At 36.8% G+C, this 72,089-nt stretch overlaps 3 pseudogenes; all 3 read right to left on the bottom strand.

Moving 5' to 3' along the window:
- Nucleotides 1-1,635: 1,635 nt before the first annotated feature.
- On the bottom strand, nt 1,636-4,317 carry LOC141497910 (ubiquilin-4 pseudogene; annotated as a pseudogene).
- Nucleotides 4,318-19,972: 15,655 nt separating this feature from the next.
- On the bottom strand, nt 19,973-49,726 carry LOC141502691 (mitochondrial pyruvate carrier 2 pseudogene; annotated as a pseudogene).
- On the bottom strand, nt 41,248-48,051 carry LOC141502690 (proline/serine-rich coiled-coil protein 1-like; annotated as a pseudogene).
- Nucleotides 49,727-72,089: the final 22,363 nt, after the last annotated feature.

The following is a 72,089-nucleotide window of genomic DNA, read 5'->3' as shown; positions in this document are numbered from 1 at the left end:
CAACATATCAATTAGAAAAAAAGCCTTTATCTTTGGAAGATGGGATTAATTAGATTGCAGCATTTGAGACAAACATCACCCAATCTAATCTCATTTTACATAAAAAAACTCAAAGCAAATTTAGGGCCAGAGAGGGAAATAGATTTGCCCAAGCTCAACTTCTTTCTTGTTTCTTTTTTTAAAAATATTGTTATTTAAAGTATTGATTTCCAAATTCTTTCTCTCCCTTTCTCCCTTTCTTCCCACATCCTCAAGAAGGTAAGCAATCAGATATAGATTATACATGTGCATTTTGAAAAACATTTCCATATTGATAATTTTGTACAAGAAGACTTGAAGAAAATGAAGAAATCAAAGTGAAAAATAGAATGTTTCAGTCTGTTTTCAAACAATATCAGTTCTTTCTCTGGATACAGTAAAGGTTCTTCAGTCTTTCAGATTGTTTTAGATTACTGGATTGCTGAGAATAACTAAATCATTCAGTTTTTCACAACAATGTTGCTATTGCTGTGTACAATATTCACCTATGCATCAGTTCATATAAGTCTTTCCAAGTTTTTCTGAAATCATTCTTTGTCATTTTTTATAGCACAATAATATTCCTTTACAATCGTATGATGAAGATGATGATGGTTGTCCTTCATTTTCAAAGAAGGCGTGTATGTGAATTAGATTTGAGTGAGGGGGTGCTCATTCACTAGCCCCACTTTTTCCTCCAGAACCATCAGGGTCCAGTGGCAAGATATGAAACAGGATGAGTAGAGATTGCCCTGAATGTGAGCCATTAGGGTTAAGTGATTTGCCCAAGGTCCCAAAGTTAGTGTCTGAGGTCACTTTGGACTCAGGACTCAGGTCCTTCTAACTTCAAGGCCAGTGTTCTACTTAATGTACTAACTAGCTGCCCATAATCTTAGATCATAACCATCATGAATCATATACCACAGCTTGTTTAGCTATTCCCCAATGATGAAAATCTCTTCAATTTCCAATTATTAGTCACTACAGAAACCACTATAAATATTTTTGTACAAATAAGTCCTTTGGAGAATGACTTATATTTTTATAAATTTGACTCAGTTCTCTATATATTTCAGAAATGCGAATATCAGAGATACTTGTTGCAAAATTTCCCCCCACCCCCAGTTTTCAGTTTTCCTTATAACTTTGGTTGCAATGGTTTTGTTTGTGCAAAAGATTCTTAATTTTATATAATCAAAATTTTCTATTTTATAATTTGTAAAACTACAAATCATAAAATAAATCTGACAAAATATTCCATGGTCTTTTAATTTGCTTATGCCATCATCCTTTATGTGTAAATCAAGTACCTATTTTTTACTTTATCTTGGTATATGTGTGAAATATTATCTAGTTTTCCCAGAAGTTTTTATCAAATAATGAGTTTTTGTTCCAAAAGCTTGTATCTTTGGGTTTATATGAACTATGACCATTTATTATGATATAATTTATACTTAATCTATTACATTGATCCATCACTCTATTTCTTAGCCAATACTAGATTGTTTTGATAATTATTGCTTTTCAATTCAGGGGAGTTTTCTTTGATGTTTTCTTGAAGTTTGTTGTCCAAGATTTTTTGTTATCATGGTTTTCAGAGAGTTTAATAATTCTTATATTATCTCTTCCGGATCTATTTTCCTGGCCTGTTGTTTTTCCAATAAGAAATTTCACATTTTCATTTTTTATTACTTTTTTGGTTTGAGTTTCTTGTATTTTGAAGTCTCATAGAGTCATTAGTTTCTATTTACTGGATTCTAATTTTTAAGAAATTATTTTCTTAGGGGGCGCAGTGGATAGAGCACTGGCTGTGGAGTCAGGAGTACCTGAGTTCAAATCCAGCCTCAGACACTTAATAATTACCTAGCTGTGTGGCCTGTGCAAAAAAAAAAAAATCAAAAACCAAAAACCTAAAAAAAAATTATTTTCTTGAATGAATGTTTGTACTTTTCCATTTGACCAAATCATTTAAATTTCTGTATATAATTTCCCATGCTATTAACTCTTTTTTCATAAATCTCTTTCATTACTCTCAATTCTTTTCCCAGTTTTTCTTCTGCTTCTCTAATTTGCTTTTTTTTTTCAATTGGAAGAGGCAGACTAATATTCTCTTATAAGTTAAGGCAATCAATCAGGTCATCCCATGACTCAGTTCCATTAATGGTAAGTTAAGAACACTGTGGAGGCCAGTCAAGGATGGAGTTGGGAAACCTCCCCAAAAGTCAAAATTGTTTAAACATCTCTTGCCAAAAGTTAGGCAGGGGCAGAATGGAGAAGAGATATACAATTCAAATCAAGAGACTCAAGACAGAGCTATGGGGTTATGTTGCCATGCCCCAAATGCTTCTCTCCTTGCTGTTTGAAGAGACTTGAAGACCAGACAAGGGGTGAAGAGTCATAGGAGATGTGGTTATAGATTTGGAGAGGTTGGGGAGTTGTCAAAGGAACCAAATGACATAGGGGAAGTCAGTGTTTAGGTGTGCATATATGGATAGGAGGTGGGGTGGAAGGGATGGACTCAAGGATTAGGAGGACTGAGAGCCCAGCAGTCTCTCAATGGCTGCATTAATATCCTCATCCACAGCAATCAGGGCCTGCAGGTTAACCTCTTGATTGATGAAACCCAAGGCATTGAGCTGCTCCAGCTGTTGCTGAAACTGAATCTTTGGTGTCTGCACCTGGGAATTTCCTCCTCCAAGCCAAAAGCTGAATCATCTGTTGCATCACCGGCTGCTGGGGGCTGGGGGTTGGTGGTGCTTCCCCCTGGAGAGGCACTAACTGGCACGGATGAAGAAATGATGGGGGGCTCTGAGCCACTGCTACCTCCTGCAGGAGGAGGTGGGATTCAGGGTACTCCAAAGTTGCCAAGGCTGGGCACCTACCCTGGGGCCTCTGTCTGCAGTGGCTGCAGCCTCTGTTGAATCTGTAGCAGGGCCTGGGGGTTGGTGAGAATGGACAGCAAATCTGGGTTTTGCATCTGCCATAGAAAGACAGGAAGCTGGAGCCTGAGCTGCTCCTGCAGCTGGGAGTTTCCAGCAAACAATGGGACATTCACCATCATCTGGGCAGCAAAGTCAGGATTCTGGGCAAGTGTCTGCAACATACTTCACATGTATGGGATAGCAATCATGTTTTGCATCAGCTGGGGATTCTCTGAAATTTGCTGGAGAAGACCTTGTATCTCAGGGCTATTAAACATCCCTGACCCCAGGCTGATCCCAAAGGAATTGGAGACTGTTGGGTGCACCTGGATGGTCCCTGAGCCTCCGGTGCCCTCCCCAGCTGGCCCTGGGGTCTGGGAAGGGGGTGCTTAGGGGCTCCAGGGTTTAGGGGTTCTTGGTTCTCAGTTCAGAGAGGTTGGGAAGAGGAGTTCCCCACCAATGAGAAGGGTTTGTTGGCAACTGTTCCCAAGCAGCACTGAACATAGGCTCCTGAATGTCTGTGTACATTTGGCATAAGGCATTGTATCCCCCAAGGATGATATCCAGGTTGCTCAGGACCTGGTCCTGGTTTCCCATCATCTCTCGCATCATCTCAGGATTTCGAGCCAGTTCCATGGTCTGCCTCATTAACTCTGGGTCATTGAGCATATGACTGATCTCTGGATTCCTCTCCATGAGCTGCTGCATCTGTGGGTTGGCCATAATCATGTGGTACATCAGATCAGGGTTGGACATCATGTCTTGGACAAGGGGTTCTCCATGATCTGGGACAGCATCTCAGGATTAGACATCAGTTGCCTCTGCATCTGTTGTTGTAGCTCCAAGAAATTAGCTGAGTCAAGACTGAGGCTGCCCAGCCCAAGGATGCTCCCAAAGCCAGAAAGTATGGATGCAGGACCACTAGAAGACCCATTCCCAGCTCCTGGGGTTGGATCACCTCCACTGTTCCTCTGGCTTCCTCTAGCAGCATCAGGCAGGGTGCTGCTTGAGATGGATGACTGAGCAGGGGCAGCAGGTGAAGCTGTCGTGGCAGCTGGAGCAGAAGCACCATCTGTGACAGAGGAAGCAGCAATAGCAGTGTTGGTGGCAGTGGTGGCAGCAGTAGTAGCATGATGTTGAACCTTCTGTGGGGTCTTGATCACCAAATGGATGGTGAACCCACCCTTGATCCCATGCTGATTTAATGTGTCTCCATCTTTGAGAATCCTGCCAGTGAAGATCAGGACCGGATAATCTCTTTGAACTCCTTCACCAAGGTGCGATTACAGATCATGATCTCCTCCTTGTCCTTGGGGGTCTTGATAGTGACCCGAATTGGGGGTCCTGGCCCTGGCCCTGGCTCTGGCTCCAACCTCACTCAGCTCTGCCATGCTGTTACCGTCAGCCCGCCAGCCCAGCCACAGCTTCCTCCTCTAATTTGCTTTATTTTTTTTTGATTTTTTTTCAAGGCAATGGGATTAAGTGGCTTGCCCAAGGCCACATGGCTAGGTAATTATTAAGTGTCTGAGGTAGGATTTGAACCCAGCTACTCCTGACTCCAAGGTCAGTGCTCTATCCACTGCACCACCTAGCCGCCCCTCTAATTTGCTTTTAAGAATTCTTTTAAACTGTTCCAGGAACTCTTTTTTGGACTTGAGCTCAAATTACATTTTTCTTTAAATTTCACGTATAATCATTTGACACTCCTGTCTTCTTCTAAATTTATACTTTATCCTCCTTGGCTTCAGAGTAACTTTCTATAGTTAATATCTTTCTAAATGTACTTTTTGCTCATTTTTTCTAGCTTCCCCCACCGTGTGTGTGTGTGTGTGTGTGTGTGTGTACTTTGTGTTTTTACATGAGAATTGGGCTCTGGGGCCTGCACTGTCCCAAGCTTTTTGTGCTGAGGCTCAGGGTCATACTGCTGCTTTTTCCTGGGCTTCAGGGCTTTGCTTTCACTGGAGGATACACTCTACTTCTGGCTTGTACTAGGGCTGGGGCCTCACCTGGGGCTGGGTTAAGCTGCTGCCCAGGAGTGGGGTCTTTCTGCTGGGTTACTATTGTCTCAGTCTTTCTGGTTTCTGGCCGGGAAGGAGGGATCTTGGTGCTGAGGGTTGCTATGGGAATAGGGTCCTTCTGAGGGCAGTTCACAGGGGCAGGTGCTGTTGTTGGCCAACCTGGGTAGCTTCAGGCCTGGTCAGCTTATGGGGTCAAGGCCTCACTGGTGGTTACTGCTGGGCTTGGAGTTACTGGGTGGGATCTTCCTGTGGTGCACAAATTACTCACAGGCCTGGTTGGTTTCTGATTTACAGGAGAGTGGGACCGCACTGTACTGGCCCAAGCTTGGAGCTTTGCTGCATGTTTCCTACTGTGGGGCTGGCAGCTGCTGCTGTTCTAAGACCTAGGGCAGACCTTTCCTGCTACTGTATCAATTCTTCTTTTTTTAAATTTTAAATTAATTAATTTCCAATTATACATATAGTTTTCAACAGTCATTTTTTTTTGTAAAGTTTTCTCCCTCCCACCCTTCTCTCCCCCTGCCCTAAGCTAGCAAGTAATCTGTTACAGGTTATATATGCTCGACCAGGAGAGGGGTCTGTTACAGTTAACATGGATGCCACACTCTCAGTTTTAAACCCTTCTGCTTTTCCCACTTCCTTCCCCTAGAGTCAAAATAGAATCCTAATAGTGGGATTTGCTAGTGAGATCCCTTTTTATTAGAGGGACCAATGCCTTTCATCCTTCTGTCCTGGTTCTTGAGGTCCCCTAGACAGGCCATTCCATTTGACCCAGGAGGAACTATTTCCTCATGCCCTTTATCCCTAACCCTCTCTTTAACCCCTTCCAGCCATCTTGTTCCCTCCAGTTTGTGGGTTTCAGATGCCTAGATTTATTTGCCTTTGAGAAGGGAATGTAGTTGGTATTAATGCTCAATCCTGCTTCTTCTCTTCCTGAGGTGAAAAGTGAGGTTTTAGATCATGACTATGTAAACATATAATTTGTTTTATTCCCAAGAGGACTTGAAGGAAACTCCTTTTGAAGAAGAAATCCATGACTGGGACCCTGAAGGCTCCTGAGTCAGAATTAAGGAAGGAGATTTAATTATTGGTTATGGCATCACTCTGTAGAAGTGGTTGAAACTCCATCATTACCTGATGCCCATTCAATACAACAAGCTGAACAAAAGACAGGGTTAAGTGACTTGGCCAAGGTCACACAGCTAGTAAATGTCTGAGGCTGAATTTAAACTCAGGTTCTCCTGACTCCAGAGGCAGTGTTCTACCCACTTGCCATCACAGGAGGAAGACTGCCAAATTTAGAATTAGAAGAATTAACTTCAAGTATTGGTTCAACCACAACTAGCCCATTTTCTCCTAGAAAAAATGGGGATAGTCATACATACATTATCTTACCGGTCAATTATAAAGAAGTTCTTTTAAATTTATAAACACTATATAAATATGAGTTAGTATAGGCTCTTAAAGCTATCATTCCCATATTTATTTGATGAGGAAACAAAGACAAGAACACAAAAATTCTCTAGACAGGGTCCACAGTCAAATTGAAGTGGCATAGAAAGATAATAATTTTGATATTTTCAATGAAATCTCCAAAGAAGGTTAATAAAAATCAGTGTCACAGCAAAACTTTTAAATGTTCACCTGCACAATTTTCTAAAACTGTTTAAGCAATTGTACATTAATATTACCATTATCCCTTACATCTCTGTAGATTTTGCAGTTTTAAAAGCTCTTTATATACTCTTTAATTGGTTTTCATAATAGTTTTCAATCTGAGTGAAGGAGATATTTCCATTTTTAATTGAGAGGCAAGGATGAAGAAACAAAGATTCAAAGGGCTTATCCCAAGGTCTAAGGCCTTTTTTTTTTTTTAACCATATGAGTTTGCTTTACCAATTGGAAGACTTATAAATATTTACTAAATCCACACTTAGAAAGTGGAATACAATGTAAGCAAAATTTTCGATGTAGAACTCAGTACTAAGCTCAGCTTTTTAAATAAAGTTTTATAAAGTTTTTTTTTTAGGTTTTTGCAAGGCAAACGGGGTTAAGTGGCTTGCCCAAGGCCACACAGCTAGGTAATTATTAAGTGTCTGAGACCAGATTTGAACCCAGGTACTCCTGACTCCAGGGCCGGTGCTTTATCCACTATGCCACCTAGCTGCCCCTATTTATAAAGTTTTTTATAAAGTTTCATATACCCATTGACACAAATGAGGATAATTACAAAGTAAATGTTATTCTTAGGCACTTTTAATGTAGTTTTGAGTCAAGTATATATGTGGCCGGAGGATTCCCCATTGTTTGTTCTCTTTATGCTAACAGAAACATTTAGGTGAAATTAACATACTCCTGTTTAGCAAAACTGAAACCATAATTATTTTATGAACGCTTCCTCAATCCTTAATACAGATTCTCAGTAGGATGCCTTTCCTGCTTCATTTTTATTTGTGGATCCTCAGAGCATAGGACCTTGTCTGACACAGAATAGGCACTTCATGAATAGTTATTGAATTGAATTTAACCAATAGAGATGAGTCCAAGATCTGCAGATTAGCCAGAGATAATTGTGATGACTAGTGGAATTGAAGGAAAAGATTAGAGGCAGCACTAGACTTGTTTTTGCTTGGAGACAATTTTATAATTTACTCATAAGCAGGGAGTGGCATAAAAATTTCTGTATTTTCATTAAAGTGTTGTTAGGGTTCATGTTTCTCAACATATGAATTTGACTGGGACAAATTCCATTGAGTGTTATTGGATAGCCTATTTATGTACCTTTTGATTGCTACATCTTCATTTTTTAAAAAACTATCTGATCACATTCTTAGAATTTTAATAAAATAGTATTGGGTAACATTTTTTCTTTAAAAAATTTTAGTTCAAAATTCTCTCTCTTCCTCCCAACCCCTCCTGATATCATTTATACATATTAAATCACCAAAACATATTTCCATATTAGCTGGATTTTTTTAAAAGCATGGAAAATATTTTACTTCAATTTACACTCAAGAGTTCAGCAGCTCTCTCTCAGGGGTGGAAAGCATTTTTTTCATCACAAGTTCCTTGGAATTATCTGGCTCATTGTATTGATCATAGTAGCCAAGTCTTTCACTGTTGATTATCATTATAACATTGCTGTTACTGTGCACAATCATCTAGTGGTTCTTCTCACTTTAATTTGCATCACTTCATATAATTCTTTCCATGTTTTTCTGAGATCCCCCCTAGTCTTTTTACCATAGTGCAATAGTAATCCAACATAATCGTATGAAACAACTTGTACAGTCATTCCTTAATTATCATCCCCTTGATTTCCAAATCTTGCTACCACAAAAAGCTATAGTTTTTTTTGAACATTTAGGTCCTTTACCTTTTTCTTTGATTTCTCTGGAATATAGACCAAATAGTGGTATTGCTGGTTGAAATTATTTTCCAGAATAGATGGACTAGTTCACTACTCCACCAATAATTCATTAGTGAATCTATTTCCCCCCATTTCCCTCCAGCACCTATTATTTCTGATAGGTATGAGATAGTACTTGTTTTAATTTGAAATTCTCTAATCAATGGTGATTTACAACATTATTTTCACATGGCTATAGATAGCTTTGATTTCTTCTTCTGAAAACTCATTTCTTTTGATCATTTATCAATTGGAAAATGGCTCATTTTTATAAATTTGACAGTTTTATATTCAGTATTTATTTGAGAAATGACTTTTATCAGAAAAAGTTCCTGTAAAATTTTTTGATAATACTTTATTGTCTATGGTATCTTTTAGCAGAATGTAACTTCCTTGATTTTCTCTTTTAATTAGTTTTTGTTTTGCTTTTGCTCTGCCTGAAGCTCATCTGAAGCAACCTACCTTTAAAAAACACATTAGAATCCATCTAAATCAGCAGAGCAAGTATGACATGTTCAGTCATTTGAATTTTCAGTTTAGATTAACAGACAAAGGTTACTATTTTTATATTGTGACTCCATTGAAAGGGACTTACAGGTATTCCACCACCCGGCAAAAAAATGCTAGCATCATTTGAAGTATCTTCCAGTGAAAGCTCTGGGGCTGTAACTCTCCTAATGAGCTCCCATTAGAGAGTAAAATGACCAATCCTTCTGAAGATGAGCCAGAAATGGCCACTTGGGCCAGCTTTTCTCCCTACATGTATCTTCCCTTCTTTCTCTCCTCAATCACATGTGTGATTAAGTGTGTGTGTGTGTGTGTACTCAGCTGTGCCACTGGACTGAATTGTCCACTTATTTTCATCCCTGAAACTCCCCATTGCAAGGCTAATATACAGTGTAGTAATAGGCATTTCAAGGTGTTTCTCTTTCCTTGAAGAATGTGAACTCACTGGCTAGGTCAGTCAGCTCAAACTCCACTTGCCCTTTTCCCCAAATAGGTATATTCTTATCATGTTCTCCAATTATATGAAATAGCGAGTTTCATTCTCATCTACCTTATTTCAACACTTTCCACATACCATAAAAGGCATTCCTTTTACCTTCTCTTCTCTTTTGTCTTTTCAAATTCTGAGAAAAGAACCAATCTATTCCTAGAACCTCTTGTTTTTTTCTTATTTAACTTCTGAAGTAGCCTTTGAATATATCCAGGTTTTGAAGGACTGCTTGTTTTTTTCCTGCTTCCATTTCAATGTTGACACTGTATCATCATTCATCTTCTTTCAATTGTTCCAGAAAACTTATCTTTCTAGATTTTTCTGCATTCTTGTGCTTGTATTTCAACAATTCTGTTTGACTCTGGTCTTTTCATGAAAAATGCCTGAAGGCTCCAATAAAGTCTTCTTGTTTTTAGGTTAAGAAAGTATTGGTTGTGAGCTTAATAATCTTTTGCCTTTTGAAATATCGTATTCTAACATCTCCTATGTTTTTTGGTAGAAGCTATGAAATCTTGTGTGAGTTTGGCTGTACTTCATATTTGAATCATTTCTGAAGGCCTGAAGTATTTCTATCTTGATGTGGGGACTTTGGATTTTTTTAATGATAATCCTTTTAGGGGTGGCTAGGTGGTGCAGTGGATAGAGCACTGGAGTCAGGAGTACCTGAGTTCAAATCCAGCCTCAGACACTTAATAATTACCTAGCTGTGTGGCCTTGGGCAAGCCACTTAACTCCATATGCCTTGAAAAAACTTAAAAAAAATGATAATCCTTTTAAAAATCTGGGTAGTTTTCATTTATTATGTATTGAAATACAGTGTCTAGGCCTTTTTTTAAGAACATAGTTTTCAGTAATTGTATTCTTAAATTATTTCTACCTGACCATTTTCAGGTGAGTTGTTTTGCATATATCTTTTTTATTTTTTTCAATCTTTTGATTTTATTTTGATATTTCTTACATTTTCATGTAGTTATTGACTTGTTTTGTCTATTCTTCCTTTCAGGGGTTCTATTTTAAGTTATAGTTTGTTGCTTTCTCTTGTAAAGTACATTTTTCTTTCCAATTCTTTCCTCCCAAACATTTATTTAATGAAACAAATCTTTTACTTTATCTCTTTGCAGAAAATTTATTTTTTTCCTTGAGTCCTTGCTTATGTTTGCTATTGGGCTATATTTGTGATGATTTTAAAAATACAATTGGATGTTTAATTTATTCATCTCTCTGAGTCAGTTTCATTAATAGACCTTTTCTCCCACTTGTCAAATTCGTTGTTAGAGTTATTTCCTTTTTTATCGTGATTTCTTCAGCTCTTAGGCTCCTCTTTTGTACCCTGGTCATGGAGGACTGTGCTCCAATTGGCATGCAGATTTATAATGGAAAATTTCAGCAAAAGGGCCCTGACTGAGATGCTGAGCTGGCTTCAATCTTCTCCATTCTCCACTCTCTTTCCTTTTCTTATTATTATTGATAAAATTTCATTTCTCAAAGCCATAATGGTTCTGGAAGCTTGCTTAGATTAAGTCCTTCATTTGTCCAATTTCTAAAATTTCTGGCATTCACACTGATCTCTGGCAGTTATCATTATAATCAGGGAATGATGTGTTATAAAACTTTTACCTTATTGTGGATGGAACCATAAACTTATGATAATTGCAAAATTGGAGCATTTATCAGCTGGCATAAGTCAATGACACAGAATGTTAGAAGAAAAGTACCAATATTTGTAGTGTCAGCAATAAAAAAAATAAAATTGGTAGTAGATAAAGATTTCTTTTTACAAATTTCAGATGTCCACATTTACAAATTTATAGTTACAATTCATTTGGAACTATCATTCTGGAAAGCTGGATGGGGGCCCTGAAAGGCTGAGTGACCTTCCAATGATGGGTGCAACTGGTGAAAGTATGGGTCAAAAACAGGTCTTAAATCAGAATTCTTAATTTCAAAGCTAGCTCACTGTATCAAAAAGCCTATTGTAACTTCCTGATACAATTAGAAGTCACTTGCTAAGAACATACTATCAACAACCTAAAACATATTCCTTTCCAAAATACTTTCATGCTAGCGAATTATTGGGACTTAGCATCTTGTATTTTGGATTTGAAAACAGTAAGAATGTAGTCAGTAAGTAGATATATTTTAGAGCTGAACATTTTATTAATAGGTACCTGTCCATTAAGAACATCTATGCAAATGTCCAATATATATAATCACATTGCCAAATGAATGAGCTCTGTTCTCTACACCCAGGCCTACTAACTGCTGGTAAGTAATATTTCAGTAAGAATGAGTAAGTTATTCTGCATGAAGGGTCTGAAAGGAGGGCACATACCAATTTAATTTCTTCATGGTAACTAAATAAGTTTTTTTTAATCTTCTTAATTCCATGTAAAATTTCATTTGAATTGAATTATTAGAGTCTGCTTCATAGAACCTCGTGTTGTAGTTAAGTGCTTAGCTTTTCATACAATTTTTCTTACACTTTCTATTATATATTTAGGTCATTTCCAATTTCTTTTTAAAATTGTCTTTACATATATAAATATATACACACACACACACTACATATATATATACATATATATATATATATACACACACATACATACACAGACACTCAGAGAGACAGAGAAAGAGCTTGACAAACAAAACACTTCTACATACAGAGAACAAAAAAGATTGTATATGAAATTCATAGTTTATTTTGTAAAATAAAAATATATCAAATTCACTACAGTAGTAACAAAACTGGCTTGCTTTTGTCCCCTTCTGAACTACCTTCTCTTTTCATCAGTGTATTTTTACCATGTTCCATCAATCCTTTTTTATTTCTTTTCTTTTTTTTTAATCCCTTATCTTTTCTGATTTTCCTTGAAAATCCCCTCCCCTTTGCCCCATGTAGAAATTCTTTCTTGAGCAAATAAATATAATGTTCTGGAAAGCAAATTTCTATATATTGACTGTGTTTGAAAATGTAGTCTGTATTTTCATTGTATCACTTCCCTGTTATGAAGCAGAAAGACTGTTTCATTATCAGCCTTCTGAATTCAGGATTCATCAGTGTATAACTCAGACTAGGCAGTTAGCTGGTTTGGTCTATGGAGTATTTAGACTTTTGAGTCATGAATACGTAAGTTTGAATCTTCCCTAAGATACTTGCTATTTGAATCTTGATTGTTGTTGCTGAATTGTTTCAGTCATGTCTGATTCTCCATGATGTCATTTGGGGTGTTCTAGGCAAAAAGTAGTTTGTTATTTCCTTCTCTTGTCTCATTTTACTAATGAGGAAACTGAGGCAAACAGGGTTAAGTGACTGGCCCAGGGTCACACAACTAGTAAGTGTCTAAGGCCAAGTTTAAATTTAAGTCTTCTATGACTCTGTGCTTCTGGGCAAGTCACTAAATTTTGCTCAGCTTGTTTCTTTATCTGAAAATATGGGAAAAATAATAGCACCTGTTTTACAGGATCATTGTGAGGATCAAGTGAGATGGTGTATGTAAAGTTCTTTATACTAACCTTGAAGAATCACATACATATAAGTTTATATTATATATCAGAGGCAGTTAAGTGCTAGTGCAGTGGATAAAGTGCTGGACTTGGAATCAGGAAACAATCAATAAGCATTTATTTTAAGCACACTGTGATAAATGCTGTGGATACAAAAAGAAGCAATAGAAAATCCTGGTCTTCAAGCAACTAACAATCTAATGTGAGAGACATACTAACAAGCTATACATAGGAAAAAAGAGGAAGGCCTCTGTTCAAATCCAGTCTTAAATGTCACTAACCTATGTCATCTTGGGTGAGTCACTTGATCTTTACCTGTCTTCTTCATCTGTAAAATTAAATAATAATAATAATAATAATAATAATAATAATACTCCTTTTTAATGTTTTTTGAGGCTAAAATGGAATATTTTATAACTGTAAAACACATTTCAAATTTTAAAGCACTACATAAAAGCAATTATTATCATTAATCATCTTTCATAGTTATTTTCTTTTACATTATTAGTGTCATATAAATTATTTTGGTTCTTTATTTTATGTCACTTTATTTTTGTATCAGTGCTTCAACCACAAGGGTATTTCTGATAATTCTCATGGAAACTTATCAGATATTTGGATTTCATGACTCCCTAGAAGTCCTATATGAAAGTCTAGTCTGGCACTTAATGTAAAAGGCAATTTTAGAGATATTGGAGCCTACAAGGAGCCACAAAGTTTTCTTGGCTTGTTTTGGATGTAATTTATATTCTTTGTTGTTGTCTGAGAATGTTTAAAGAAAAATTGAATACCAGATCAAAATTAGACAGGAATCAAATTCAGATTTTGAGTCCTGGACTCTGGAAGGGGTAAAATGAATTACATAGACTGTTTTTATCATCAAATCCTTTATTTCCTTGATATAACAGAGAAATGACCACTATATCCAGAAAACTTAAGAATATAGAAAGAGGAAGACGCAAAGAAATACCTGCTTAAAAGTAACAGAAGAGTAGAAATAACCTTAGAGAACTGGCTCAAAGTTGTATCTATGTTTGGCAATTTTTCTTTGATTAGGCATTGGGATTACTCTGGCTCCCTAGTCTAGCCACATATATAAAACATTACAGATGTTAATGGGAACTGTTCCTGAGCCCCCATGGAGCAAAAATTTACTACTTTACCAATTTCATGGCAATTAGGAACACATATCACAGTATCAGATGTGGTAACAATTCACCAAAAAGTGCCTCAGGCTTTTGTATACTTCTAAAAAAATTTCTTTGTAGAAATTTGTCAAATCAGGATTCATTATACAAATATCTGATTTTGCTGAGAAAGCTGTTGCTACCATTCAAATTATTGACCTCATTGAGCATTTTTTTCCTTTAATTCAAAATATAATAGGAGAGGTTCGTGTCCTAGAAAGGCCTAGTTTTTTCCTCTATTTTTAAAATAGCAGCCATTTTGCATATTTTCTAAAAGTGGTTTCCATAGTACTTGAAATCAGGATGTGGTCCAGAATTAATGACTTGAGGAAGTACTTTGCTCCTTATATTGACAAATTGTTTTTCCCAGTCTCATATGGACTTGTCTTAGGCTGTGTCACAGGCCATAATTTTCTACTTGCTTTCTACTTCCTCTCCAGCCTTCCTCTGGTTTACAATCCTAATAATTCATCTTGTTCCTCCAATTCTCTCACCTGGTCACTGTCAAAAAAGTTCTGTGCAGAGATCGAGCCTCACATATCCTTGACTGAATTATTTATTCTTTGATTTGTCAGTATCCTTAGAACTTCCTTTGACTCTCTCCTTTCATAGCTGAAATAAAAACAAAAAAAAAAACTAACCTAATTTTTCTGTGTTTAAAAACAAAGAAAACCCCACAGGAAACTTGTGGCCCTATTGTTTTATACACCAGTACAAAAATTTACTAAGTATCTACTCTATAGCCATGTATTGGCAAAATGTTTCTTGATGAAGGAGTGTATTTCATAACCCCGGAGCCTTGAGGTATCCAGAAATTTCTATTCATAGAGTTTTCATTTAAATTCCATAAATCTACAATTATGTGATGCATCTAGGTTGTAGTTGTAAAACTTTGGTAGGTTGTGATACTATAGATCTTATTCATAGCCATGGCTAGCGTTCAAGTAGGCCTTTATATAGCTTAGTAGATGTAAGGGGGAGGAAATGGAGAAAAGGCAAGTAGTAAAAAAAGGGGTCCCAAGAGAACAGTTCCAAGACAGTGTGGGAGCTCCAAAATTTTCCCCTTTGCTGCAAGTTCTTGTTTTTGCTAATTCCACAAATTGTTGTATATTTATGAGTTCATAGAACACTATTTACTTGTGATGCCTACCTTATATCACCAAAGATATCACCAAAGATTTCAGTTACATTAGTCATCCAAATGTTAGTATTTCCTTAATTCCTATGCAAATAATCATTTACTTATCTGGGGGTAGAGAACAATATACATATAATGACAAAAAAATTTGATTTCTTGATATTACTGAATGTGATTTAAAAAGAGAGCAAAATAATTATTTAAGGCATATTTATTGAGTACTACCATGGACAAAAATGAAGCATTTCATCTGGTCTTCTAGTAGGTTTTCAATTTGCAAAGCATTTCCCATATTGCATGTATTTGTTTTTCTTGTGAAAAAAAGTAATGGAACTAGGGACAGGTGAGCTAGATTCAAATTCCTGCTCCATAGCATTTAAATCAGTGTAGTAGATACCAGATCTAGAGTCAGAAAGTCCTGAGTTCAAATCCAACCTTTGGACACTAGCTGTGTGAACTCTGGATAAGTCACTGTTAACCTTATCTGTCTCAATTTGCTCTGTAAAATAAACTGAAGAAAGAAAGGGCAAACCTCTCCAGTATCTTTGCTAAGAAAAACCTAAATGGACTCACAAAGAGTTGAACATAACTGATATGACTGAACAGTAACAGCAGCAATAAATCATTGTATTACATCTAAGGAATAATTGTTGGTAGTTTTAAAAAAAATGAAGAAGCAGCTAGAACTTGAGATTCTGACTCAGGTTTACCTAGGCAAGTAGATGAACCAATTGCTATATATTTGTCTTACATGATATATTGGGGAGGATGAGGAGAAAGAAACTTCCTGCTTCCAATAGAAAATGCTCTGGAGTGTGGTAAGGAGAAAGAGAAAGAGGGCAAGTTATTTGTCCTTTTAAAGCTAACATGGTGGGTAGTTTTTTCTATTGAATAACTAGTCATCTTTGACATTCTCTCAAGTGATAGAGATCAATAGGAACTTCTGGTCATTTATGTTCTTTAGTAAGGGGTCCAAGGATAGGACCTTCTAAAAATGCCAAAGAGGCAAGTTCATCTCCATGAAATGTCCTGTTCAGAAAATCATAAGGTTCTGATTGCCCCCATTATATAATGTAAAACTTTGATTTGGATATTTTAGTTGCAGTTATTTGTAGTAAATACTGTGATGTCTAGGACGAACTATAAATCTTTTCTTGCAAATGCATGGGACATTTGGGAAGATTGTTATCTGAGATATGAGGAGACCTAGGTCTTATTTCCCTTTCTGATAATTACTTAATTTGTGTCTAAGTTTGCATAAATTACTTCTTTGTTCCTATCTTTTCCTTGAAAAATAAGACTGGAAGTAACCTATGTTTACAATGCACTTCAATCCTTAGGACACTATTCTGACTTGTACAGACATTCTTTTTTTTTTTTGTTAGGTAGGCAGTGGGGTTAATTTGACTTGCCCAAGGTCACATAGCTAGGTAATTATTAAGTGCCGAGGCCAGAATTGAACCCAGGTCCTCCTGACTCCAGGGTCAATGTGCTATCCACTGGGCCACCTAGCTGCCCCTTCTGACTTGTACAGAAAATAGAATTGGAAACAATCATGTTTTTGGTACACCCTTCAATTAGAAGTTCAAAATTCAGGTAATATTTAAATAAAAACACAATAAGGAAAAGTAGAAGAATAAAGAACTCAGATTCCCTAAATGTTCAGGGTTGAGTTTGTCTTTCACCAAGCAAACAAGATGTGTTCATCTTGAAGATGAGATCTTTATAGCTGAAAGTCTAAACAGCTTTTGAACCATTAATGTTCCCACACTCTAGTTCTATTTAGAAAAGTGTCTTTTATGAAAATTTTTAGGACTTTATTGACTGTCAAGTTAGTTTTATCTGTTTTTATCCCTGGACATTCATTGGTCAGTGGTAACAGCTTACATTTGCTTTTTAGTCTAGAGCACTGCCATTCTTCCAATAACCCTTTTCTTCACTGTTCCTTTGTTTAAATGACTTGTGAATACACTGAAGTGAAACTGGTGATCTCTTGGGTTTCTCTCTCTTGTTTCTTGTTTTGGTGCAGGGAGGTCCTGTGACTGTGGCTATTCTTCATACTACCTTTTTATTTGGATGGCTCCTAAAAATCTCATGTATATATAGTTATATGATTAAAGAAACCAATAAACTCCTAGAAAGTTGTTTAACTTTGGTAAGTAGGTTATTGAGCTTTTGCAGGAAATTTTCATCAAAACCAGTTATAGAAGTGAAGATAGAATAGGGTATTGAGAGGGAGGAGATCAGATTAGATTCCTTTTCTATCCCTTCATTGTTCATGGGAGAGAGAGAGACTTCACATTGAAACTTCCCACATAAGTTCCAGGGCTTCATAAACTAAATTTAGAAAATAGAAGTAGCAGAAATCCCTCAATAAATCAACAATCTAAAGATGTCAGAAAATGAGTGATAATTATTTAAGAAGTTATGTTGTGCGGCTAGGTGGCACAGTGAATAGAGCACCGGCCTTGGAGTCAGGAGGACCTGGATTCAAATCTGACCTCAGACACTTAATAATTACCTAGCCATGTGGCTTTGGGCAAGCCACTTAGCCCCATTGCCTTGAAAAATCTAAAAAAAAAGAAAAGAAGTTATATTGCTCATGGGGGCGATGATCAACCTTGATGGACTCGCTCATTCCATCAGTGCAACAATCAGGGACAATTTGGGGCTGTCTACAATGGAGACTACCATCTGGATTCAGAGAAAGAACTGGAGTTTGAACAAAGACCAAAGGACTATTACCTTTAATTTAGGGGAAAAAAACTGGTATCTTATTGTCTGATCTTGCTATCTCTTATACTTTATGTTTCTTCCTTAAGGATATGACTTCTCTCTCATCACATTCAATTGGATCAATGTATACCATGGAAACAAGGTAAAGACTGGCAAACTGCCTTCTGTGGGGGATGGGGGGGAGGAAAGAGGGGAAAAATTGTAAAACTCAAAATAAATAAAATCTTTATAATTAAAAAAAGTTATGTTGCCGAATCGAAACAGGAACAAATGACTCCTTTTGTGTAGGGAAATTAAGATGAAGCAGGGTGTGGGGAAGGAAGAGAGGATATGGGAGTTAATAAAGTATAATTTTGACATTTCTATAAAGTTTTCTAGTTTATGCCCAAAGCAGCTTTGCACACATTTTTAGTGATTATTAGGCCTAGAAATCCTGGGAATGTGGCAAAATGGAAATGTTTTATAGCTTAGTTTTCATTTTATTCCCAAATGCATTAAAATCAGTAATGACAAGAAGAAGAAAATGTAGTAAACTTATCATAATGTAAAGATTACAGAAAAACATTAGCTAAAAAAAAAAGCTATTCAGTACATTGGGATCTTTTCTCCCCCCTTTCCTGAGTTGCAATTTTAGGCCCTGATTTAAGCAATAAAATTATCTCATTATTACTCTGACCTCTCCCAGCTTACCTTCCACTACCTTAGCTGTAGCCATGAAGGCCTGGGGTCACTTCCCCTACCCCCCCCCCCCCCCCCCCCCCCCCGCAACTGGCTATTTGTCAATTTTCAAAGAAAAGTAACTATTAATTTAGGGTGGAGTAGGTGGATTTTGTTACTAGAACACATTGAATCAGACAAGCCTCGGGGGAAGGGAATAGGAAGCCATTGGATGAGTATGTAACTTAGGAAACAAGATTGTAGAGGAGGTAAGGATTCAGAATTATAGTGCTAATTACATACATTTAGGACTGTATAGGAGGAGAAAGAAGGAAGAACTGGAAAAAGAAGACTGACCTAATTGCATAGACTTCTGAGTGTTCTTTCTCTGTTTTTGCTGGACAACCTATCCTTTAATCTTTTTCTACCAGTCCTTGGAGTTGATAAAAGTTACAGAATCAGACTTATATACAGGAAGGAGCCCATAAGAGTGAATCTAATTACATAAGAAAGACCTAATTACAAGGGTTCCTAAGAACTTTCTCTTGTTATATCCAGGGGAGCACTCATCTTTTGAAGGTCACTAATATCCAACCCAAAGGTTTTGTTTGAGAGAATAGAAAATAGAAATCAAGAACTGAGGGAGAGACACAACAATGAAGAAGTATTGTTCATAAGAGGTATATTTATGGCAAAGACTGGGGAAATCAGCTGAGTGATTGGCAAAGATAGATAAAAACTACTTGAGTAAGACAAGTGATTGTAGTTTGTCCTTCATTTTTGAAGAGAACCAAGAAATAACTGAATGTTATAAGAAAAAAAAAATCATCTCAATGAACAATTAACTAGGGATAAAAGAAATTGAATCAATATCCTTGAAAGGTTAGGATGGTATTATTATAAATTTCCTAGAAATGTTAATTTACTAATTCCTAGCCCCTACAGGATGTTTTTAAAAGAACAATAAAGGGGTGGCCAGGTGGTGCAGTGATAAAGCACCAGCCCTGGAGTCAGGAGTACCTGGGTTCAAATCTGCTCTCAGACACTTAATAATTACCTAGCTGTGTGGCCTTGGGCAAGCCATTTAACCCCATTTGCCTTGCAAAAAAAAAAAACCCAACCTAAAAGAACAATAAAAAAGTGGGGCAGAAATTTGAGTGCTCAGAGAAGAAATCGGCAATTATAACAAAAACATGGGGAATTTATGACAACAGAGACACACTTATGGTAGTTTTTCAAAGAAAAAGAATAATAAAATTGTAATGCAAATGAAGTTAGAGGAAATTAATGAAACAGAAGACTTCCAATATACATGAGAAATCTAAATTTAATAATACTCAGCATAATAATAATACTAAGGATGCAAAGAAATATTTTAGGTTATGGGTATTCCAGAAAATCATAAAAAAAGAAAAGATATTAAAAATCATGTAAATAGACGGTAAGGGAATATTGGAAGCAAATATTTTAATAATGATAAGATTATAGAATGGCAATGGAGAAGAAATCCTAATTGTAACTCATCCAAGAGCATTGTAATCAGCTAGTAATGTTTAGCCTAAAGAAGAAAATGATATCAAACTAAGGATTTTTTTTAAGTAACAAAGCAAAGCCAGGTAGGTGGTGCAGTGGATAGATCAGCAGTACTGAAGTCAAATCTCACACTTAGCTGTGTGTCCTTGGGCAAGTCACTTAACCCTGTTGCTCTGAAAAAAAAACACCTAAAAAGTCACAAGACAAAAAAATCTTTGATATCTCAAGGAGAATTAGTATAACAATATAAAACTATTTATTAGAACTAAAGGAAAATAGAACATGATATTCAATGAACTATTTTGTTGAGGAACAGAAAGACTTTATAGATCAACTAGCTTTGTGCATGAAGTGGGGGGAATTGACATGGATCTCAGTGGAGAGGAAGGAGATAGAGCAAATAGTGAAGAACAGATGATCTTAGGTTGAAAGGAAAGATGGTAGGATATAATGATAAACAAAATAAAAGACCTTCAGATTAGGGTTACAGAACACTTTATACTATACTCTTGCTTCTGTTAAGAATTGGTATTCTTGGAAAAATATTCTAGAAGTGGCAATGGAACACTCTACTCCTATCTGAGCAATCAATGAGATAGGATAAATAAAAGGGGGGGGGAGAATGAGGGGGGAGAGAGAGAGAGAGAGAGAGAGAGAGAGAGAGAGAGAGAGAGAGAGAACGAACACACTAAAGAGGGGGAAGAGAAACAAGCATTAATTAAATGTCTACTAAGTGCTAAGGTTTCACTAAGTCAAGTGCTTAATCCTCACAACAATCCTGTGAAGTAGGTGCTATTATTGTTCCCATAGATGGAGTTCTGGTCCCAAAGTCAGGAAGATCTGAATTCAAATCTAGCTTCAAGAAGTGCACATTTCAAGTTAAGTGATTTGGGACTTCCAGGGCAGAGCCAAGATGGTAGTGTGAAACTAACATACTCCAGGAGCCTTTCCCTACCAAAGATAAATGAAGCCTCTACTCTGACATTCAAACTACAGATCCCACCAAGAAAAAGGGAAGATTCAAAGAAATTTCAACTGTATATGTCATGGAGGATCTTCAGTGAAGGTCTCTTTCTTTGGATAAAAGTAGAAGTAAATTCCAGGAGGTGGGAGAGTGGGGAAAGCCAGCTTTTAGTGAAGTGCAATCCATGTCCTGACAACTTAACAACAGCAGAGATCCTGGCAGCTAGATAGCAAGCCAGCAGGGAGGACTCTAGCCCCAACCAAAGTCTGAACCATGAGAATACCTGGATAAAAAACAGGACTGCATCAGGAACAAATAACTGTTAAGTCAGAACCTGGACATAAAGGAGATAAAAAAAAAAACAAAAATAACCTCTGCAAAGGCAAGGCCTGGACTGCATAGGTAAAATCTTGGCCAACAAAAAAGCCAGGGATCAGACTCCAGCCCCAGTAAAAAAAAAAACAAAACAAAAAACAAAAAACCAAAAACTTGGATTTATACTCCCTGTATTCCAGGAGCAGAGCTAAAACAGCAAAGATGAACAAAAAAGCTAAAAGGGTGCTCACTATACAAAACTACTTTACAGAAAAAGATGACAGCAATGCCATGTCTGAAGAAAGCAGTGAAAAATCACTTACAAGGGAAGTATCAAAACAGTCTATAAATTGGACTCAAATATAAAAGTTCATTGAAGAGCTTAAAAAAGAATTTAAAAACCAAAGAAGAGAGGAAGAAGAAAAATGGAAAAAAGAAATGAAAGTCATGCAGGAAAATTATGAAAACTTGACCAAAGGAATCGACTCCTCTAAAAGTAAAAATAACCAACTGGAAAAGGAAACAGAGAAGCTAATTGAAGAAAATAAAACCCTAAAAAAATAGGATTGACCAAATAGAAACTGAAGAATTTACAAGACTATAAAATTCTATCAAACAAAAAAAAAGGCTGAAAAAATTGAAGAAAATGTTAAGAACCTTTTAGGGAAAATGAATGATCTGGAAAACAGATCTAGAAGAGACAATCTATGAATCATCAGACTACCAGAAAGCTGGATCAAGAAAAGAACCTGGAAAACATCATGCAGGAAATTACTAGAACAAGATAAAACAATATAGCCATTGAAAGAATCCACAGAACACCTCCAGAAAGAGACCCAAGTATAACTCTCAAATAAAGGAGAGAATACTGCAAGCAGCGAAAAGAAAACAATTCAAATATAAAGGAAACAGTATCAGATTCACACAGGACCTATTAGCTTCAACACTGAAAGATCAGAAGACCTGGAATAGCATATTTCAGAGAGCAAAAGACCTGGGATTACAACCCAGAATGTACTAGCCTGCAAAATTCAGCATATACTGTCAGAGAAAAAGATGGATGTTCAAGGAAATAGAGGACTTCCAGAATTTACTGACACAAAGACCTGAACTAAACAGAGAATTCAATCACTAAATACACAGCTTAAGAGTTCCCTTAAAAAAAGGAAAATGAAAAGGGGAAGGAAAAACAAAACAAAACAAAAGCAATGCTGGTCAAGACTATCAAATTTTTATCTAACCCTAAAAGGGCAGATATAACATTTCTAATTCTTTACAACTTTACTTCTCTAAGAACAATTAGAGGGCAGAATATAATTGAAGAGAATAAACCTAAAGGATATGAGTATAATTGGATCTTATCTCCCCATTGTAGAGGTCCAAGATCAAGTCACCATGTTTGAGACATGGGGTGTTAACTTTAAACTTAAGTGTTTCATTATCCTTTGACTCACTTTAATCATGCGGTGCTTAGCACCTTGTCTAATGAGGGCATCACAAACTGAGAGGACCTGAGTCAGTGTCTCTGTAATTTACAATCATTTGAAAAGTTCTTAGGTGAGATCTCCAGAATTGCACAATATTTAGAGAGCTTTAATATTATTACAGTTAATTAGATGAGGATTTGACTTAACTGGTGCTTCAGGTAACAAGGTGTTAAGTACCCTGGGTGGTAGGAAGAGGTAAAGTGTGAAAGAAAATAGGCCTGGGGGAAGGGAACAAATAGTTCAAGAAATGACTTTGGCTGATACTTTGGCTCCTGAGGAGGATTATGTGTACTTGAAAGGTACTTGAAAAGGTTACTTTCCTAAACTGTATGCCAATAAATTGGATAACTTGAGTGAAATGGGTGAATATTTACAAAAATGCAAACTTACCAGATTAACAGGAGAGGAAATAAATTAAATAACTCCATTTCAGAAAAAGAAACTGAAGAAACCATCAATAAATTCCCTAAGAAAAAGTACTACCAAACATTTAAGGAATAATTAATTCCTATTCTACATGAACTATTTAAAAAATAGGAGGAAGGAGTTCCCTGCTAAACTCCTTTTATGACACCAGCATGGTGCTGATACCTAAACGAGGAAGAACCAAAACAAAGAAAATTATAGACTAATCTCCCTAATAAATATTGAACCAAAAATCTTAAATAAAATTTTAGCAATGAGACTACAATACACCATGATCAGGTTGGATTTATACTAGACAGGCAAGGATGGTTCAACATTAGGAAAACACTCAACATAATTAAACATATCACTAGTAAAACCAACAGAAATCATATGATCATCTCATTAGATGCTGAAAAAGTCTTTGCCAAAATACAACATCCATTCCTATTAAAAAACACTAGAAAGTTTAGGAATAATAGTCTTCCTTTTTTTTTTTTTACTAAAAGTGTATTTTTTCAGTTCAATCAAGGTACTGAATAATGACTACTGTTATAGTCTCAACTGCTGAACATTAACATTGTTAGTATTATCTTTTTGAAAACCAAATAAAATAAAATTAATCAAACTAGGTCCCTTTGGTAGCAATAACTGCTTTTGGATTTGTTCAGCAGATCAAGAGTCCTTTACAATTCTTGTTTAGTCTTTAATTCCTGTTGATACCTCCATATACAAAGGAGCTGAGAGGCTCCTGCTGCACTGACAAAAAAATTAACAGCAAACAGACTCCAATTTTTAGGAATAATAACAAGGGAGCATCTGGACCAAATGAACCCTGTAGCCATCAATGCAGCAGACTAGGCTGTGCTCAGTTTTTCTGCAGGCCTGGCCATGTCAGCCAATCCAGCATAAACTAACCCCCATTTCATAGTTGGTGCCCAGAAAAAATACACTTTTAGGACCTGCTGGGTGGTTGTAGAGGGGCCTTAGCTTTTCAGGTAGCATTGGCTCCACCATGTTGAGCATCGGGGTTAGGTGGCCCAGAGGCCTCGCACCCTGGAGGCGGCCATGCCCTCAGCTGAGACAGCCCGTAACCTTGGCTGGCCTCAGCCACCCGCCGCCTCCACTCCCCTAGGGTGCCCTTCTCTCGGAGTTGCACCGCCTCCTCCTCCCGGCAAGCCACTGGGGCCCTGGGCCCAGAGGAGGCCGAGGGGGCAGAGGCTCCGGAGTCTTCCTTAAAATCATATAGTATCTATCTAAAACCAGCAACAAATATTTAATGGGAATAAACTGGGAGCATTTCCAATAAAATCAGGGGTGAAACAAGCATGCTCCATTATCGCCATTACTATTCAATAAAGTATTAGAAATGCTAGTAGTAGCAATAAGAGAAGAACAAGAAATTGAAGGAATCAGAAGTGGCAATGAGAAGCAAAACTTTCACTCTTTGCAGATGATACAATGGTATACCTAGAGAATCTGAGGAAATCATCTAAAAAACTCCTTGAAACAGTTAACAAATTCAGCAAAGTAGCAGGATATAAAATAAACATATATAAATCATCAGCATTTCTATATATGAACAACAAAGCCCAAAAGCAAGAGATAGAGAGAAATTCCATTTAAAATAACTGTAGACAACATTAAATACTTGGGAATCTACCTCCCATGACAAACCCAGGAACTGTATGAACACAATTTATAAAGCTTTCCTCACTCAAATAAAGTCAGATTTAAATAATTGGAAAAATGTCAAATGCTCATGGCTAGATTGAGGTAATATAATAAAAATGAAAACTCTATCCAAATTAAACTATTTATTCAGTGCCATAACAATCAAACTACCAAATAACTACTTTTCCAAGCTAGAAAAAACAGTAACAAAATTCATCTGTAGTAACAAAAAGGGCAAGAATAGCAAGGGAAGTGATTGGAAAAAAAAAGTGTAAAGGAAAGTGTCCTTAGCTAGCAGCAGCCATCAAAGTTGTTTGGTACTGGTTAAGAAATAGAGTAATGTATCATTGGATTAGGAGAGGTTCAAAAGAAACTGCAGTAAATGACTCCAGCAATCTACTATTTGACAAACCCAAAGATATCAGCCTCTGCGATAAGAATTTACTATTTGACAAAATTTGTTGGGAAAACTGGAAATTTGTATGGCAAAAACTAGGCATAGATCCACATCTCACACCCTATACCAAAATCAGGTCAAAATGGGTACAGGACTTAGACACAGAGAGTGATACCAATGATAAATTAATAGATGAAGAAATATTTTTTGAACAAAATTTATGACCAAACAAGAAAAAGAATATATTATAAACATTATATACATTATAAACTGCAAAATGAATGATATGTACTATATTAAAATAAAGTTTTGCACTAATAAAATCGATACTTCCAAAATTAGAAGGAAAGTAGAAATCAAGGAAACAATCTTCACAATTAGGGGCTCTGATAAAGATTTCATTTCTAAAATATACAGGGAACTGCATCAAATACATAAGGTCACAAGTCATTCTCCAATTGATAAATGGTCAAAGGATATGAATAGACAGTTTTCAAATGAAATTAAAGTTATATATAAAATATGAAAATTGCTCCAAATCATAAGTGGAGAAAAGTATCTTTAATGAAGTTAACAGGGCAGCAAACATGTCACCGGTAGGATGTTGCACCAGGAGACTTATAGGAAAAGTTCTTAGGAGAAAAGAGGGAGGGGATGACATTAGGTTGCAAAGCCTATTTGTGAGACTCCAGCTGCCCAGGGCATTCCTAAGCAAAAAAAAAAAACCCATTTCATTTTGGATGTTTTACTCTTCATGCCATGAATCCCAGTGGAAGGAAGTAAGGACGTCAGAAGTTGTTTTGGAAGTTGGTGAGGTTCAAACTGCTTTGTTTACAAGGAAAGGTCCCAGGGTGTGAAGACTTAGGTTGTGGCTCAGCTCAATGGAGAATAATAGGAATGCTAGTACTTCACTGGAATTCTGATATTAATAGGATCATTAAAAGGTAGAGGCAGGTATTATATTTAATATTAACAATTTTTCTGCCAGAGTAGAGAAGGGGTAGAAAAGGGTTAGAAAGAGGAAAAAGAAAGTGAATGTACTTTTTAAAAATTAATGTATTTCCCAACTACATGCAAAGGTAGTTTTCAATATTCCTCCTTTTACAACATATTTTCTTTTGAGTTCCACATTTTTCTCCCATTCTCCCTTCCCTTTCCTCTCTTCATGACAGCAAACAATCTTAAATAGATTATACACATATAATCATGTTTAACATATTTCTTATTACTCATATTGTGAAAGAAAAATAAGAACTATGGGGAAAACATGAGAAAGAAAGAAAAAAACATAAAAGAAATTTTTAAAAGTGAACATAGTATGCTTTGCTCTGCATTCAGAATCCATAGTTTTTCTTTGATATGGATGGCATTTTCCTTAACAGGTCCCAAGATTGTCCTTGATCACTGAACTGCTGAGAGGAGTTGCATGCATCATAGTTGATTGTCTCACAATGTTGATGTGCACAATGTTCTTCCCAGTTTTGCTCACTTAATTCACCATCAGTTCATGCAAATCTTACTATGTTCTTCTGAAGTCATGACACTCATGATTTCCTTCCTCTTTTTATCCATCTATCTATCCATTTATTTCTTTGTTGTTTAATTTAATTTTCAATTACATGCAAATATAGTTCAACATTCTTTTGCAAACTTTTGAGTTTCTCATTTCTACCCTTCTCCTTTTCCACTTCCCTCCGTCTGGCAGCAAACTGTACATGTATAATCATATTTAACATATTTCTTTATTAGTCATGTTGTGAAAGAAGAACTAGAACTAAGAGGGGAAAAACCTGAGAAAGACAGAAAAAACACAAAAGAAGTTTAAAAAAGTGAACTTAGTATACTTTGTTCTGTATTCAAAATCCAGTTTTTTCTCTAGATGTGTTTGGTATTTTCCTTAATAGGTCTCTTAAGTACTTGTTCACTGAACTGCTGAGAGGAGTTGCATGCATTATAGTTGATCATCTTACAATATTACTGTTAGTCTGTATTATGTATGTTTCCTTGATTATATTCCTTTCAATCAACATCAGTTCATGCAATTCTTTTCATGCTTTTATGAAATCAGGCCATTCATGCTTTCTTACAAAACAATTGTACCACATAGTATTCATTCTACCATAACCTGTTTAGCCTTTCCCTAGTTGATGAATATTCACTCAGTTTCCAGTTCTTTGCCACTACAAAAAGAGCTGCTATGTTTTTGTACATGTGGGGCCTTTCTTCTTTGTTAGAATCCCTTTGGGTTGTAGACCTTAATAGTGGTATTGTGGTATATTGTTTCCTGACCTTTGGGCAGTTTCAAATTGCTCTTCCAGAATGGCTGAATCAGTTCACAATCCATCAGCAATACATTAGTGTCTAAATTTTCTCACATCCTTTCCAACAGTGATCATTTTCCTTGGTGTGAGGTGACGTTTCAGAGTTGTTTTAATTTGCATTTCTTTAATCAATAACTGTTTGGTGCAGTTTTTCATATGATTAAAGATAGCTTTATTTCTTTATCTGAAAATTGCCTGTTCATATCTTTGACCATTTATTACTTGAGGAATGACTTGTATTCTTATAAATTACTCAGTTTTCTATATAATTTATTTATTTTTTAAGGTTTTTGCAAGGCAAATGGGGTTAAGAGGCTTGCCCAAGGCCACACAGCTAGGTAATTATCAAGTGTCTGAGACCGCATTTGAACTCAGGTACTCCTGACTCCAGGGCCAGTGCTCTATCCACTGCGCCACCTAGTCACCCCTTTCTATATAATTTAGAAACAGAAACAGTTGTGAACATTGTTTCCCATCTTTCTGTATTTCTTCTAATTTTGGTTGCATTAGTTTTTATTTTGTAAAACCTTTTTAATTTGTTATAGTCAAAATTGGCCATTTTGCAATTTATTATGTTTTCTATCCCTTCTTTGATCATAAATTTCAACTCTTTCCATAGATCTGAAAGATAGACTATTCCTCGTCTTCCTAATTGTCTTATGATATATTTATGTCTAAATCCTGTACTCATTTCATTATCTTGGTATAGGGTGTGAGATGTTGGTTTTATGCCTAGTTTTTGTCCTGTTATTTTCCAATTTTCCTAGAATTATTTGTCAAATAATGAGGTGATATCCCAGAAACTAGAGTCTTTGGGTTTATCAAATAATAAGTTACCATAATCATTAACTACTGTTTATTTTGTACTTAATCAGCTCCACTGATCTACTTCTCTATTTCTTAGCCAGTACTAGACAATTTTGTTGACTTCTATTTTATAGTTTTAGATCTGGTACAGCTAGGTCACATTCCTTGCCTCCCCCCCCCATTAATTTCCTTAATATATTTGACCTTTTGTTCCTCAAGATGAATTTTATTACTATTTTTTCTAATTATTTTAAGTTTTTGGTAGTTTGATTAGAATGGCACTGAATAAGTAATTTGTCGTTTTTATTATATTAGCTCGGCCTAACTTTATTTCTGTGAAGTGTTTTACAGCTATATCCATCTAGTTCCAATTTACTTGGGAGGTGTATTCGCAAGTATTTTATATTTTCTGTAGTTACTTTAAAACAGGATTTCTCTTTTTAATTCTTGGTGATTGGCTGTGTTGGTAATATATAGGAATGCTGATGATTTATGTGAGTTTAATACATCCTGCAACTTTACTTGCAACAATTAGCAACTTTAGCAATTTTTTAGCTGATTTATTTTTACAGAATTATAAACATCAGAGTTGGTTCAAGGAGAAAAAGGAATGGGAAAATTACACTGAATGATTACAATATAAATGGCAAGAATAAAACTAAGTTAAATCTTAAGAGTTTCTATGAATCTTGGTCATTAAAGTCTGGAATATCCTCAGCTTGGTACTTCAGGGTACAACAATATGGCAATATAGCATAGTGCTCAGGGCCAGTCAAAGTTGTTTCCTTGTCATTAGTCCCCAGAGGAAGTGTTGTCCCTTGGTCATCATCAGTGGGATTTGGGGTCTGCTGCTCTGTTCCCTTTGATATTTCCCATTGAGTAGTTCTTGGAGACCTGGGTCTCAGGGTCTACCTCCATCCATTCCTGTTATATCCTCAGGCTGGTGGGAAGGGTTTCCTTCAAGTGGTGCTTGGTGTTTGGAGATGGGTAGAGTTTGACTTCATTGTCAAAATCCAGTGAAGATACTAAAATGAGATCTTGATCTGTGAGGGCTGGAGCCTAGATTTCTATTTTTAATGGCATTGGTTTCCTATGCTTTTGTTCAGGTTGAAACAAGACATGTGCAGCAGGGCCTGGTGTAGTCAAAGCCAGTTGTTGCTCAAGTGTGGAAGGCACCCTGATCCTGTAGAAGCAGGCAAGTGTTAGGGAATTTGCAATTGACCATTAATTTTGGCCTATTAGAATTGCAGAATGCTGGCCTACTACTGGTTGTCTTGTTTTGTGGTGTTTGGGTCCCAGCTGAAGTAAAAACTGTATATTCAGGTCACATAAAGATTAGTCAAATTTAGATTGGTGTAATGGTGTAGTCAAACAATCAAATATAAGTGGAATTGTTGTCAGGCTATTTATGCCTGAGATTTCTTTTCTGGTGATCTATTCCCTCTGTCTTTGTTTCCCATAGTTCTGTCAACTGAGAATTAGACTTCGTAACTGTCCCAGTCTTTTACTCAGATTTGGTTGGCAGTATACCACATCTTATAAAATTACAGGTGCTTTTTCCAATTATACTTGTGGCCTGGGGCTGAATCAAAATCCAAGTCACAGTACCTGGTTGGTGGTCAGGGCTGGGAGGAAATGTGGGCACAGAAAAATATGAGGGGAAAATTGACTTTTTATAAAATAATCATAGGGGTGGCTAGGTGGCATAGTGGATAAAGCACTGGCCCTGGAGCCAGGAGTACCTGGTTTCAAATCCGGTCTCAGACACCTAATAGTTACCTAGCTGTGTGGCCTTGGGCAAGCCACTTAACCCCGTTTGCCTTGCAAAAACCTAAAAAAAAAAAAATCACAAAAAGTCTCTTTTTTTTTGGCCCAAGTTCAAAATGCTAAAGTTTTTTGTTCTTTTTTAAATGTTTCTGTCCCAGCAGGCTTGGAGGATGGGATGGGAAGTAAGGGAAAGGCATTGGGAATGGACAAGGGTTGGGAGATGGAATTAGGTAAGGGCAATGGTAAGGGCTTGTACTGGGATCTCCAAAAATGTTCATCACCTATTGGTGATGATTGTCATCGAAGACACACTATCTAGGTCTGATTACAGATGTCTCTTTGACATTCAAGCAATTCATAATTCCTGAGGACTGATAATGATGATAATCATCCTCCTGTTAGAAATTTGAGATAATGGAGTAGAGGGAGACATTTTTGGAGACCTTTGGAAAATATACTGTGTTTCCTCCCCATTCCACTACAAAAGGATTTCCTTCTTACAAGTCCTCTATATTCTTGCCAGGGTCAAAATCTGTCCTGGTTCTGGGATCTCTTTTCATGCAGTAGTCAGTGGAAGAGTCTACCTCTTTTCAAATTATGAATCGATATCCAAGAAAATGGCCCCCAAATTAAAGTCTTTTCTCCTTCTGGAGAAGCATCAAGCACTTTGAATCAAGGCTAGGTGACTGTGTGTGTGTGTGTGTGTGTGTGTGTGTGTGTGTGTGTGTGAGAGAGAGAGAGAGAGAGAGAGAGAGAGAGAGAGAGAGAGAGAGACAGAGAGAGAGACAGAGAGAGAGACAGAGAGAGACAGAGAGAGAGAGAGGCAGGCAGCAAGGCCTAAGAAAGAGCTAGCCATCCTTGCAAGGTGAAGGTAGGATGAAGAAGAAAGAAAAATGGTCTATAGCTGATTTTCTAGTGCTATCTGGGTACATCATATCTACAAACAGTGACAGTTTTATTTCCTTAATATCCAATTCCTTCAATTTTTCTTTTTCTTATTGCTGAAGCTAAAATTTCTAATACAATATTGAATAATAGTGGTCATATGCATCCTTGCTTCAACCCTGATTTTATTGGGAATGTCTCTAGTTTATCCCCAATATATATATAATGTGTGTTGATGATTTTTAGATAGATACTGCTTATCACTTTAAGGAATACTCCATTTATTTCTAAATTTTCTAGTGTTTTTTAGTAGGAAGGAGTGCTATTGCTTCAGGGTACTCTGAATGAGGAATATACTTTCTTCAAAGTCTGATCCCCATACAGTATTCCTGTTTTCTTTTGTCTAATCCCTTCTTGAATTCTCTGACCCCTAGATTCGTGCATTGTCCAACTTTGCCTTTGAGCCTTTTCTTCCTGTCCTTTTTTAAGTCTGCTTGAAAAATTCACTCTCTGGTTGTTAAGACTGGCTCATCTCTTTGATTAAGCTCAGTTTTTTCACCTAAGCTAATCTTTGTGTAGGCTCTTTGGTTTCCATGTGGTCTCAATATGGCATTATCTTTTGGCAATAAGAGTATGGTCTTGACTTCTACAGGTTTTATCTTTTCCTGGAAACTAGTCCCTTTGATTTCAGGAAGCAAATGACTTATTTCTTCCATTTCAAAATCTGAACTCTTTTTGGGGTCAACCCACTAAGTTTCTATTTCCTGACTAAGGGAAGCCTCCCATTCATGGCTGGACGGTTAACAATGAATTCAAAGAATGAACAAGTCATTCTTGGGTCAGGCTATCATCATTATCCACTATCCTAGATCCACTTTGAACCATTCCACCCTCATCCTGTCCAATGGTATGGTAACATATGGTTATTCTTATTAATTTGTTCTCCTGCTGTATCCAGAGAAAGAATTGAACAAAGACTAAAGACTGTTCCCTTCAAATTAGGAAAAAAACCCATTATCTTATGTAATTTTGCTGTCTCATACTTTATTTTTCTCCCTTGAGGATATGATTTCTCTATCATCACATTCAAATGAGATCAATGTATATCATGGAAACAATGTAAAGACTAACAGAATGCTTTCTGTGGGGGGAGGGAAGCAAGAATGGGGGAAAATTTTAAAATTCAAAATAAATAAAATCTTTCTTAAAAAAATAGTTTCAGGGGTGGCAGCTAGGTGGCGTAGTGGATAAAGCACCGGCCTTGGAATCAGGAGTACCTGGCTTCAAATCTGGTCTCAGACACTTAATAATTTACCTAGCTGTGTGGCCTTGGGCAAGCTACTTAACCCCATTTGCCTTGCAAAAACCTTAAAAAGAAAGATGATTGATTTCCTAGATTTATTTCCTTTGAACTTTGTGTGAAAAAATTAGATAAGGACTAGAGCTAAAAATGAGAGAAGCCAGATAATTACTAAAAGCTGTTTATTGTGAGGAAAACAGTATTCTTTTGCCTGAGAGCACTGCCCAGGCTATCTGGACTAAAAAGGGGAATGGAGTAACTGAATATGTGTATCTTTGGGCCCTCCTCCAGTGTCTATATAATGGCCAAAAGCTATATATTTTCATCCACTTTAAGAGTTCTAATATTCCTTAGGTTTCCAGTCCACACTGGAGCTACAGATGTTCACCACAGAACTCAAAACTACCAACTAACTATCATTGGTATATCCATTATACTTATTCTATCTTGGAATCCAACCCCACCATTGTCCTTTTCCTTGCTGCGTGAACATTTTCAAAACCCCATAGTCTGAGTGTTGTCAAGTCCATTCCTAGATTACCTAGGTTTTGCCATCTCTCCAGAGGAGATATTTAATGGCCAAACCTAAACAAACAAAACCCAGACTAAATTTCTTTACAAAAATACTACCTCTTCTCCAAAATTGTCCCATCTTTGGTATCCCAGGAATTCTTAAATCTACTTATGAAAAAAATATAGTGAGTCAGTCATTCTTAGAATGGCATTGGATATGTGCTTGTGCTATTCCTAATAATCATTTTGAGATTGGCAGTAGAGCATCAATGATCCAATGGAAAGAATATGAATTTTGAGTAAGAAGATCTAGGTTTGACCACTTTCCAACTGGGAAAGGGCAAGTTATTTTCCCTGGGGCTCATCAGCAATATGGATTAATATTGTACTTCCTACCCGATGAAATTATTGTGAATATTAAAAAATCCTGTAGGCTAAAATGCTTGAAAAAAACCACAAAAGGCAGCATGTACCTTTTGTTTGTTTTTGATGGGTTATATACTTGTGATTCTATTGCTATGTGGAATCCTGATTAGAAACTCTTTCTACCAATATACATGAGTTGCAACTTGCAGTCTTAAGCTGAGTGGGGCTAAAGAGAGGACAAATCAAGTCAACAAATCATAATATTTATCAATGCTTATTGTATACCAGGAACCATGATAAGTTAAGCACTAAGGACATGAAGGAAAGGTAAAAGTAAGCCATATGCTCAAGTAGTTCATAACATGATAAATAACATTCAAATATCTATGTACATAAAAGATAGATGGAAAATTGGAGGAAGGTTCTGGAGTTTACTGTTATGGGATGACATAATCAGACTTATGCTTTAGGAAAATTAATCTGACAAGTTGAGTCAAGGATAGACTGAAATGGGGAATACAAGGCAAGACCAAAGAGTTCAGGTATGAGGTGATGAGGGCTTGCCCACATCCATGGTCACAGAGTTAGTATGTGTCAGAAATAGGACTTGAAGCAAGGTCTTCTTGATTCCAAGATGTCTCCTATTTATCACTCTAGGAGGAATTTCATTATATAATCATCAAGTATTATCATCATAATCTATCTATCTATCTATCTATCTATCTATCTATCTATCTATCTAAGGGTTTTGCAAGGCAAAATGGGGTTAAGTGGCTTGCCCAAGGCCACACAGCTAGGTAATTATTAAGTGTCTGAGACTGGATTTGAACTCAGGTGTCGGTGCTTTATCCACTACGCCACCCCCATCATTATGTATTAGAATTATTTTTCTCAGTATAAGGAAAAAAATCTTTACAGTTAAAATTAAAATTTTTTATCTTTTGTCCAGGTTACTAGGTCAACTTAATTATAAGGGAGAAGAAAAGGGAACAAGAATTTATTGTGTGCCTACTATGTCCTAGGCAATGTATTAAAACCACTTTATAAATATTATTTTAGTGTCATTACATTAGCAAGAAAATGATGGTATGGTGCGGATATATGGGCCCAATTGCAAATATAGGTTTGGATTCTATCTTTTGTATATTAATGAAAAAATAACTTTACAACTGTGAATTTATTTGTTCATTTCAAAAATGAGGTTAAGATATCTATAGTACCTCTCTCACCGGTATATTGGGAAGTTCAAATGAAAACAAGTTGCTATATCAAAATTAACTTCTTGAAGAGTGTGAGTGGGGTTGAATCATGTAAGTGAGGGCTTACTTCCATTACTGAAACACTATCAAAATATGTAGCTGTAATTATAGAAAAGTGACTTAAAAAAGTTGGACCTGTAATTCACTAGATTAGGGTACTGTCATCAGACATGAAATTTTGGTGAACTTGGTCTCTTTCTTTATCATGTGCAGCATGAAGACAAACTAGTATCTCACTTTCTGACATATTGGGAAATAGGTCCATTCTCGCTGTCTCATCCTTCACAGCACCATTACAAGGATTGTATTTTGCAACCAATTCTTCATTCAATCCTTCTCTTTCCCATATTCAGCTATGTAAAGGATTGTTATTTTTAGTTAGTTGCACCTTGTGAGTTTGGGTCTGCTTTTCTGAGGAGACAATGAAATCATGGTCATATACCAGTGATAAATCACTAACAAGTACTGTGGAGAAAGCTCTGGGCCTGGTGAAAGGGAGATTTTAGTTCAAATCCAGCCACAGACACTTATGTGATCCTAGATAAGTCACTTAATTTCTGTTTACCTTAGTTTCCTCATCTGTAAAATAGGGATAATTATAGCCCATACTTCTCATGGTTGTTATGAGGATCAAATGAGATAATAATTGTAAAATACTTAGCATAGTGACTGACACATAGTTGAGTGTTGCATAAATGTTGGCCTATTGTTATTGTCATTTGTATTAATTAAAAAAACATGAATTAGAATAGTACCCAAACATGCAATTACCTTGATATAGGGAACTCTTAATAAAGACATTCACTTTACCAACAAAAATCCATAAATGCTCAACTTTCAGTATGAGAGAATTGCCTAGAAGACCAAAAGGTTAAGTGACTTGTCCATGGTCATGGGGTCAGTTTTGTCAGAGGTCTTGAACCCAGGACTTCCTTGTATTCATCTTATATTATAGTATATATACTCTTATATGTTGCATGTCTCTCCGATTGTAAAAGGAGTTCTAATGTGAGAAAATGTTCACTTTTTTCTTTATATCTTTTGTGCTTAGCAGAGGGCCTCAATAAATGCCTTTTCATACATGTATCCATGCATTCATTCCTTAGGATGTGGCCATTGTCTCTGCCCTGCTGCGAGGTAAATTTAAATTTTGTATCTCTTGCATACATGAGGAATAGCAGTGGAAATGTTGGTCTGACATCTTAATAGGGGAGTGATGATATTGCCTCAAATCTGTTATTTTCTTTCTGTGTTTAACTGCAAAAGACATATTTTACACACACACACACACACATATGTTTATTTATATGTACTAAGTTTAACAAAGAAGTAACAAGATTCCATTATTTATGTTCCTATGTGTGCATTTAAATTTTATTGACATTTTTTCCATACCAATTGCTATGAAGTCAATTTAATATTTTCCTCATCCCTTACTATGTAATACATATATATATATATATATACTTATATGTAAAATAAAAAAAACAAATTAATGCATTAGTCATGTCTGAGAAAACAAATAAGATTCTATGTTGTTATTGTTTAGTTTTTTCAGTTGTGTCCTACTCTTTATAATTCCATTTGGGATTTTTCTTGTCAAAGATACTAAAGTGGTTTAGGGTATTATTATTTTTTTTTTGTCTTTAAGGAGAAGGAACCAGTTATTCACAGGTTAAAAGTAATTTGCCCAAAGACTCAGAGGCAGCAAGGAACAGAGCTAGTATTTTATCCCAACTGGGTTTTCTTACTTCAGGTATGAATGTCTTTACATCATATTGATGTTCCTCCTTGTGTTGTATTATGGTTGCTTCATGGTGTTGTGATGCTTAGCTGAGTGAAAGAGTTCCTCTATCCTCCAATAGTACTTGGTCTATTCAAATAGATTTGACTTAGAAATATTCAGAACTTGGAGAGGATGTCACCGAGGAGCTCTTTACTGTGTTTCCCATACATAATGTCTTCATCTCTTAAGAATGGATGTGGCCAATGTTTACATGAAATTGTATTTCAAAGATACAAATTACTGCAAAAAAGCATGCTTTTTCTGTGTTATTCTTCTGTTTACACTGAGTCAAGTCTCTTGATGTATTTTAAAAAATGATGAAGAGTTTGCATCATTCACCATCCATTGCTGATTTTAAACACACTACATTTAATGACTCCTTCCAGCCCAATGGATAAATAAACAGGACATAAAAGATTATAGAGGGAATATGAAATATTACCTATGCATCAACCTAAGAGGTCAGGGTTCTCTGTAACTAATATGGCATAGAGAATAGAAAGGAATTTTGAGTATGCGGGTGGGTTAGACAACAAAACGTAATTAGAAAAAAGGATATTCTTTTTTTAAAAAATAATATTTCCCTCAATTATGTGCAAAACCAATTTTAACACTGTTTTAAAATTTTTTGACTTCCAAATTCTCTCCCTCCCTCTCTTTTTCCCCCTCCTTGAGAGATTAAGCAATCTGATATAGGTTATAAATATGCAGTCATGTAAAACACATTTTCCATATTAGTCATTTTGTGGAAGAAAACTCAAACCACACTTCCCTGCCCCCCCAAGAAAGTAAAAAAGCAATATACTTCAGTCTGTATTCAGTCTTGGACAATTGTTTCTCTGGAGGTGCATGGGAGTTTTTATCATGAGTCCTTTGACAATGTCTTGGATCACTGCAGTGGTTCTTCATACAATATTGCTGTTCTATGTATAATGTTCTCCTGGTTCTGCTTACTTTACTTCACAATAATTCATATAGGTCTTTCCAGGTGTTTCTGAAATCATCTTGCTCATCATTTCTTACAGTACAATAATATTTCATCACAATTCCACTTAGTTACCACAAAAAGCTGCAAGAAATATTCTTTTATAAAATAGGTCTTTTTCCTCTTCTTTTGGATCTCTTTGGGTTATAGTTCTTGAAGTGGTATTGCTGAGTCAATAGATATACAAATTTTATGACTCTTTTGGCATAGTTCCAAATTGTTCTCCAGAATAGTTGGTTCAAGTCTCTATTCCATCAACAATGCATTAGTTTCTCAATTTTCTCATATCCTCTCCAGCAGTTTTCTTTTCTGTCATCAATCTAATAGATGTGGGTTGGTACTTCAGAGTTATTTTAATTTGTATTCCTATGCTCAGTAGTGATTTAGAGCATTTTTTTCATGACTATAGATAGCTTTGATGTCTTCATCTAAAAACTGCCTATTCATTGGTAAATGACTTATGTTCTTATAAATTTGACTCAGTTCTTTATATATTTGAGAAATAAGACCTTATCAAAGATACTTGCTGTAATTCTACCTCTGTTGCCCCAGTTTACTCACATTAACAAAAGAGTAAAAAGAATACCTAATTAAGCCCATGTTAGAAAAAGAAATTGAACAAGTAGTCAATGATCTCTCTAAAGAAAAGTTTTTAGGGCCAGCTGGATTTCACAAATGAAATCTACCAAACATTTAAAGAATAATTAACTCTAAAACTATATAAACTACTTGGAAAAATAGGTGAAGGAGTTGTTCCAAATTCTTTTTATGACACAGATATGATGCTGGTACCCAAACCTGGAAGAGCAAAAAGAGAGGAAAGAAAACTATGGACCAATTTCCCTAATAAAAACTGATGTAAATATTTTAAGTAAGACATTAGCAAGGGCATTAAAACAATATATCACAAGAATTATACACTATGACCAAGTGGAATTTATACCAGGAATGCAGCATTCATTCAGTTATCAGAAAATTATCAGCAGAACTAACCATTTCAAAAACAAAAATGAATTGTGATTATCTCATTAGATGCAGAAAAAAAAGCTTTGAACAAATGCAACAACCATTCCCATTTAAAAGCACTAGAAAGCATCAGAGTAAATTGAACTTTCCTTAAAATAAAAAGTAGCATCAATCTAAAACTATCAGTAAGCATTATCAACAGTGGAGATAAGCTAGAAGCCTGACCAATAAGATCATGGGGTGAAGGAAAAAAATATTGTAACACCAAATAGAATTGCTTTTGAGTTTTCAGATATGAATATCATTCATATTGTTTTCATCAGAGGAAACTGTCTAGAAATGAAATGTTATCAGTAACATATTCATTTACTGATTAATCTTTTTTTTAATTTAAGGCAATGGCGTTAAGTGACTTGCCCAAGGTCACACATCTAGGTAATTAAGGCTGGATTTTAACTAAGGTCCTCCTAATTCCAGGGTTGGTCCTCTATCCACTGGGCCACCTAGCTGCCCAATTAATTTGTTTTTTTAGAGAAATGCCAAGAGACAGCAGGAAGTTAAATGACTTTTTTGTGACAAAACAAGATTTTTTTCAGAGGTAGAAATTAAACTCTAAAACACTTATCACTCACTCTGAATACTGATATGATATAATTAGGTAACTAGCTAATGTTTGTTTTTTTTTTTTTTAGGTTTTTGCAAGGCAAATGGGGTTAAGTGGTTTGCCTGAGACCAGATTTGAACCCAGGTACTCCTGACTCCAAGGCCAGTGCTTTATCCACTACGCCACCTAGCTGCCCCTTGTCCTTTATTTTTGAAGAAGACCATGACATAAGGGAGGTGATGCTATGACAAGCACATGATCTGAATTTGAGTGAGGGGGGATGCTGTACTAAATCATCAGCCTCATGTTCATCTCCAGAGAAATCTGGGTCAAATGACTTGCCCAAGGTCTCACAGGTAGAAAATGGCAAGTGACTCATCTTGGATTTGAACTCCCATACTCCTGACTCCAGGACTAGGGGCTCTAAATAGTGTGATGGATGGAGCACTGGGTCTTGAGTCAGGAAAACTAGGGTTCAAAACTGTCTTCAGACACTTACTAGCTAGCTGTGTGACTGCCTTAACCTTTGTCTGCCTTAATTTTATCAACCATAAAATGAGAATTATGAAAGTATTTAGCTCACAGGATTGTTTTGAAGATCAACTAAGATATTTGTAAAGCATTTAACAAAGTGCCTAATACAAAGCAGATATTATGTGAATACTTAGTTTCTTCCCCTTCATTTGAACTCAGGTTTTCCTAACCTTAACACCACTTTATATTTTCTGTTTACAGTATTACTCAAATGGATCTGTAATCTCATTTAGCTTTCCTTACAAGTATAACTTCCTGTGCTTCTCTCATCTGTGAGAGCTCAGAAATTTGATGTACTCAAGCTGGAGGCCTTTCTCTCCCCCAGACTCTTAAGACACTAATGGAAAACAATGGTGGTCTATGTTTCATCTACTTGACCAGACCATCTTCTTCCATTCAATTCTTACATGGTGTCTTTAATCTTATTGCTTTTTGGTATTCTTCACTGCTTATATAATACAACTGGCTCATATCCACCACATGCCTCTCCATTGTCCTCTGTGAGAAACTCATTGTTACTTCATTGAAAGTAATGGTGTACCTGTATCTTTCTGTCATGCAGCAACACTAGTAAAACGTTAGTCTTGAAAAGAGGGGCCTTTGTTTACATGTGATGTTTTAGGTCAGTGAGAAAGCTTGGCTATTTCAGGAAAATGATCCAGTTTCCTCTCCTTTTAGACTTGAGGTTTAGCTCACTGTCCATCTGTGTTGTCCATCTCAGATGTACCTACTATTATAGGATGCCTGTCCAAATGAAATGAAACATACATTTTTTTGCATGACTAATATAGGAATTCATTTTGACTATGCATATTTGTTACAAAAGTTTGGCCTTTCTAAATCTTTAAGTGTTTGTGTGACTATAGGGTGTGTGGAGTATTCAAGCAGGAATGGAGCCTCTGGTGCAAAGGTTTGCTGATTCATTTTCAGGGTGACACCCAACTCTCATTTTGGCTCTAAGAAGCTGTGGCATGCTGAGTAGCCACACCTCAGTTAAGTGTCTCGGCATTAAGGGCTAAACCAGGCTGAGGGGAACCCAGGCCTCAAACCTATTGGTGAGATGAAGACTTCCTTGCACAGAATGGGTAGACAAGAACAATTGTTCCAAAGGCCATGAAGGCAGCTGAAGCCAGTGCTTAGAGCCTGGTTGGACATTGAAAATCCATTGCATCCTGGGACATCACCAGACTTGAGTTGTTGGAGGAGAAAAAGAGGATCAGTGCTTGATTTCTGCATTTATGTTATGAAGATAATTGACATTTTATTTTATTTGAATTCAAAACTGGAGAAAGAGTTAACACATTGGATCATAGGATTTAAGTTCTCAATAAAACAAATATTTGACCAAATTGAGTAAGATAAGACTTTTATAGGGGCAAATATGGCCTTACAATTGAGTTTAAAAAGAAATCAATCTCATTAGTACAAAATTTAGGGAAGCATAGATAACTGTATGGAAAATAGTTGGTTCTGCCACTAAATCACTATAACTTTGCCTTATATACAATAAAATATATATACTTCATAGGACATAGGAGTTTAAATGAGATGAAGGGGAAATTGCTTGAGAACTTTAATAAAGGACTAAGTCAAAGGAAAAGAATAGTTAATGCTAAATATTAATGATGTGCTATAATTATTTATATTGCTTATCCTCACCTTAAAATGGAGATGGTGTCAACCTCATAGAGTTGTCTCTCTTGGGCCTCTCTTGGGTTCTCAATAAATGCTTATCGAATTGTTCAATTTAATTATGAGGATCAAGTGAAATGATGTTTGAAAAGGAGATCTGCAAACTTGAAAGCAATATATTAATGTCATACATTACTATAATCATTATCTTCTTTGAGTTTGTTTTTATGACAATAAAAAGATATTTTTATGATGCTATAATTTAATTCTTCAAAGCAGCAGTACAGATGATAAAATTAACTAGCAGTCATCTGTTTTATAGCTTACAACTTATTTTTAAAGATCACCTAGTATATCACCCATTAATGAAATTGAATAACTGGATTTTTGACAAATGTATAGAGAAAACAATACAAAAAGAGGTCTTGTCATTAAGTAGATGACGATTCTGAAATTTTTCCCTTGAGGATTCAGCAAGTTTATAGTTTGCACATTATAATGAAGTGATGACTTAATAGTTATACTTCTTAACATCAAATGTAAAGATTTTGCAAGAAAGTATTATTTGTTCCTTAAAATCTATTTTTTTAGAGATAGCATTTACTTTTGCTTTCAATAGTTCTGTAAACTGTCAGAGCCTGTGAATGATACAATAAGCAAAAATCCCTCAAAATGCAATATTCTGACATATAGCCAAGTGTATTTAGTGTTAAACAGCCCCTAAAATAAAAGTTAACCAAACTAAAGATATACAATGATAGTGTATAAAGAACTGGGTGATTACTTAAAATACTGAGAAATACCAGCAAGTTCTATATTTTTTATAAGGGTGCAAATTTCTGTTAACCACTCTGTGGATAACAAAGTTCCTGGAAATAAGGCTGATGAATAATCTGTTACAAAACTAGTGGTAATTTGGTTAGAAAATATCTGAGTAAAGAAGGATTTACCTCCTTCTGTGGTCATTGTATGGAGATACAGTTCATGTTTTGCTCCTCATCTCCCTAAATGCCTTATGCCATTTGGGTACACTATATAAACTATGATTAAGTGAATTAATGAAATGCAACATTTAATGAAGAATTTTTTTGGGTCATTGTTTAATATACATTTATATGTCCTTTTCATCCCTCTATTTTGGTTTTATTTGTCTTGTATTTTGCATTTTTTAAAACTATTTTTCCATTTTTTTTATTTAGAGTATCTTTCCTGTCTTTTCCTTGTATATTAAGTTTGAGATCTTTTGAAATTTCAACTTGAGAATTTTTTTAATTAAATTTTACTTTTTTCAATTAAGCATTTTTTTCTTTCTTCCATCTTGTGCCCTGCTGTATCATCCTCCAATAGAAAAATAGTCAAGCAAAAAAAAATTCTCATATTAGTCAAAAATATGTCTAAATCATGTTCTTATTCTGCATATTAAGTAAGTCAGTCAGCCTTCATTAAATGCCTATATATCATAGGGACTTGGGCTAAGGATGGTGGATACAAAGAAAGACAAAAAATAGTTCCTCCTCTCAAGGGGCTAACAATGTGAAGGTGGAAGCAGCATAAAGTGATTATGTACAAATAAGATATATCTAGGATTAACTGGAGATAACTGACTAAACAAAGACATGGGAATTAAATGGGTTTTTGAAAAGTCCATCAGCTCTCTTTCAAGAGGCAATAGTCAGTTTGAAAATATTCAAGCAAGACAGGTTTAATTACAAATTTAGAAGTTTTTCAGGGTCGGAGTCATGGCAGCCAGGTGATATAGTGGATAGAATGAGGACCCTGAACCAGTGTTTGTTTGCCTCAGTTTCCTCCACACTTAATAGTATTTACTTGCTAGACAAGTAACTTTGAGTAAATCATCTGACTATTCTGAGGCTTTCTATTCATTTGTAAAATAGATACATTACCTAAACAGTCTAATGTCAAGGCTCTGTGTGTGTGCGTACACATGTGCACTTTGTATTCAGTTCTGGGTACTATGTTTTAGGAAGGATATTTAGGAAGAATAGAATATTTCCAAAAGATGGAGATAGTGAGGAGAATGGAGAACATATAAAATAACTAAAGGCTAGAATTTATCCTGTAGAAGAAATGGTTTAATATAGGGATAGGATAAAGCAGGACAACGATAGCTGTCTTCAAGTATTTCAAGTATTGTCTTGAGGTAGAGATAAAATAATTTTTACTTGTTTCTTGAAGGCATAACTAGGAACTACAGGGCAGTTTGAAGGAGCACTATTTAGCCCTGATATAAGGAGAATTTTTCATCAAATTGTTATTATTTTAGTCATGTCTGACTTTTCATGACTTCATTTAGGATTTTGCTGGCAAAGGTTCTGGAGTGATGTTGTGGCAAGCACTTAAGTGACTTGTCCGGGGTCACAAAGTTTTTCAGGTCACATTTGAATTCAAGATTTAAACGAGCCTTCCTGACTCCAGACCTGGTCATTCTATCCACTTAACTTCCTTTTCCCTTTAGAGCTAAGTACAGTGGGTCACATCAAGAGGTATCTGTTGGGGGTGGGGACAGAAGAAGGGACGGTTCTTTGCTTCTAAAGAGCTTCAGGTGAAAGTTCTTGCTAGGTGTTAAAAATTGATCTTTGATAATTATTTTTGTTATTTTATCTGTAAAAAAAATTGTGTATAATTCATGGTAGACACAGTTGGAAAAAACCCTTTAAACCAGCTTTTTGCTTTACCAAATCAGAAATCTACTTTATAGTCAACAATTAAGCACAACACCTTTAAAAATTTTACTTTTTATTATGAACTTAACTAACATTAAGAACTAAGAACAAGTCAGAACAATCTGAAAGGAAGAACAGAAATGACAACTGTGTATGAATCTATGAAACTTGGTGATAGGTTTAATTGGGCATTAGAATATATTAATCTTATTGGAATATATGATATTATTATAGTATAATAATATTCTATAACACTCATATTCCATAATTTATTCAACCATTCCGCAGTTAGTGGGCACTCAATGTATTTCTAGTTCTTTGTTAAAACAAAAACCGCCTCTATAAATATTTGTGCTTAAATGAGTCCTTTGTAGACAAGAAAAACAAAAGAAAAAAAAAACAAAAAAAGTACATCACCAAATCCCAGATCCCAAAGGATGAGGATTTTATAGCATAAGACATCTCCCAGGTAGTAATTACAAATCATTTTCAGAGAAGATATCTTTATACAAATTTTACATGTCTTTAGCTGATGGATACAACTTAATCCTTGTACCCTGGTCTTCTAGAGGGAGCAAAAAGGGAAGTGAGAGAACAGCTTTTTGGATACAAGTTGGAAGGAAAGTAGAAATGAAGAGGGCAAACACTGTGGAAAATGGGTTATATTTGCTTAAATTTGAATATGATTTCTAAATGTTAACTTCCTACCTAATTTACCCAAAGGGTAATTAAGAGGGTTATGTATACTAAAGGAATTATTCAGGAAAAGCAGTGTAAGATAACCCTTATAACCAGAAAAGGAGGAATGTCTGATGTAAAGAGTGCAAAAAACAAAAAGTCAACATATTCCATTATTATTCACAAAATGTTAAGTGATCTAGAAGAAAATTCCTCTAGAGAAGGTGTGAGAAGTAAAGACTGATTACATGCTATCCTATTGGAAATAGTATGTACATTAGTAAGATCATTGAAGTTCTACTCAATAATAATAATAATAATGATGATGATGATGATCATATCAGTTACAGTTCTCATTTATATGGCAAATTAAGATCCATAGTATTATAGAAACATCAATAAGTAATAAGATAGATATCAAATCAATTGCATATAATAGCATATGCTGATAGTCCAATCAGAACTATAAATAGGGTATAATAACTTGGTCTTTGATCCAGGATACCAATATCAGAGGTATACCTATCCTCATGGTAGTCTTCTGCTAGACTGGATCATGTAGAACTGGTGTTCCCCCCTACATTACTCAGTCTTGGGTTACTAATAGCAATCTATCACTGACAAGCCCTTCATTCCAATATCCATTTTCTTCTGTACAAAGGAAGATGGAGGAAACTTAGGGACTGATTACTGGGGGCATGGGCTATGCTCTTTGAGCAAAGGCATCCCTTATCCTAAAATGACTGCAATTAACTGAATTAGATTTTCTTGTGGACCTGGGGATCCACATTCCATAGACAAATTCCCATGACATTACTCTCACTCAACATAAGAGGAGGCCTTGATTCTCTAGATGGGGCTTGTGATCTTAAGTTTTTGCCATAGCCAGTTGTCTGCTGGTAAATGTTTAACAACTGGATCTTCAGGAAACTATAGTGAGTTGGGGGATATTTACTTCAAGCATGCAAAAGCTTTTCCTTGGTAGAATGGGCAGTGAGAACAGTTTGTTCCCACTGCCACGAAGGTGACTAAGGCAAATGCTGTAGACAGACTAAAGCTTGTTGAGGTCATCCTCTGCATTCTGGGCCATCAGTTTTTCTGACTTTTGTCTTGCTTTTGATAACCCTGGAAGATAGCAAAGCTAATGACTCTGTCTCTGTCTTACTTAAATCCAATTCATACACAAGTCAAGGCATCACCTGTAATGCCACTGGTCCTTTATGAAAATTTAAGGACACAAAATAAGAAGTAGAACAACAAATTGCTACAAAGGTACATGGATGATCCTTTGTCTGAATTTTAGAACCTCCAAATCTCAGAATTTTAAAGGATTTCAGAGGTCAACTAGTCCAATTAACTTGAAGATTGTTTTCTACAACCTTCTTCTGAAGGCCTTCTGTGAGAAGAAATCCATTAACTCCTAAGATGGCCAGTTTTACTTTTGGATAGACCTAATTTTTATATAGCTCTCCCTTAAATCAATTTCTTCCTAAAATCTCTCTGCAACTTCAATATATTTTTTTTTCTAATTCTGCTCAGTTTTTTGAACTAGGATTAATTTGAATAATGGTAATCATTCTTCCACCTAACAGCCATTCAGATGCCCCCAAATCTTCTTTTCTTTAACCTATAAACCTCCCTGATTTCATCAACAAACTTTCATATGATCTGTTCTCCAGTTTTCTGATCATTCTTATTATCATCTTCTGGTAGTTGTCATTTTTAAAATGATGTACTTATAATTGGACAAAATATTCTAGGTTTGATATGAGAAAAAAATATTGAAACTGTTAATCTCCCATATGCTTTCCATATCACATTGTTGATCTAGTGATCTAATAAAACCTTCCAATCTTTTTCACATTCACTCTTTCACTGTTTAACAATGTCTTCTCCATCCTGCATTTGTGAAATTAAAAGTTTGAATTCAAGATTCTCTTCCAAATCAGCCAATTAACCTAGGATAGGTGCCCCTATCCTAGGCACCAAGAATATAAAAAGTTAAAAAATATTATTTTCTCAAGGAGAGATATGTGTATATGATATATTTATAGATAAATATAAAATCTTACTGATTACTTATTTTGAGAGAAGTCACTAGTAATGGTGAGGATTAAAAAGGTTTCATATAGAAGGTGGTACTTAAGCTGAGCCTAGAATTTGTCTCTCTTTTTCTAAATACCTTTTTTTTTTTTAAAAAGAAACTATGAGAATCACAAAACTGGTCCTTTAGGAGCTAAAAAGTACTTACAGCAGACAAGTCTTTGGAAAAAGCCAGTACTGAGTCCAGTGGAAGAAGACTAAGAAACACCTCTCTTCTGGCAAGTGAGATACCAAGAAACCATAAGAATGGGCACTTTGTAAACAGCTTTGCCCAGCCAGATAATATTTAAAAGATCAAATCTCCTAGAGTTGAATGGTTGTATAGAGATGGGTTAAGAGAAGATGTTACTTTCATTTTTCACTTTTTGTTGTTGCCAGGATCTGAGTATATTTCATTTCAGGAAACAAAAATTTCCCCTACCCTCAACTGAAGCAAGATTTTCCCTTTTCCTCCCAAAGTTCTCTAAGGCCAAGGCATCAGAGTCTGGGAGGGTCAGGACCTTTGCCTGGGTGGTAATGATTCTTGAGAGAATGACCTAAACTTGTGGAGTGGTTGTTTTCACAGGCCTGATTTCATTACCCAGTGCATCCAGGGATTGTCCTGGAGTCTGCACTCGGTCTCGGGAGGCAGCAGAGACTGGAAGGCCTAATTGCTGGGGAGCAGGAACTCTGTCCAGCTGTGCTGGGCCTTGTTGGCCCTTTGTGAGGTGGAGGGGATTCTGGGGTCAGGCCAGGGGACTGCTGCTGAAGAGCAGTGCCTGGCTGACAGGTTTGGAAATAGCACAGGAGTGGGCAACCCGCTGGATCTGACAGTGTCTGGGGGAAGTTGTAGAGTGAGGGCTAGCTGCGTGGTGGTAGTGGAAGATAAGCCATGAGCAGGGGCTCGCTCACTGGGTCTCACTTTTCTTGGGCTAAGGTGATGCAGCTTAGGGGAGAAGACTGGCTTCTGCCAGTGGGCACCTTCTTCTTTGTGTTAGAAGGCTTCTTCCTAGATGTGGCTTGAAGAGCCCTGCCTGATCCCTTCTCACTGCTCTGGAGTTGGGGGTGGTGGTGGTATCAGGCCTCCCAGAGAAGAGATTTCCCCCTGGATGGAAGAGATCAAGGCTTGGACAGGGCTATTCTTCACCACAAGAGTCCTCTGTCTCCCTTTGCCAGTGGTGTTCCTGTCCTGCAGGGTGCATTGCTCCATTCCAACCAGATGGTTGATCTCATTAAGAATTTCCTCCAACTTTTTGGGGCTATGGGAGCCTAAGCTTAGCCCTTAACCCCTGGGGTTCTTTGGCCACTGTCTTCAGGTCACTCCAGTGAGCCAGACCTTGCCTAGGTGGTCACTCAGGAATCACTGAGTCAGCAGCCTTTCTCCTCATAGCTGAGTCAGAGAACAAACCTAGATGTTCTAGAACCAGGAACCATTCCTGCCCAGGGAAAAGAAGGGGGCAGGAGAGAACAGGACTAGGGAACAAGCAACAGATCTGCCAACAGAACCCGAAGTCAATTCTCTACTCTGTGGGTTGCCTTTCCCTCTTAGAAGAGTTCTTCCTGATTGTATATTTATAATCAATATCAGATGATTCATTGTCAAAATCAAATGGCTCATCCACAATAAACTTTATGTCTTCCTCCAACTTCTCCATGTTGTAGTCAGCAGGAGCAAAGTCAACCTGAGCCAGAACTGGAAAGAAAGTATGCTTTTAGGTCTTCCCTCATGCTCCAGAGCAGGCACTCGCAATTTTGCTACCACTGTCCTGATTCTCTGGGTTCTTGCTATAGGTCTCAGATAGCAGAACTAAAGACAGCAGACATAAGTTGCAGAGAAGTAGATTTTGATTCACATAAAGTAAAATTTCCTAATAATCAGATACTCCAAAGCAGAAAGAGTGGCCTCCAAAGATGATGAGTGGGGTCTCCCCTCATTACGTTTTCAAGAAGCAGGATAACCCTTTGCTGGACATGACTGGGAGGAAGGGGAGAAGGGGAGTCTCTTTCAGGTACAGGTTGGAGTAGATCACAGGACCCTTCCACCTGGGAGATGCTGTGGGTTCCTTGGCATGAGCTTCTGGATTAGGTTGACAGAGCCAGTGTTACGGAATCATAGACTGAGTTGGAGGAATTCAATTCAATAATCTTTTACTAAGCACTACGTGCCAGGTGCTGATGGGGAATACAGAGACACAGGCCAAACAAAAAGGAGGACTCTCTGATCCCCAAGAAGCTTATATTCTATTGGGGAGGGGGCAGAAACCTGCCCAGGTAAGTAAATAAACAATGTATACAAGTAAGTAAGTGACTGGGTCCAAGCTGTTCATTGACAGACCAAGGCCCACAGGCCCGGCTAGTGAATGGCAGACCTGGACTCCAGATCCCCAGGTTTTGCTGGGTCTGCTCTGCTCTCCGATGAAGAAGATGATGATGCTAACGGTAACTGGCCTTTATGCAGTGCCTGAAGGCTTGCCGGGCCCTTCCCAAACAGGGTGTCACTGGATCCTCACAAGCATCCCGGGAGCTTGCAGGAGCTGCTCCCATTTCACAGGTGAGCTCCAGGACCGGAACTCCGCCCTCTGCTCGGAAATCCGGCGGGTGCGCGCGCCACGCCCGGGAAGCAGCAGGGGATGCTTTCTCCCAGAATGCCCCGCTCCTCCAGGTCCGCGCCCCACGCCCACTCCGACCCTGCAAAGCCCCCGCTTCCGGCCCAGCACCCCCCTCCCCCAGTCCCCCCCCCCCCGATTTTGCAAGTCCACTTTCCCCGCACTCCTCCCGGCCCCCCGGCCTCCCCGTCCTGCAAGGTCCCCGGCCCGCAGCCCCGGCGTCACCTCAGCCTATCGGGGACCCCTTCCTCCACCCCCCACTCTCTCGCCTTTCCTCTGGGCACCGTCGCCCCCCCTCACCTGGCGCAGCAGCCCGAGTTGGCTCTCACTCGGCCTGGGCCGGGGATCCCCGCCCCAGACCCGAGCCGCCTCCGGAATCTCCCGGGCCCCGTTCCTTCGCCCTTCGCCCTTTGCCCTTTGCGCTCTGATGGGCAACTTCGCTTTCCCGACCGGAAGTGCCAGGGCGGAGGGGCGGGACGTCGGGGCCGAGAAAGCCCGAAGCGGAGGGTGGTCGGACCGTAGGGCCCCCGGCCGGACGCGCCAGGAGGCGGCGGCTTCCTCCCGGCTCCCGCGCGCGCCCAGGGACGCCGGCCGAACCGCGAGGGGGCGGGGCAGCCCGCCGAACCGCGCGCACGCGGCCCCGGCTCGGGCGGCCCGGGAGCCTCGGGCTGGACCCAGCCCCGGAAGTAGCGTCCCCAGGCTGGAGAAGCCCGGCAGGGAGGAACAGAGGGGTACGCTTCCCGCCGGGCCAAGGACCTCGAGGGTGCCAGAGGAGAGACGCGGCCCAGGCTGGGGGCCGGCCTGGGGGGCCGGGCTGGGGGGCAGCCTGGGGGCCGGGCTGGGGGGCCGGGCTGGGGGGCCGGGCTGGGGGGCCGGCCTGGGGGGCCGGGCTGGGGGGCCGGGCTGGGGGCCGGCCTGGGGGGCCGGGCTGGGGGGCCGGCCTGGGGGGCCGGGCTGGGGGCCGGGCTGGGGGGCCGGGCTGGGGGCCGGGCTGGGGGCCGGGCTGGGGGGCCGGGCTGGGGGCCGGGCTGGGGGGCCGGGCTGGGGGCCGGGCTGGGGGGGCAGCCTGGGGGGCCGGGCTGGGGGGCAGCCTGGGGGGCCGGGCTGGGGGCCGGCCTGGGGGGCAGCCTGCGCAGTGCGAGGACAGGTAGTGAGCAGCAAGAACACCAGCCCGCTCGGATGCCAGGGTGTACAGGGAAGGTAGTTTGGAGCAAATTTGGGAAGAGCTTTTCAATTCCAAAGAGATGTTTATACTTAATCCCAGAGATAATTATCAATCAGAGTTAATACAGTTGGGGAGTCACATGGTCAGATCTGTGCTTTAGGAAAAAGATTCTATTGGGTTTTGGGGACCCTGGGTAAAAAACTTTCTTAGTCCCAGTTTTTCTTCTCTGTTAAAATGATGACTGAACCATTAAAGTCTTTTTCCATCGATAAATGAATGATCTTGTGTGGTGAAAAAAAATCCACTTAAAAAATACGGAGAGACTCCTTTAAGCAAAAAAGAAAAAAAAACTATTTACTTTTCTGGAGAGAAGGGCACACTCCAAAGAGTCACAAAGGTATTGAAGATGAAGGAGCTGCTCCCAGAACTGACAGACAAGATTATATGGCCTAAATGTGATTCCCTCCTCCTCCCCATCCTCTCTCCCTATAGAGTCATTAGTTAGTCTTCAGAGTTACATTCTACTCCAAAAAATACCCTAGCAACCAAGAAATGAATGAAAGGTTTTCGTAAAGTATTACCTTACCATCCAGATGGTGAGAACATCAAAAAGACTTAATGACCTCTTATGTCTATCTAAATGAAATAATGTCTGAGTATGCAAGATCTTCTAAGAAAGTCTATCCTAGTCAGTAAAAATAGTCCTATCAAACAAGAGGCTTATGAGCTTCTTTGGAATATAAGGTTTTCTCATGGGAAAAGTACTGTCTTCCTAGTCAGTAAAAGGAATTTTATCAAAATTTAGAGTGAGCTACCTGTTTGGCATCCAAGCACCTTTCTTCTAGAAATAATTTAAGTATAATAGCTTATTCTTTAATATTTTTTAACCCTGAGAGGAATTCACTAGAAATTTTAAATCTGAAATGATTTTTATTGGGAACGTTCCACTCATCCTATACAGGCACACATACACACACATGCACACATACATACACCATTGGATGTGATGATGATGAAGTAAATTGTGATTTAAAAAAAATGCACATTCTATAGAGACTGCTCTATAATTTTTCTTTCCAGCAGTCTTTAAGACATGAAACCAGGCTCCGTAAAAAAAAGCAAAAATAGCCACTAACCCCATAAAGCCATTCTTAGGAACTTAGAAATATTATTGAATATACTCAAAATTTTCAAACCCCTTGGACCTGAGCTTAGTTTCTCTATTAGAATAAACTTAGAGGAACAAAAATTCCTGTTGACTTTTTGTGAATCTAATATCTAATAATAAGACTCTCCTATCTACTTGCTGACTCAAAATCAAGCTAAAAATGTCACTTTTTAAAATAAATTGTCAACTAGGGAAAAGTATCAGATTATTATAATTTATTCTATTAGCCCTTAATAAAAGGACACAACTCCCCAGTGAAAATTTTTTAAAAGATATATAATGAAGAGAAAGGTTAAGTACATCATATTTTAATGTTAATTGGGAATTCTAAAATTATTTAACTGTGATGACTACTTAAAATATGTACAAAGGGCTTAACTACTTTTTATAAAATAAACTTCCTTTGGGCTATGAAACTGAGATGACTATTATCAATAACATTCTTTTCCCATAAAGGCATTAAATTGAGTTGTTAGGATAGGTATTAACATGAGGCAAATCTAAACTTGTGGATATTGCTGAAATTGGATAGATTATGGCTTATAACTGGCAATGGACACGTAAACTCTTTAAAAGGGAAGGTGGAATAGCATTATACATCAAGAAAATGTCAATTGTGTAGATTTCAGAGAACCTAGGATTTGAATCAGTATCACAGTAAGAATAAATAAATGATACAGGGATGGGAATATATAGTATAGATTACCAAACCAGTTCAAAGAATTAGATAATGAGTTCCTGTGAAAGAGCATAGAAACAGATGCCAATTCTACAGACATCTGTTATAAATCTCAGCTAAAACTAGTGCAACGTGCAATTTCTTGGCCTTCATTGATAATTTTTCCTTTCTAAAAAGTTGATGATAATGATGTAATAGAATGAGCAATGGATTTGGAGTAATTAGCCATGGATTGTAAAACATTGGATTAGGAAGATCAGACTTAAAATCCTGTTTCAAACATTTACTGCCTTTGGGCAAGTTGATCAGTTTATATATATCATATATATGATATATATGTATATGATTTATACAGTTTTATAAGATATAAGTTTTATTGTTATAAATGTTATATTATTTTATAAGCCCATTGATATTATAATTCATGATTAATTAAACTTGTTTTCTCTTCTATAAAATGACAATAATATTAGTACCTACTTCACTGGGATGTTGTAAGAATAAAAATTATATGTATTAAAGAAATTTTTTTTTTAAGGTTTTTGCAAGGCAAATGGGGTTAAGTGGCTTGCCCAAGGCCACACAGCTAGGTAATTATTAAGTGTCTGAGACAGGATTTGAACCCAGGTACTCCTGACTCCAGGGCTGGTGCTTTATCCACTGCGCCACCTAGCCGCTCCGTATTAAAGAAATTCAATAACCATCAATGAACTCCCTAAGAAAAAATCTCCAGGACCAGATGGATTCATATGTGAATTCTACCAAACATTCAAGGAACCAGTGCTTCCAATTCTGTATAAACTATTTGAAAAAATAGGTGAGGAAGGAGGTCTACCCAATTCCTCCTATGGCACCAATATGTTGCTGATATCTAAATCAGGAAAGGTCAAAACAGAGAAAAAATTATAGACCAATTCCCCTAATGAATATGGATGCAAAATTTTTAAAAAATATATTAGCAAAGCGATTACAGGTTATCACTAGGATAATACACTAGGATCAAGCAGTATTTAAATCAGAAATGTCGGTTTGGTTCAATATTAGGAAAACTATAGGTATAATTGACCATATCAATAGCCAACCAAACAGAGATCATATGATCAATTCAAGAGATGTAAAAAAAAAACTTGACAAAATACAGCACCCATTCCTACTAAAAACACTAGAGAGCAGAGGAATAAATGGAACATTCCTTAAAATGATAAGTAGGTCATAGCAGCCCTGTTTGTAGTGGCAAAGAATTGGAAATCAAGTGAATGTCCACCAATTGGGGAATGGCTTAACAAACTGTGATATATGTATGCCATGGAACACTATTGTTCTATTAGAAACCAGGAGGGATGGGAATTCAGGGAAGCCTGGAGGGATTTGAATGAACTGATGCTTAGTGAGATGAGCAGAACCAGAAAAACATTGTATACCCTAACAGCAGCATGGGGGTGATGATCAACCTTGATGGACTTGATCTTTCCATCAGTGCAACAATCAGGGACGGTTTTTGGGCTCTCTGCTATTGAGAATACCATCTGTATTCAGAGAAAGAATTGTGGAGTTTGAACAAAGACCAAAGACTATTACCTTCAATTTAGAAAAAAAAAAGTTATTATGTAATTTTGCTATCTCTTATATTTTATTTTTCTTCCTTTAGGACATGATTTCTCTCTCTCTTCACATTCAATTTGGATCAATGTATACCCATGGAAACAATGTACAGACTGGCAAATTGCCTTCTGTGGGGGTGGGGGGAGGGAAACAAGATTAGGAGAAAAATTGTAAAACTCAAAATAAAATCTTCGAAAATAAGTACTATCTATCTGAAGCCATCAACAATTCTAGAGGCATTCCCAATAAGATCAGGAGTGAAACAAGGATGCCTGTTATCACCACTATGGTTCAATATTTCATTAGAAATATTAACTTTAGCAATAAGAGAAGAAAAATAATATTGAAGGAATCACAGTTGGTAATGGAGAAACAAAACTCATTCTTTGCAGATGATATGATAGTATATCTAGAAAGCCCTAGAAAATCATCTAAACTCTTGGAAGCAATGCACAACTTTAGCAAGGTTACAGAAATTAAAACAAACCCATATAAATCCTCAGAATTTCTATAATAAGATACAGCAGTAAGACGGAAGTGAAATTCCATTTAAAGTAACTTCAGACAACATAAAATACTTGGGAGTCTACCTGCCAAGACCAGTCTCAGAAACTTTATGAAAACCGTAAAACACTTTTCATACAAATAACTGGGCAAATGTCAATTGTTCATGGGTTGGCCAAGCTAATATAATAAAAATTACAATTCTACTTAAATTATTTAGTGTCATACCAGTCAAACTTCCAAAGAAATTACATTAGTGAGATGGAAAAAATAGTAATTAAATTCATATGGAGGAACAAAAGACAAAGAATATTCAGGGGAATTAATGAAAAAAAATGCAGGGGGAAGGCGGCCTAGTCATACCAAATCTAATATTTTAATGCATCAGTTATCAAAACTGTTTGGACTGACTAGGAAATTAAGAGTGGTGAATCAGTGGAATAGATGGGGTACAAAAAAGACAGCAGGAAATGACTACAATAATCTATTGTTTGATAAACCTAAAGATTCCAGCTTCTGGGATAAAAACTCTTTGATTAAAAACTGCTGGGAAAACTGGAAGATAGTATGGCAGAAACTAAGCATAGCCCAACATTTCATATCCTATATCAAGATAAGATCTAAATGCATTCAGGCATTCGACATAAAAGGCAATATTATAAGCCTTGTTCTCTGTTGGAGAGCAATGATTAGTTTACCTGTTAGATCTTTGGAAAGGGGAGTAGTTTTTAATCAAAGAATAGGTAATGTTAAAAAAATTTTGATTATATTAAAAAGTTTTTGTATAACAAAACCACTAATTAAGATTAAAAGGAAAATGGCAAGTCGGGAAAACAATTTTTGCAACCAGTGTTTCTGACAAAAGACTCATTTCTAAAATATGTAGTGAACTGAGTCAAATTTATAAAAAAAAAAGCAAGTCATTCCTAATTGATCAATGGTCAAAGGATATGGAAAGGCAATTCTCAGAGAAAGAAATTAAAGCTATCTATGGTCGTATGAAAAATTTCTCTAAGTCTTTATTGCCATAAATATTTTGGTGTATATGATGACATTCTTCTTTACAATGTTTTTTAGCTTGGCATTCAAAACCATATACAATAAGGCTCCACCTATACTCTCAGCTTTTCTCATATTTTCTTCAAGAACTTGTATTCAAGTCAAACTAGATATCTCCTTCCCTTTTTCCATTCTGACCTGCTATATCCGTAATTATGAAGATACAAAGGATAATCACACAGATAAATAGTATATATCTGAGGAGACTAATTTGTGTATACAGAATTTGCTAACAAGATTAGATTTTAAAAGCATGTGAACAAAAGATAGAAACAAAGTCCTGTAACAGGGTGAAGATAAGCATAGCAGGGTCCTGTAAAAAAAATGATGTCAGAAGTACTAAAGTTCATAAACTGAGGTTAACAAGGGAAACTGAGAATAACATGAGGGAAGGTAGGGTTTTTTAAAAGCTATTTTAGGAAAACAAAGGAGTATCAAAGATGGGATAAGATCTTTGCTTATGGCAGAAGATACTATTGATTAGAGAGGACCAGTTGGTAAATGCTTATTTTGCTTGTTTTCTCTGCTAAGGATAATAGTTGCTCTAGAAAGGGTAGCACAAAACGGAGTGTGAACCTCAGAAAAGTAAAGAAACAGTAATAAAGAGTTCTTTTGCTATCCTGGCAAATTCAAGTTATCATGAAACTATACCCTGAACTACTGAAAGAACAGATGGTGATAGTTGAAAGACTATGGAAAATGAGAGGTGTACTAGAAAATTAAAATGTGATGAATTTTCCAATTTTTAACAAAAGGGGAAAGAAAACAGAGTCTGAGTGAGCTTAAATTTGAGTCTTTGGAAAATTTTAGAATGGGCCATAAAGTGATAATTGGTATTGCTAAAGAAAAGGAAGTGAGAATTACAAAAAAGATGGAGAGGATGTCAGATGAGGGATGGGTGGGGGGAAGAGAAGAGGGTGTTAGATTGTAGAGATCCCAAGAAGGAAGACGAAGATGAAGAGAAAGAATTGATGGACCCTCTGACCACCTTGAGAAAGTACTGTGAGCATATGGAAAAATGCATGAAAGGATTCCAGATCAATTGGAGCTGTGTGCCACACATGCTTGCCTACTCCCTCACTGAATAGGACTGAGATCACTGCATGGTTTACACACTTTTCAAAAGTGCCTACACTCCCTTGCCAACTGCTCCAGTCTCTGACTCATTGGGAGACATCTTATTAGCATAATTTCCTGTCATCTTGGTTCTCAAACACTATTGTACCATGTGTTTTATTATTTCATATGAGATCTTGTAACATTAGGTTTGAGTCTGCAGCCTGTGTAAACTCAACAACTCCAATAGAATAGAACCACATAAACTGTTAAAAAAAAACAAACAAACCCAAAGCATAGCTTCATAAGGAAAAAGTCATGCCAGACAATCCTTATGTACCTTTTAGGGGAGGATTACTATTCTATTAGAGGAAATGCAATAGATTTCATTTTCCTAATTTTTCACAAAGTATATCTTAGAGTAGTCAATGTGTAGCAAATGGAGAGATGTAGACTAAAAGGAACATTTATAACATCTGGCACATAGTAGGCACATGATAAGTGCTTATTGACTGAATGCAATAATATTGAAACAGAACTGTGGGAATGGCTGGACTTGGGAGAGCAATTATTAATTATTTGATGTCTGAGGCAAAGGATCACCAGTGTATGCCCTAGTTTAGTGTGACTTCAATAAAGGTAGGTGATTTGCTTATCAAATTTGGATATGACACAACTATGAGAGATAAGTAATATACTGAATAACTGAGTTAAGATATCAAAGATCTTGAGAGACAAGAAGATTGGACTGATTCTAAAAGAAGATGGAAGTTAATAACTGGAAAGTCTTATTCTTGGGCTCAAAAATATTGATTTCATAACTGCAAAATTAAGAAGGTATGGTAAGATAGCAGTTTATCTGAAAAGGACATGGGGTTTGAATAAATTGTAAATAATATGGCAGCCAAAAAACTTAATGTAGTCTTTATCACATGAAGAAAGGAATAGCATCTAGGAATAAGGAAATATGTTCCTATCTTCATTAGATCCCATCTGAGCAACATGTTCATTTCTGCCAAATATAGATTAAAAAGGGGGAGATCATTCAAAGGAGAGCAGTTAAGATAGTAAAGGATCTTGATTCTATGTTATTATTTCTTTTTTGTGGAAGAGAGATTTGACTCAAGTTCTTTGTACCCAGAGTCAAAAATAGTGATTCAAAGATGCAAAGAGACAAATTTAAGCTTGTTGTCATGGCAATGTTCCTAGTTATAAGAGTTTCCACCTCATAGGAGATCTTTTAATAGTGAATGGGTGATCATTTCTTAGGTATGTTGTGGTGATTAATTTCAAGTGTTGCTTGTACCAAGATCTCTCCCAATTATCAAATTTTGTGATTCCGCAATTGGGTGGTGGTCAATTGGGTGATAATCCATTCCAAATATAATTGGACCTGTCCCAAGATAACAGAAATTCAGGCATGCAGAACATTGTTGGTCTCATACTTAGAAGGCTCTTGGAACATTATTGTTCTATTAGAAACTAGGAGGGATGAGAATTCAGGGAAGCCTGGAAGAATTTGCATGAACTGTTGCTGAGCGAGATGAGCCGAACCAGAAGAACAATGCATACCCTAACAGCAACATGGGGGTCAACCTTAATAGACTTGCTCATTCCATCAGTGCAACAATCAGGCACAATTTTGGGGTATCTGCTATTGAGAATACCATCTGTATACAGAGAAAGAATTGTGGAGTTTGAACAAAGACCAAAGACTATTACGTTTAATTAAAAAAAAGTGTTATCTTATGTAATTTTGCTATCTTTTATACTTTGTTTCTTCCTTAAGTATATCATTTCTCTCTCATATTTAGAGACTCTTATCTCAGTAGAACTTGTTTGAGAAAGTACACTGCTGCAATATACTTAAATAATCCAAAGTCATCTTCATGCCATAGTGAGGTATTAGAGAGAGACTAAAGGTCCACAGAAGGTCCATAAATATAGAACTGAAGAAATTTTAGAGATAAACACATGTATTTCAAAACTCAATTCATCATGAGGAAACTGAGAGAAAATAAGTGACTAGCCTAAAGTCAGGCAGTAAGTATCAGAGAAGAGAGGGGTCTTTTGCAAAGTAAGTCTTTAATAAAAGTTTGTTGAATTCTGGTGTGATGTTTAAAATGTTTTAGAGAGATAGTTTCTTGATAACAATTTTATTGATAAAACTAGTATGCTTAAAAGAGAGGTCAGTGTATACTTACAAATGTCAAAGACCCTTTTGGTAATGGGCTCACACTTGAAAGAGTGGGTATTTCTGAGAGTGGCAATTAATTCTGATTGGTTAACAATGAGAAAATGAAAATTATTATGAGATGTGTGGCTTCATTTCCATATTTCCTTTGTCTGACAATAGGGAGAATCAACATTTTCTCAGACCTGTCTAAGTAACATTTGGATATAATGCTCAGATGGGGTCGATTAGCCAAAACTAAGAATTTCTTTTATTCCTATTAGTCTTTTAGCCTGAGTAAGTCTTTGCCTACGATTTTCTACTTGGTTGATTTCTGGATAAGGAAGTAAAAAATGGGGTGAAAAACCTTGGTCCTGGTTCAATAATTAGTTACTATATGTGAGAGAAATAAACATTTGGCATAGCATGGATAATTCAAGTTAGATGCTCACAGATTTTTTTTTGGTAAGAGGGAAATCTTTCATTGCCAGCTTTTTCTCTAAGTACAGATATATAAAGCATGTCTAGCTATTCTCTCTCTCTCATATATATGTAGATAAGCAAACACACACACACACACACACACACACATATATACATACTCCTATTCTTGAGTAAACTCACCATATCCCTTTTGGGAATTGTTTTAATCTTTATTGAAAATATCATGAATGAAATAGTCTAAGAATAAGAAAGATTTGTTTATGTGTTACTAAGGCTAAGTACAATAGGAATTCAGAGAAGAAAAGAATACTGTCAGCTAATATATGGCATAGCAGATATTATATTCAAGATCTTTTAAAAATCCTGTTTTCCTTCTGATACACCATAGTTGCCTTTCTAGTCATATCAAGGTTTATAAAACTTGTAAGCTTTTGAATGGTGCTTTAAAGGATGGGTAAGATTTGGGCCAAAGGAAGGGAATCATTTTCGATGAGAAAATCAGCAAAAGGAAAGGTATCGAAATACACGGTGTTTTCTTTCTATCTTTCTAGCTATCTATCTATATCTATCTATCTGTCTATCTGTCTGTCTATCTATCTATCTATCTATCTATCTATCTATCTATCTATCTATCTATCATCAATCTGGAAAGAGGATTGGGAAGAAGATGGTTCCAAAATTTGAATTAGGAAAAGCTATTATTTGATAACTATCTTCTTATCTTCCTTTTGGTACTCTTCTTCCTGGACATTCAGTATCATGTTGGTTTAAGGCCTACATTGTGATATCACGTTTAGGCCTACCCTAACCCATTGATTTTTCTGTGCCCTAAAATTTTCTTGTCTCCCTTAGGAATGACTTCGAAGGAGTTTTCAGCTAAAAGGCTATTGTTTAAGGTCATAGAGGAGTAATTAGAAGAATCACAATTTATGTTCCATCTTTCTTACTACAAACCTTACTTCATACTCTACTAGATTTTATTGTCTTCTATTATAGCAAAAAACCTATTTAACAGAAGAATTTGCACAGTTATTCTGTGTTGCCTTTAAAGTAGTCATCTTGGGAAACCTTATTCATTTCATTGATGGCTGCCCTAGTTAACTGTACCTCTTTTTTGGGAAATTGATTTCAGAGTCAGATTATAATACATAAAATTATAACTCACCATACCCCCCATTTCATTACTTTAAAACCATGCTTCATTTGTGAGATCCCCAATTCTGATCCTCAGTGATATTACTCAGATCATCTACTTATTATTGAGAAGACATAATCCTGAAGGACTTTTGATTATTTCACAAAATCAAATGTCCAGATAGTGAAAATTGTTGCCACTGAAAGCTTTCCAAAGAATAGCTCCAATCATACTATTAGTGATCTAGAAAAAGGTTCCTTATAGGTGCTACTTTCTATGATGTAAGGAAAAGATGAAAAAAAGAAAAAAGAATGAGCCATAGACTTTTAAGGTATTGTTACAGAATAGGGGTTTTCAGTGTGTGTTGTGAACTTTAACTGGAATAAAAAAAGACCATTGAGATGATTTTTGAAGGAGACACGTCCTTTAGATGAACATTTATTTAAACATATTAAAGAAATAGTTGAATTACCTGGACTGTGGAGAAGAATGATGGTTATGAGAAGACAAAAGATGAAATGGAAAGAAACTCAGAAGATAGCGGAGGGGCTGGTGAAACATATCCACCTGACCCCTAATACCTTTGCTGTTCTTTACTTTTTGTACTGGTCAGGTGACATCTCTTCCATTTATCAGTTTGAACTAATTTGAAGGACTTTCTTTCATCCTTTATTCCTTCTTTTCTTCCCCAATGAGGGCAGTGGAAGATTTTTGGGAATTTGACTTTCAAAAAGACTATGGGGCTGGAGTAGATTCATTTTTTTCTTGATCTTTAATAACAGCTAAACGCAGTGTTTATTTAGTTGCTGCAAATTCCATTCTCAGGTGTGGTAAACTGCTGAAGGCATTTGTTCTTTGCAGTTTCTGTTTTTGTCTGTAGTACTTCCTTTGGTGGCTTAAGGGCTAGTCCTTTTTCAGACAGTGCTAGTTTTAGATTCAGTTGTGTGTCTGAATTGCAGACTGTGGGGTGGTGGGAGATAGGGTGTCTGTGTGTGTGTGTGTGTATGTATGTGTGATATGAGAGACAGAGACAGATAAAGACATTCAAAGGACAATGAACAGATAGGACAGAAATTCTCATTCCCCACTAAATCAAAGGTTCTAGTACAAATTCTGTTCAGGGAGGACAAAAGTAATTAGAGCCTTCCAACCCAAACAGTTGGAACAGATTAAACAAAAACGAATTTTATTTTTAGATAAGTAGTATCTCATTTCTAGTTTCTCTTCTCTAATTCTCAAGTAATCAATTTAATTCAGTTCCTCTTCTGGACTAGACTATTGTGATAGCTATTTGGTCCTACCTTCTTTATTATTTGCACACTTTTGAATGAAAGCAGAGGCAGAGAAAATTAAAAAAAAACTCGTACTTGATTCTTGAATGTGTCTTACGTTGGAATACAGGTAATTACTTCTATCAAAATAAATTCAATTAAAACAAATAAAGAAGTCACACAATGAAATCATCCAGTTTCTCTATTTTGCAAACAATAGGAAGTGAACTGATCTCTTACTCAGCAAAGTTTTGTGCTTCTGTCCTGGAGGAGAAGCCATGACTGAAGATTTGTTCTGTGTAGAAAGTAAATATAGGGAGTTGAATCAACGAAGTTTTCACTATCTCTCAAGTTGAGTCACCTTAATATTAACAAAAAATAAAAATGTGCATACATAATGTGCTATTAATGAACTTGAAAGCAAGATTTTGTCAGATAAATCTCAATTCAGATGGACTAGTTTAACTGGGTATTCTTGTTATCATCTGTAGAGGTTCTTGATCTATCAAGATCTCATCCTCCATTTTTATTTTTCATTTGATGACATTGCCCATTGTCCCATTACCTGATCACCCACTATTTCTGTTTTCCTCATTTTTTTTTTTTTTAGGTTTTTGCAAGGCAAATGTAAGTGGCTTGCCCAAGGCCACACAGATAGGTAATTATTAAGTGTCTGAGGTCGAATTTGAACTCAGGTACACCTGACTCCAGGGCCCTGCTCTGTCCACTGCACCACCTAGCCATCCCCTGTTTCCCTCATTCTTAACCTCTCTATTGTAACTTTGGAAATTTCTCCAGGCTGTAGTTTCTGAAGTGTCTCTGGGGGGGTGGGTGGGTGGGGTGGAGATGAGAGATTTTATTTAAATTTATCTGATCTTTAAGAGGTAGAAGGATGAGCAGAAAAATTGCTCAATTGTTCAATTATACTACATAATTTAGGGAGTAATATAACTTGTTACATATATAGAGGTATGGTGCCATAGACAGTCCCACCCAATGAAACCTCAATTTGTGTATATTTCAACTATATACAGACCAGTGTGCATGTCATGCCACTAGCCAATTACTTGTCATTTAATAAGGAGATCATAGTGCAGAATAAGAATATTGAAGATAGATTTATAAGATTTTGGTGATGAATTATGAACATATTCACAAAACAAAGTACCTGGGAATTATATGGATGGGGAATGAAGGAGTTAAACACATATACATTTACTATGGCTCTGGAGGAGAAAGTGAGGTTGGTAATTTAGCAGTGTACCCCTTCACTCAGACCCAATTCACATGCTTATGGTGTCACCTCCCTGATGTCATGGTCTTCTTTGAGAAATGAAGGACAAAAGCAACAATAGTGAGGAGCTAGGTGGTGCAAAGGATGGAGTCAGGGGGACCTGAGTTCAATTGCGACCCCAGACACTTAATATTTATTTAGCTATATGACCCTGGGTAATTTTCTTAATTCCATTGCCTTGTAAAAAAAAAAAAGCAATCCCCCCACCCCCACCCAAATCAGCAACAACAGCCAGGCATTAAACTATACAGGCACTAAATCTCTGCAATCTCATTTGTTCCTCACAACAACTCTGAGGCATATTCTTTTTAACCCTGTTTTGCAGTTAAGGAAACTGAAGCTAACAGATTAAATGACTTGTTCAAGGTCACACAGCTATTATCTCATTTTGAGCTTCTTGATTCCTGAGTTTTCTTCCTGATTCCAGGATCATAGTCTGTTGTGTGTATGTGAATATAGATAGATAGATCTAGATATCACAGTAAGGTACAAAAACAATAGGACAGTCAATCTGGAAGTTTGACTCTTGTCCCTTGTACCTTAACACTTATAGAAATCTGGGAAGAAAATGCAAACCTCTTCAGTTTCTTAGTTATGTCCAGATGATTAGAGTTGTGAACAAAATAGATTTGAATTAAGAGAGAAAGAGTTTCAAAGAATGTTAAGTTTTGTTAGGTGTTCTGGAAAAGTTAAGGGGAAAATGAACTAGTTAGGGAGGCAATTAGGATTTTTTAGTATGAAGAGAATAGCTATGATATAGGATTGGGAATGAGAGGAGAAACTGATGTGGAAGGCAGAAGGTATGTCAACTGAAAACATCTGTTCTTAGACTTCCATTGAACCACAGGACTAGGAAAGGACTTTGAGAAGATGAGTTTCCACCTCCCTAGTTTATGTCAAGATTACACTTTCTTATATTTAGAACAAATGAGACTCAATCTTGTCTCCAAAAGCTCTCAGAAAAGGATCAGATTCTATTGTGTTGTTGCTATCAGTGAACTTGAGCCTGGAGAGGTTCTTCAAATCATTCTTCATCCTCCTGTTAATTAGAGGCTAACTGAAGTCCTGTTACCATTGTTCTTTTGGCTCAGCTGGCAGATTGCAACAGGTTCTTGCTTTACATCTTGCTAGCTGCCTTGAAATAGTTCTGAATAAACCATTAAAAAAAGATTAAAAAGACCACTGTGTGTGTTAGAAGTGAAATTTTCATACATAATGTTCAACTTGAAATGTCAATTCAATTCAAATGAATGTTTCTTTTAAGGAATCAATTTTATTAAGGCTCATGATAAATATAAGTAATTAACCAATTTTTTCCCCCTCAATGACATAACTCACTGCACAGCATGAATATGCTATGATTTGACTGAAAAATAAAAGGTATTTAGAAAATATCTACTTTGGAAAGAAAAATATTGCTAAAATACATATGTATGCATGCATATAAACATGTATATTATATATAATGTTTTTTGACTTTTTTCAGTCATGTCCAACTCCCTGTGATTCCATTTGGGGCTTTCTTAGCAAAAATATTAGAGTGGTTAGACATTTCCTTCTCTAGCTCATTTTACAGATGAGGGAACTGAAGCAAATGGGATTAAGTGACTTGCCCAGGGTCACACAGCTAGAAACATGTCTGAGGCTGAATTTCAACTCAGGTTTTCTTGATGGCAGACCCAGTGCTCTATCACCTAGCTGTCCCTAATACATATGCATACATGCATATATCTATGTATATGTAAATATATATTTACACATATACATACACATATCATAGATTAGATTGTTCAAGAAGGCAATTACAATGCAAAATTCCTCAGTAATAAAATTTTGCCTTTTTTATTCAGGTCTACTCAGTTGACTGAGGAGGAATTAGCTACTAATTTGTTACATACTCTAGTCGTTTGCATTCTTTTCATAATTTATTAAAATAAAAGAAGCTAATTCAAAGGAAGAGGGAATTAATTTACAACACCTGTCAACAATTTAAAACTATGTTTTCTGTTTTGTTGATTGAGAGAGTACTATTAAAAAGAAATATCTTTGTTGAAAAGAAAAGAATCTATTTCTCAGCTTCATAACAAAAGAAACAGAATGGATTTTTTTTTTTTTTTGTAAGGCAATGGGGTTAAAGTGGCTAGGCCACACAGCTAGATAATTATTAAGTGTCTGAGGCCGGATTTGAACTCAGGTACTCCTGACTCCAGGGCTGGTGCTCTATCCACTACACCACCTAGCCATCCCCCAGAAAGGAATTTTTGTAGCATTATTAACATTTTGGCATTATTTAGCCACTTTTAAGAGCATATGGATTTTTTTTTTTTTTTTTTTTTGGTGTTTGCAAGGCAAATGGGGTTAAGTGGCTTGGCCAAGGCCACACAGCTAGGTAATTATTAAGTGTCTGAGACCGGATTTGAACCCAGGTACTCCTGACTCCAAGGCCGGTGCTTTATCCAGTACACCACCTAGCTGCCCCCCCTGAGCATATGGATTTTTGAAAGGAGTCAGAAGCCAATTGTAACAGTCTGTTCGATTACTGTGGATAAATAATTGTGCTTCTGGGAATTAATTGATTTTTATCAAAATATACTGAATAGAAAAGGCAACTTCTTTTAGGTCATTAGTTTTCATTGTCTATTTTTTTTCTCAAAATAGTTTCTATGTGCCAGAAGCATAAGTTCCTCAAACAGATGTAGCATATAATGATCCTTATCATAGCCAGATGAAAGAAAAGTCCTTTAAGAAACTATTTCACAAGACAACTTTCCTCATAGGAACTTGTTGAACAAATACTATAATGATTATTAAACTGATTGGGTCAATTTCTTTCATCAATTTAATAAGAACCATTCTAACAATGGCATCTGGAAATTGGAATTTAATCAGGGAATTTACAGTTGTGTTTCCTTACTGCTCTAATGAACATTGTATTACTTCTCTTTCCCTAATGTAAAGGTATAGTACTAAATTCACAATAGCTGGCATCAATGAAACTATCCCTAATCCCAAGATTTAATGAATTCATTCCTTTCCAGATTGGACTCTGACATTCTCTACCCTGTTCCAGAAATGTCTTCATCCTTGAAGCTTTGGAATTAGCCTTGGATTCTGAAAATGTCTATATCACATTCCCTTGTGTCCTCTCCCTCTGATCGGATGATTGTCCAGAATGTCCATTGGAGGATTGCTAAAGAGAGACATGACTTCAGTCCTTTCCAGGCTGACTTCCAAGTTCCTCAAGCTAGGTAACGTCATCTAGTTTTCCTCTTCCCTTTCATTTGCCTTTTTTGTATCATCTTTCCCCATCGGCAATAACTTCTTGAAGGCAGGGACTGACTTTCTGCATGTATTTGAGTCTCAGAGCTTAGCACAGTGACTGGTACATAGTAAGTAAGCACTAAATAAATACTTATTGACTGACTGGTTGATTCATATTCAATGAATGGATAGATAAACTCTCAGTTCCTATATTTCAAAACTGAGGTCTCAGTTATCTCAGAGAGTTGTCATGCTTCCCATAGGGCAATGAAAGTCCTTCCCATCTATTCAATCAATCCAAGGAAATATAAGATAATCATTCCATAGGGATGTCTGGACCTCTTTAGGAGGCATATTCAGTTTTTTTACACATAATCCTAGTCTCAAACAATGTTTTCAGTCTTATTTAGATGTTTAGGCTTGTTCCCAGCTATTCTTTTATCTCGTTTCAAATGTTGCCTCTCCCTTGGATCTTTTCCAGAGGTTACCCCCCATTTCTGTAATTACCCTTCCTCTTAATCAATTCTCTGATCATGTAACATTATTCGATGTAGTTTTATCTATGTCTTTATTGAATATAACTTTTTTGAGGGAATTTGGAATTTGATTTATTTAAATTTTGCATCTTTGCCAGAGCCTAGCAGATATGAAAGGTTCAGGTGCAGACCAAGTTCAAAGACCACAGTATTGGATTCCAGAAAACTATTGTCAGGAACTCAGAAATGGAATCTGTGGAACAATAAAATCATATGATCTATGATCATAGGATAACAGATTTAGATAAATGGAAGGAACCTAGGTAATGAGGACAATTGGTATCTGGTGAACAGCAGCAAAGAATCTGAGTAACAGACATAGTGTACTATATACAAGAATGGAATTTGTTATAGATTCACTCTTCAAGGCAAGGGCTACTCATTTAATTTTTGCCAAGTGTTGAGTCCCTTTCTGGACTCCCTCAGTCTTCCCCAGGCGAGGGTTGAAGGGGCAGGAGACAAGAGAGACAAGAGAGACAAGTTCTCCCTATACATCAAGATCTCCAAGTACTCCAAGTTCTCCAAGGTCTCTATTTATTGAACCAAATATCAGTGTTTAAATATCCTTCCCAGTCTCTAATCCACTCCCACTCCTGTGGTGCTTAGTAAAATAAGGCTCTGGTGCTCAAGGACACCCAGGTGATGATAGTTTACAGTGCTCCCACATACAATAGTCCCTAATAGCCAAGGGTTAAGGCTATTTGAGTACATGTAAACTTCTCTATTTGGTTTTTAAAACCTTTTATAATGTGATCCTTCTTACCTTTCTATTCTTTATATATGTTCTATTGCCTTCTACATACACTACTGTTCAATGACCAAATGTTCCTTACAATCCATCTACCAACTATCTTTTCCACTGACTGTGCTTTCCCTCCTCATTTCTGCCTCCTGGCTGCCCAGACTTTCTTCAAGTTTTACCTTAAATCTGCAAGAAGTCTTTTTTTTTAATTAAAGATTTTACTTATTTTGAGTTTTACAGTTTCCCCCCTAATCTTACTTCCCTCCCTCCACTCCCCACAGAAGGTAATTTGTCAGTCTTTTCATTGTTTCCATAGTATATATTGATCCAAATTGAATGTGATGAGAGAGAAATAATATCCTTAAGGAAAAACATGAAGTATAAGAGATAGCAAGATCCTACAATAAGATGTCAGGTTTTTTTTTCTAAATTAAAGGTAATAGTCCTTGGTATTTGTTCAAACTCCATAGTTCTTTCTCTGGATATAGATGGTATTCTCAATTGCAGAGAGCCCCAAATTGTTCTTGATTGTTACACTGATGGAATGAGCCAGTCCATCAACTTTGATCATTGTCCCCATATTGCTGTTGTGTGTATAATGTTTTTCTGGTTTTGCTCATCTCACTCAGGATCAGTTCATGCAAATCCCTCCAGGCTTCCCTGAATTCCCATCCCTCCTGGTTTCTAATAGAACAATAGTGTTTCATGACATACATATACCACAGTTTGCTAAGCCATTCCCCAATTGACAGATATTTACTTGATTTCCAGTTCTTTGCCACCACAAACAGGGCTGCTATGAATATTTTTGTACAAGTGATTTTTTTAGGTTTTTTTCAAGGCAAATGGGGTTAAGTGGCTTGCCCAAGGCCACACAGCTAGCTAATTATTAAATATCTGAGACTGGATTTGAACTCAGGTACTCCTGACTCCAGGGCTGGTGCTTTATCCACTGCGCCACCTAGCCGCCCCTACAAGTGATGTTTTTACCCTTTTTTCATCATTTCTTCAGGGTATAGACCCAGTAGTAGTATTGCTGGATTAAAGGGTATGCACATTTTTGTTGCCCTTTGGGTGTAGTTCCAAATTTGGATGAGTTTGCAAGAAGTCTTTACCCTATATATAGCATTCAACATCCTCCCTCCCCTAGTCACTTCCCTCAGAAGTTACCTTCTATTTAGTTTATAAATATTCTGAATATTTAAATAATTTAAAAATATTTTAAATGATTGTTGTCTCCTCCATTTTTTTAGGTTTTTGCAAGGCAAATGGGCTTAAGTGGCTTGCCCAAGGCCACATAGATAGGTAATTATTAAGTGTCTGAGACTGGATTTAAGCCCAGGTCCTCCTGACTCCAAGGCTGGTGCTTTATCCACTACACCACCTAGCTGCCCCAGTCTCCTCCATTTTTAACATAAGCTCTTTGAGCTCAAGAATACTGGTTTTGCCTTTTTTTGCACCCCAGTACATATTATAGTGTCTGACACATATTAAATATTTAACAAAGTTTTACTCACTGATTGATTCAATTTTCCTTAAATGAAAGAGGACTCCTGAAGTGCAGCTAGAAGTAATTGATAGGCCAGAGATTCTGGCAGTAGACATCTGGGAGTGAGCTGGGAGGAGAAAAAAAATCCACACTTAAAGGTATTAAAGCCCAGAAAGAGCAGCAGCTGAAGAATGATGACTTTAGAAGGTAGAACCAGAAGGGGTATTGGTTTTTCCAATAGATCTAGAAGAAACTTTAGAGATAAGAGGGCATAGGATATTTGGAAGGGACCTCAGAAATCATCTATTAAGAGCCTTTTATTTTCCAAATGAGGAAACTGAGATGCAAAGGAGATAAACAACTTGCCCAACATCTCACAGGAATCATATAACAGAGATAAGATTTGAAACACTCTTGCAGCTAAACACAGTGAATAGTGTGCCAGGCTTGAAGTTGTGTGATCTTGGGCAAGTCCCTTGATCCTGCTTGCCTTAGTTTCCTTGTCAGACAAACCACTCCAATACCTTTGACAAGAAAATCCCACATGGAGTCACAGAGTTGAACATGATTGAAATGACTGAATAACCACTGGCTCTATAGATAGTGATGCTTTTTCCAATGCAATTATACTGGATTAGTTTAGCTTCTTCAGTTTACAAATGAGGAACAGATAGTAAATTGTAGAATCAGGAATCTAACTCAGATCTTAGGACCCTGGGTTCACAGATTTAAAACTGAGATAATCCTACCTTTCATTTACCAGAGTAAGAAAATGAACTATAGAGAAGTTAAATTATATTTCCAAGGTCATAAAATGACAATCTGAGATCTTTTTTCCTTCATTACAAAATTCAAGTAGTAAATAGTAGAAAGGAAATTTGAAACCCAGTCTTCTGACTAAAAATTCATTTCTTTCCCCATAATACCACATTACCTTCCAAGAAAATAACTAAGAAAAATATTTTGCACTTGCTTTGTACAGTGATTTTTCTTTTTTTTCTTTATTCTTTTTTTTTCTTTCAAGGCAATGGGGTTAAGTAGCTTGCCCAAGGCCACATGGGTAAGTAATTATTAAGTGTCTGAGGTCAGATTTGAACCCAGATACTCCTGACTCCAAGGCCGGTACTCTATTCACTGCGCCACCTAGCTGCCCCTACAGTGATCTTTCAAAGTAAAAACAGATTGCTATGAGTGAGTGCAGTATTCCCCAGATATGGGCAGGATTTCAATTTCCTCAATACTTTTATTCTCACCAGAACTGCAGTTAAGTATTATACAAAGAATTTGATTCTATTAAGAAATTTGATTCTATTAAGGAAACCACTCTGTCCTTAAATAAAATAGAAAGAAAATATAACCTTTGGCAAACATATTAGGCAACTAGTGTCAATATGTGGTTAATGAAAGCATGTGTTTTTCCTCTTTGTATAGGTTAGGTTTGCAAACATTTTTCTTCAAGCATTATATATCATGATTTGCAAAAGCAATTATGTGCAAGGTTTGTCTGAGAATATTGGTTCTTTTGTGACTAAAATACAAGTACCCTTTAAGAATATAATGCCTTTAACTACACTCAAAGGACAACAAAAATGTGCATACCCTTTGATCTAGCAATACCATTACTGGGTCTATACCCTGAAGAGATGATGAAAAAGGGTAAAAACATTGTGAGGAATATAGGGTGTTGGTCTTCATAGGGTGTGGAGGGGAGCCCTTAGAGAATCCATTACAAAGAAGGAATGGCCCAGCCAATCACAAGACTGGAAGAGTTTTCCTAATCCCATTCTAGGCATAGCAAACCCCAAACCATTCTCAACTAGTGAAGAGTGACCTAGAGATCTTGACCTAATGCGACTGAGTTTGCGCAATTAGGTAATTGAATATTTACCCACACCCCCCCATGACAATTGGGGTTCATTAGCATATCATGCATCGTATGATGTGGGGTGGGAATCATATTAGGGGCATGTTATGGAATGGGTGGACCTCTTAGATTGTAACTCAATTGTAACTTAGATTGCAACTAAAACTCTGAGAGCCTATGAACATCCAAGAGGGAGGGGAAAGAGTTTATGAAGACCATAAATTACCTGAGGTTCCAAGACCAATTTGTGCCTCATGCCTAGGTGAGGTATCCATATCTTATAAAGTGTATCTTGCAAGGTTCGTGAATAAAATGTACAATTTTCTCTCACTCTAGCAGGTTTTTTCATTCATTCATAACAACATCACAAGTACAAAAATATTTATAGCAGCCCTGTTTGTGGTGGCAAAGAATTGGAAATCAAGTAAATGTCCTTCAATTGGGGAATGGCATATGTATGTCATGGAACACTATTGTTCTATTAGAAACCAGGAGGGATGGGAATTCAGGTAAGCCTGGAGGGATTTGCATGAACTGATGCTGAGTGAGATGAGCAGAACCAGAAAAACACTGTACACCCTAACATGGGGTGATGTTCAACCTTGATGGACTCACTCACTCCATCAGTGCAACAATCAAGGACAATTTGGGGCTCTCTGCTATTGAGAACACCATCTATATCCAGAGAAAGAATTGTGGAGTTTGAAAAAAGACCAAGGGCTATTAGCTTTAATTTAGAAAAAAAAAACCTGATATCTTATTGTCTGATCTTGCTCTTATACTTTATGTTTCTTCCTTAGGATATGATTTCTCTCTCATCACATTCAATTTGGATCAATGTATACTATGGAAACAATGTAAAGATTGACAAATTTCCTTCTGTGGGGGGTGGGGGGGAGGGAAGTAAGATCAGGAGAAAAATTGTAAAACTCAAAATAAATAAAATCTCTAAAAAAAAGAATATAATGTCTTTTAAATATATTTTAGAAAACCAAGCAATATTTCCCAATTTTATTCTCAATATTTTGGGTCATTCTTTTTAGAATAAAAGATGTCCCCTAAGTAAAGAAGAATGTGTGAATATCTAAATACTTCAAAAATATGTCATTCATTTTTGGATTTATCCTCTGATTTCATTATTATAGGTGACTTTGGGTAAGAAACCTATTTTCTTTTACATGGTACAATCTTGGACAAATCATTCATCTTAGGTCTTTCCTCACAGGCTTTCATTCAATTTGGTATTCAACTTTAATTTGTAATAGGGTGGCAAATAGGAACAGATGGTGTGCATTTTTCAAACTCTTTAAAGGCATGAAATCTGTTTAATTTAATTTAAGTGTTGATGGGTTCTATGAAAATGATTCTTTAGCAGAAGCAATATAGGGGACAGAGCCATAGGGAAATTTTTTTTAATGAGGCAAGGTGCACACTTACATGTTGGGAAACTATGCCGCTTGTGCTCGAGTGATAGCTCAGTTTATTACTGCCCTATGATGCTCTAGACAT

Source organism: Macrotis lagotis, chromosome X (genome assembly GCF_037893015.1).
Source record: "Macrotis lagotis isolate mMagLag1 chromosome X, bilby.v1.9.chrom.fasta, whole genome shotgun sequence".
NCBI lineage: Eukaryota > Metazoa > Chordata > Mammalia > Peramelemorphia > Peramelidae > Macrotis > Macrotis lagotis.
This window is presented reverse-complemented; position numbering and strand designations above follow the sequence as displayed.